The sequence below is a fragment of the Alligator mississippiensis genome, chromosome 5 (genome assembly GCF_030867095.1).
Source record: "Alligator mississippiensis isolate rAllMis1 chromosome 5, rAllMis1, whole genome shotgun sequence".
Classification (NCBI taxonomy): Eukaryota; Metazoa; Chordata; order Crocodylia; family Alligatoridae; genus Alligator; species Alligator mississippiensis.
The window spans coordinates 24,278,251-24,350,339 of record NC_081828.1 but is presented as its reverse complement, the minus strand read 5'-3'; the positions used below and the strand labels follow the sequence as shown (position 1 = coordinate 24,350,339).

General features: G+C 43.8%; 1 protein-coding gene across 2 annotated transcripts; it reads right to left on the bottom strand.

The window, feature by feature from the left end:
* Positions 1-31,017: 31,017 nt before the first annotated feature.
* On the bottom strand, positions 31,018-61,562 carry PTGFR (prostaglandin F receptor). 2 transcript variants are annotated; one of them, XM_019489192.2, is made up of 3 exons: positions 61,468-61,562; positions 59,936-60,783; positions 31,018-36,085 (listed from the first exon to the last, which is right to left on the bottom strand). In XM_019489192.2, the coding sequence occupies exons 2-3, from the start codon at positions 60,722-60,724 to the stop codon at positions 35,780-35,782; spliced, it is 1,095 nt and encodes a 364-aa protein (XP_019344737.1). In that variant the 5' UTR covers positions 60,725-60,783; positions 61,468-61,562; the 3' UTR covers positions 31,018-35,779. The 2 variants fall into 2 exon arrangements, with proteins under 2 accessions (XP_019344737.1, XP_019344738.1); XM_019489193.2 differs by lacking the exon at positions 61,468-61,562 and adding an exon at positions 61,112-61,374.
* Between the last annotated feature and the right edge of the window lie 10,527 nt (positions 61,563-72,089).

Below are 72,089 nucleotides of genomic sequence, written 5' to 3'. Positions count from 1 at the left end.
AATATTGAGTATTCCACAAGTAAAACTACCATATTTACTTGAATATAATATGAGATACCCCCACCCCATCAGCATAGGGGGGAAAGCCATCCATGTCTTATATCTGTATACAAAGCAGAGGCGGGGGATCAGGCAGCTGCTAAGACTTTGACTCGGCCCTTAGATCCAGGTTGGGATCAAAGTCAGTCACATAGCAGCCTCCTGACAACTCCCTCCACTTCCCCTCTGCAGCTTCTTCCCTCTTCCACTCCCTACCCAGCCCCTTTCCCTCCCCATTACTGTCAGGCACAGATCAGCTCCAACTCAGGCTTGGGTCTCTCCCAGGCACAGAGCACATGGAAACTCCTTCCTCTGCCCAGCCAATCAGCAGTGCTAACACTGCTGCACAGTCAGGCAAGGGCAGACATTTTAGGTGCTGTGCTTCAGGATGGAGCAGCCCAAGAAGTGGCTGTCAGTAAGGGGTGAGGGAGGGGAAGAGGCTGAGGCTGGGTAATTTGAGGGGGAAGGGAAAGAGACTGGGGGGAGTTTGAGGAAAGAGGATGAGACTAGAGAAGTGGGTGAAGAGGCAGAGGCTATGGAGAGATAGGGGTGGGGGTGCAAGTAGCAGAGGGTCAGGAAATCTGCAGGAGGAAGAAGTGGGCAAGGCAGAAAGCAAGGAGGGCACCTGACCTCTACCACCACCACCACCACCACCCCCCAGCCATTGCTTTCCTGCTGTAGAAGTGGGTAGGGATATTAAAGACAACCCTCCAACACTTAGATTCTATACCTGTAAAATTATAACAAATTAATACTTTTTCCATATATAGAATCTAATTATTGGGTGACTCATCTTATATTTGGAATCATTTTATATTTGAGTAAATACAGTATATTCTGTCCACCCGCATATGTGTCCAATGAGAAGAAGCTCTCACTTTATCTGCTGTCTTGCCTTCCATCTTAGATGCTTCCCTCCTTACACTTTAATAATTTTTACATTGATTTAGCTGATAATAGCTACAGTACATGAAAGATGGAGCTAATACTAATTTTGTAGCCATGTAATACAAACTGTATGCCTGGCTGGTTTATTGAGGTATGTGTGATGTAAACACATATCAGGAAGTTATAGTGCTGTCACATTTTATTAGGTGAATGCATAAATCCTCACCACCCACACAGGAAGTAAGTGGCAATCAAAGAGCAAAATAAAAACCCAGTAAAACTTCAGGATGAAACTTGAAGCAAGAGAAAACAACTTGACAGAAAAAAGCACAAAAAATACAGAAAGATTGTGAAAGTCTGTAGGCTAGATTTGGTGCTTCATTACTGCAATTCATATGGTACTACCATATGATTTCATAGATTTCATAGACATTAGGGCTGGAAGGGACCTTGGGAGATCATCGAATCCAGACCTCTGCCCCAAGGGGAAGAAGTCAGCTAGGGTCAAAGGATCCCAGTAAGTTAAGCATCCAAACACTTCTTAAAGGAGTCCAGAGTAGGTATTTGTACCACCTCTGGAGGGAGCCTATTCCAGGCCTTGAGGGCTCGGACAGTAAAGCAGTTTTTCCTTATGTCCAGCCTAAAATGATCTTGGAGGAGTTTAGGACCATTGGTCCTCTTCATCCCTCAGGGTGCTCTGTTGAACAGACATTCCCCCAGATCCTGATGCACACCCCTGATGCCACCAGGTCCCCCCCGCAAGCCTGCCCTTTTCCAGGCTGAAGAGTCCCATGGCTCTCAGCCTCTCTTTATAATGCTCTCTCTGTTCTCCTGTCCTCTGATCATGCACATGATTCTCCTCTGGACTCTATCAAACTTCTCCACATCCTTCTTGAATTGTGGAGCCCAGAATTGTATGCAGTACTCTAGTTGTGGCCTCACCAAGGCCGAGTACAGCAGGAGGATGACATCCTGAGATTTTCTTGAGAAGCATCTTTGGATGCAAGCCAGAGTTTGGTTTGCTTTACCAGCTGTGATATCACATTTGTGGCTCATGTTCAACTTGTAGTCAATCATGACCTCCAAGTCTCTATTGTCCTTGTTGCTAGCAAGCATAGCACTGCCGAGTCTATAAGCGTGCTGAGGGTTTTTTCCCCCCACAAGGTGGAATACCTTACATTTGTCAGTATAGAATGTCATTGGGTTTGTATCTGCCCACTTTTTCAGTCTATCCAAGTCAGCCTGGAATACCAGCCTATCCTCAGGTGTGGACACCCTACCCCAAAGTTGGTGTCATTGGCAAACTTGGCCAGTCCACTTCTGACACCAGTATCCACATCATTGATAAAGACATTAAAGAGAACAGGTCCAAGGATGGAGCCTTGGGGGACACCACTGGTCATGGAGCACCATGATGATTCACTTCCGTCAACCACCACTCTAAGTCTGGCCTCGGAGCCAATTCCCCAGCCACTGGTGTGTGATGTAGCCGAGGCCACAGTTAGCCAATTTTTCCAAGAGGAGATCATGGGACACCAGATCAAAGGCTTTTTTAAAGTCCAGATATAGGATGTCAATCTCTTCTCCCTTGTCCAGGTGATATGTCACCTGGTCATAGAAGGAGATGAGATTGGTCAGGCAAGACGTTCCCACAACAAACCCAAGCTGACTGTCCCTCAGGATGTTGCCATCAGCCAGCTTGTCAAGAATGGTCTCTTTGATGATTCTTTCTAGAATCTTTCCAGGGATTGAGGTCAAGCTGATTGGTCTGTAGTTCCCCAGATCTACTTTCCTCCCTTTCTTGAACATGGGCACCACATTGGCCTTCTTCCAATCTTCAGGCACTTCACCTGAGCACCAGAAAATCTTTGCCAGTGGCTGGGCTATGACTCCTGCCAGCTCCTTAAGTACTCTGGGGTGCAATCTTTCAGGACCCGCTGACTTGAAGGTGTCCAGCCTCTCAAGGTGTTCCTTTACAAGGTATACACTGATGCTGGGTATAAATTCACCCTCACCCTGGCCGTCCCACATCTTGCTAAGCAGGGCAGTCCCTTTGGATTGATAAAAAACCAACACGAAGTTCCCATTAAGCAGGTTAGCTTTTTCCTGGGTGTCAGTTGTCAGTCATCCCATTTGGTTTAGCAGGGGTCCAATGTTACCCTTGCTTTTCTTCCGACTCCCTACATATCTAAAAAAGGACTTTTTATTGTCCTTGATGTGTGTAAACAGGTGGAGTTTGGTTGCAGCCTTGACTTCCCTGATTCATTCTCTACAGGTACAGACCAGTACAGAGAAATCCTCCTTTGTGGTGATTCCTATTTTCTATCCTTTATAAACCTCTCTTTTTTGGCATAGGAGGTCCACAAGTTCCCTGCTGAGCCAAGGGTATTGCTGTGCCCTTTTACCTTTCCTCCAAGATGGAATGAACATCCCTTGTGCTTCCAAGGTCACTCCCTTAAGGGGCGACCACTCATCTTGGACTCCTCTCCCTGTCAAACCATGGTCCCATGGTCTATCGACAACAAGCCTCCTGAGCTTATCCAAGTCACTTTCCTAAAGTCAAGGACTTCTGCATTGCTGACTGACTTGCAAGCTTTATGATACATAGTAAAAGTGATCAGCTTATGGTCACCGTCTCCCAGCTTTCCTTCAATTTTTAGGTTGCTGACTAGATCATCTCCTTTAGCCAGTACCAGGTCCAGCAGTGCTTTACCTCTTGTTGGTCCAGACTTCTTGGGTCAGGTAGAGCTCGTCCACACATGAGGAAGCTTTGTGACCATTAGGATTTGGCCCACTGCTCTTCCCACAAGGTGTCCAGGTAGTTGAAGTCTCCCAGGACCACCATGCACCGAGAGCATGTAGCCTCAGTCAATTCCCAGGCAAATTCCTGGCTGAGCTCTTGTTCCTGGTTAGGGGGTCTGTATTAGACTCCTACCATTGTGTCCCCTGTGCCACATTCCCCATGTATGTTAACCCAGAGGGTCTCTAGTCACCCTCCCTGGGTGGACTAAAAGAATTAAAAAGCTATTTCATTTGGGGAAAACTCTCCCTATCTGCCCCAGTGTGAAAAAACTAATTTGAAGAGTCACAATCAGGACAATGAATTAAGTTTATACAATGTTTTTAATTGTGGGCCCTAAATCAGTTACCACTTGGTGAAGGAAGCCTAGATTTACACTAAAGTATATGACAGCCAAAGATTTCTCATTGCACTTATTAGAAAAGATTATCAGCTATTACTAATATCATATATTACTAATATATATATATATATATATATATATATATATATATTAGAAGTGTTTCATTTTAAATCACAGAAAAATGTGGATTTGGGGTTACTTTTTTTAATCCAAAAACTGGGGGGGGGGGGGGGGGGGTTAAATCAGAAAAAAACAGGATCCCTGAATATCAGAAATGCTGGAGTGCATAAAAGATGTCTAGACGTGTTTTGGTTCCTGTGAATTGCACCCTTCTACTCTAAAAAGCAGCCTGTATTTCTTGAATTTATTTACATTCTTAGCCTAAGGAACAGAAAAGAAAATTGACAAAATGACACTCCATGTGAAGTAACCCTGCTAAATTAACTGTTCACTTAGAGCTCTCTATATTTATAGCATTTTTTCTGACTTTCTGAACCCCATAAATGTGAAACATTTATCTTAATTCAAGTTTACGTATCCCCTGAAAAGTGTAAACATTTCAATTAGGTCAGCTTGAGCTCTCTGCTTAAATTAAATAAAACACACTGCTTTTACCTTCTTTACAACTTGTACCATCCTTGTTCCATGCTGTATAAACTTATAAGTCTGATCAATACAGTACACAGTATGCCCATTTTAACAAGTGCTTTATAACCTCTTGTTTGGAATTCATCTTTCTGCTACCATGGCTTTTGTCCTTATTACCCTGTGAATTCAGCTGATACTTTCAATATTTTTCATATAATGTATCCCAGTTCCCTTTCATGATTCAAATATATCTTGAATTTCTCATTAGGCATATATCCTTTAGCTTTGACTCGATCTGCCAGACTTGTTATTTTATATTTACTACCGTGAGCTTCATGTAAAATTTGCGGGTCAGATCAGCTCTGCTCCAAATCCCTCAAAAACTACTTAGATGGCTTTTTATTATTTCCATGTTCTAAGATGAGACTGAATGATGCACTGATTGAATATATATTTAAAATGGCTGATGAGACTACAGCTGTATTTGATTAATAAAATGAAAAGCGGGAAATCATAGCATCAGTGCAACAGGGCAACTCCTAGTTTGCTACTATCAGCTACCTCCCTTTTCTCTTCTACTGATGAGCTTGTCTGGAAGATTTGTCTAATTTCATCGCAGTACAAATAATGCATGTGCAAAACCGGTCTATGCTAAGAGTCAATGTATTTAAATTATGCCTTCTCACTAACCCAGAGTGGGCATTTTTGCAATGCTGTACCGCAACCATTGAATAATCACACAACAGAACGGTGGACTATAAGGAAGTCAAGGAGCCACCGTGGGAGGGCTGTTCTGTGAAGTGATCCATAGAACAAAAAGAACCATCACTACTACATATTGCCACAGAGGGTACTAATGGCTACATTGAATAATCATGCTATTGGTTTCTCCAGTAGGCCTCTGGCCAGTCAGGGCTGGCCTGGCTGAGCTCTTGAGCTTCCACACCTGACCTTGATCCCCAGCTATTGTCACTACCCCAGTTCTCTGTGATTGGATCAGCTGCTGAGAGCACCACTCAGCCCTTTTAAGCGCACCTGCAGCATCAGACTATAGGAACACCTCGACAACAGCTTCAGTGTGCTCTGGCAAGCCTCACATTTACTGCTGTCTCTGCTTCTCCCGACTCCTGACTTGGTTTTGCCTTTCTGACCCCAGTCTTGCATCTCTCCTGGAACTCAGCACCCAGCTCCCCAATTCTCCTGGCTTCTGACCTCAGCTTGCACCCCTGAATATGTCTCTCGGATCTCCACTCTGCTGATCCAGACCCCGACCTGATGCCCCGATAACCTACACCCCATCCAGCTGATCTCCTGGTTGCTGAACCCTCATGATATATAAGGAGAAAAGTCCTCCTTTGACCCAATTCAGATTCCTCCCCACTACTTCTCTCCAGCTTTCTTCTTTTTTTCTAAGGATATGCTGATTTTAAGGTCATGCATTCGGTCCCTTGGACTGGAGGGGGTCAAATGCCTTTTTGAAATCCAATATTTCATCCATAGCTTTCTCATCTGTTCTTTCCATTAGCTTCTTAAAAATAAGTTCACTAGACAATGTCAACCATGAGATTTAGCCTTTATGGAGCTATGCTGGTCTGCATTTGTCCACTAGCTTTTTTCCAGATGTTATGTGATCTCATCTTTTATTAACAACTTTAGATTCCTAATCTGGCATTCAGATCAAACTCGGACAGTCATTTATAATTGCTTACCACAATTTTAGGGCTTGAGGGTTATTTTTTGTTGTTGTCTTTCTGAGGGGAGGGGATATTTTTATTTCTTTTGGTTTAGTTTTATTATTATTTTTCCAAAAAGGGTATATTCTTTGCTCCTTCCCAGCCTTACATTCTTTTTTCAAGGAGAAAATTAAAACATGCATACTAAATTACGATATTCTCCCCATTTCCATTTTCTTTTCTATTTTACTTTATTTTTTTTTACTTGTTAGTTTTGGTATCCATGATTTACATTGGTATGGTAACTGTAATTCTCTATTTGCATACAAAGTATGTACATACATATGCACTAATTTCAGTTTCTTATTACTTAATGCACTATTGCAAATTTTAGATAGTTGTAAATGTCTATGGAAGTGGAATAAACTAAGTGATATGTGGCAGTGGATATGATTTTATTCACTAATTACTGCATCAGCAAGAACACTGACTCTTTTGAGCACAAAGCAGTTACCTTTTATGCATCTCAGGTGGACTATATAGATTCTGCAGCCAAAAAGCCTCATAAATTAATTTGCATATACCCTTAGGATGGCTTTGGCCCTGACTAATATTTTCTCCCAGGTTCAAATTTCAAAGAAACACAATCTATTTTCCTGACCTACTGATTCTTTAAGTACAAACACTTACATACAAAATTTCTACCTAAGGCTAAGTGTGTAATTTATTGAATTAATGTGGTATTTTATCGTTGGAACATGAGTACTATAAGATTTCTGGTTTTTTCAAACAATTTTAATTTCAAATGACTTAGCCTTCTTTAAAAAAAATCCTAATACAGAACAAATATGAAGTGTGCTGATAGAGTTATTATAATATTCCATTCAAGTATAGTCTCTCTTCCTGCTTACAAGTCATTTGCACGAGTCCTGATTTCTGAGTGAATTTGGTATTTGTTACTAACTGGTGCAGAGTTTGGATAAACCATTTTCAATCAATTGGTTGTTCAGTTGTTTGGCTATATGTTATATGTTGTTCCTGATACTCACATCATAAAGTATTCTTTCTGCTTCATCAACTGAACTGGTTTGGGTGTCCTCAAATAGGAAGCATCTGTGAGAAAAGTGATTGTTGCTTGATATAATTGTAATTTGGGAATTTTTACATTTTACCTGTTTTGGTTTTTGTACTTTCCTCCTCAGTGTTCCTCTTGAGCCCTCCTACTCAGGCGCACACACTCACAGACCTTGTACAAACTCAGTGAAAGCTGTCTTGTGCAAAGGGCAGAGAAAGTGCTAGGAAATAAAAAAGATAAGAGGCAAATGAAATGGAAGGAACAATCACCATCAAGTCCATGGGAACTATTTGTCCAAAAAAGGTCTGCAACAACCAGCAAAAAGTCCACCCTGGCTCCTCACAGGCAGCACAGCCACCAAGCACCGCAGAAGAAACACAGGGTCTTTTGTATAAGACAAGACAAAACCAAATCTCTAAAGTGTTCAGAGCAGGAGAGAAAAGTGTGTCACCAGTCCATTAGGATCCTGCACTGGTCAGAATTTATCAGGTGAATTATGCCCAGGTGATCCTAGGAATTTCACCCTGGATACACAAGGAAAAATACTGTATACTGATATGGGGAAAGGGGGAGAATTCCTTCCCTACCAAGAAGAAAGGAGGAGCAAGACATGCCAGTTGGGCACCTCAGAGGTTTTTCCATGCTTCTGGGCTTTGCTGGTTGCTTCTACCCCCTCCCTCCCCCCCTCACTTTTTCTGTAATATGTGCCAGAGTGTTTTTAAGCCTCCCCAGAAGCGTTAGGTATTGGCTACAGCTAAGGCTGGGGACTTCAACTAGGGTGTGCTGATTCTCCTGCTTGGAGAAAAGCTGAAGGTTTCTGGCTAGAAGCCCTTGCCCCTCCTCTCAGGGTCAGACCGATCGCCATATTTGGGGTCAGGAAGGAATTTTACCCCATGGTCAGATTGGTAGGGACTGGGCGGGGTGGGGAGAGGGGCACCTTCCTTCATAGTAGGGGTATGGCCCTCCACCTGGGACCTCTCGAGAGTATATTGGTAAAATTGGCTGTTGTGGTTCCCCTGCTTTACCTGTAGCAGCTTAGGGTGTTTGGTCTATGTTTGTCAGGTTGACAGTAGTCTTAGATAGAGTTTAGATTATGGTTGTATGGGATGGATTAGATAGGGATCATCCTGCCTCAGGCAGGGGGTTGGACTAGATGACCTCTGGAGATCCCTTCCAGCCCTAATTCTCCATGACTCTACTATATCTGGCCCTGAAACAGCTTTCTCTAGCTTCAACCTCTGCCACCAGCTCCTGTCCTCACCACCAAAGTCAAGAAGTTTTATGCCATCATAAATGTCTTCACTATGCTTTCAGAGTCCTCATGAAACTACTACTGGAAGCATTGTATCATATGCAATCCATTGTATCATACTACTCCAAGAGCGTCCCTATGGGTATGTGTAGACAAAGCAGGGGCCCTAAATTGAAGCAGTGGGTTTTTAAAAACACAATTTCAATTTAGAGGCAATTAAACCCCCATGCTGAATGCACACCTGCTGACTTACCTGCTTCTCCAGCGGCAGGGAGGGGAGGGTGAGCTGCCAGTGGGTGGAGCAGTCTCTGGCCTGAGGGGGAGTTGGTGCTTCCCTCCGCGGCAGTGGCAGGCCCCTCCAGGCAGCACCTACCCACAGGTACCCCCCTCACCCCCCGAGGGGGCACCACAGCCACAGAGGGAAGCACAGGGCCTCCATGTAGCTCAGGCAGGCTCCAGGGGGGGAAAAAAACCAAGATCAGGCTTCCCACTTTTTTTTTCTCTCTCAGACAGAGTCTGGCTTCCCAGGCTGCTGCCAGGCTGCCTTCAGGGCTGCCTTCAGAGCCCCCGAGCTGCACGAAGCCCAGTGCTTCACTCTGCAGCTGGTAGGGCAGCAAACTAAAACTCCTTGGAGTTTTAGTTTGCTGTGCCCCACGTCATTTAAATTGCATCATGCTGCCGAATTTACTACAGCGGCTATAATTAATGTGCAATACGCCACCGAGGCATGCAAACACTGATGCCATTAAAGTGGTGCAAAAGCATTTAACCCACTTTAAAGTGTCGTGCACACATGCCCCTCATGTCACCTACACAGGACCTATGTTATCAGACTATCCCTGCCATAAGCTAGTGAAGCAGCAGCTTAAAGCAATTCAGGTTTCTTGCCTCACTAGATTGCTTCAAAGATCATTCCAGAACTTTACCCCTCTAACGGCTAGAAATGTTTTCTGATTTCCAGTCCAAGTTTATCCCTGGGAAATATGGATGTATTTCAGCTTGACCTTTTATTTAAATAATTGTTTTTCTTCCCCAGTATTCCCTGAGACATTATATTCCCTTTCAACTTTAATTTTGCTAGGCTGAATAAGGCAAGCTCTTTCAAACCTCTTCTCTCTTAAGCTTCACCATTCTTTAATCATCTTAGTAGCCTGACTTCACACCTGTTCCAATTTGAATCAACCTTTTAGGGTACAGAAGACCAAAACTGTACACCATATTTTAAATGAGATTTTAGCAGCCTTTTGCCAATCAATGCTTCCCTGACTGTACTAAAAATACCCTGCCTAATACCTCCTAGAACTGCATTAGCCTTTTTCACAGCTGCATCATGCTGGCTAATTATATCTTGTCAGATTCAAGCACTTCAAACTTTCTAAAATAAAAAAAAGCCAGTGTCATATGGAATAGGAAGTTTTATTACAAGGATTTGATAAAGCTCTCAGTGCCTCAGGTCAAGCACACAAAAGAAACGGAAAAAAACCCACTTATTTCTGGAGTTAGTTCCTAATGATGTACTCCTTTGCTTTAGTGGCTTTTGCCCTGGTATTCCAAGTGCCACTTTTCCACCAGTCTCCAGTTCTACTGATAATCATTCCACAGTAAAATGGTTTCCTGTTGAGAGAATGTTCAAGGAAGTATATGACATAGGGTCACCTTTGGGAGAGATGAATTTGCAAATTAGTTATTTTATATGCAAAACATAAAATACAATATCATCTCATTACAATCTCTCATTATTTTTTTTTTCTGGGGAGGAACTGGCAGCAATAAATAAGAGATTTAATGTGTTTCGTCTCACAACCCAAAAAGATACCACCAGGAGCGGGAGGGCGGGTTTCCCTTTTTCTTTAAACAATGAATTACTGCCACAGTCACCTCAGTCTTCCAGTGAACTCTGTTAAGAGCAGAAGGGAAAGGCTTTGGGGTATAAAGACTGAAAGAAGAGCAGGAGGAGAACCTACAAATGTTAGTGCTTTATAGATGGCAATCCTTTGCAGATTTTGCCATGAGACACAGAACTTATTAATGCAAAGTGCTTCCAAAAACTAGCAAGGGCATGTTTAACCTGGACTTGCATATAGGCTAGGAATTGCATGGATAAGTCAATCCAACCCAGTAAGTGAATGCTGAAACTTTTTTATGGTTAAGAAATCATTAGGAACAGCATTGTTCAAGTACATTAACTTGCATTTTAAACCTCAGAAGGCTTTTTGTAGTACAGCAGGCAAAAACTGCATACCAAAAAAACCTAGTCCGGACTATCGCTTCTATGTATAAAGGCCAAAAGGTTGTGCCCATTGACTGTGAGGAGAAATGCCAAACAAAGGATGTATGGGAGTGCACATAGGAGCTTAGAGGGCATTAACCCACAGTACTTCAGAGAAAACTTGGGGGTCTGGATAGACTCAAAATTATATGGTCTCAATAGATAACCCCTCTAGCTGTCCTGGAGACAAAGGGTACAGAGCAGTCAGGCTACTACTAAAGCTCATGGACTAGCATTTCTTTATAGTCTATAGTCTCAGGGTCAGCATTTCAATAAACCCAGAGGTATAATTTGCAAATTCACCTCTCTGAGCAGAGAACAACTGGGTGGGAAGGCTGACGCAGGGGAGAAGGAAGGAGAACTAGGGCTTGTGCCCCCTCTAAAACAGCAGCAAGGGCTGTTGCTGCGCTTTCCCCACCATAATTAAACTGTTGAGTAAATCAGTTCTGTATTTGGTTTACTCAACAGTTAGAATCTCAATGGCTGCAAAGGCAGATAAAGGCTGCACTAGAAAAGATCTCCAATTGTCTTGGCCTCCTTGCCATTGGCTCAAGGTCCCATTCTATCAAGAATCATGTGGAAGCTGATGTGCAGCAGCCTCTGCACGATAAATCATGCACAGGCATCTTCCATGAAAATGGCTTTAGCATAGTTTTCAAGCCCTTCAGCAACCAGCTAGTGGCAATGGGAGCAGAATTGTGAGGTCTGGAAGCTCCTAGTCATGAACTGGCACAAAGGTGGCAGCCACAAGTCATCTAGCACTTGGATTGGCAAGAGTGTGATTCAGCAGCTGTAACTGTGACTGAGAATCCCTTTTTAGGATCTTCTCCGCTCACCCCACATGGGGAGAAAGCTAGAAAAGGTGCCCTAAACATAGTCTACCTACCCACCGTTTTCCTGACTGGATAACCACATCCAGTGGAATCACCTTTACTGCAGTCAAAATCAACAAAGACACAATCATTTTCAGGACCTGGAACATCAGGACCCTCATGGACAATCCTAATAATGAATGCCCAGAGTGCTGCACTGCAATTGTGGCTCAAGAAATGTCCCCTTTATGGGGTAAAATACCAGGTAGTGGGGGCTGAAGCTTTCCAACCTCTGATCCTCGCCTTTCTGGAGTGGCATGGGTATGGCATTTCCTAAAGACTGCCCTGCCACCGGCAGCCTGACCACACTGTCCAACTCCACCAGGGTTCATTTTCAGGTCTTACCCAGGACCAGAAGGAACCTACTCCATCCCCACAGTTCCTACCCTAACCTCCATGTGTTCTGGTAGCTGCAGACTTTAGACTGAGGGATGTTGCTCCCTCAGCTTGCCAAAAGTAACTGCTGACCCAGCTCCCAGGGTCTGGGCTTATACTCTCCCTGCCCAGCCCTTCTCCAATCAGGCAGCCCCCTGGGGTCAGGTGACCACCTAATTGGGCCTGAACCTACCTGCCAGCTGCTCCACAGCTTCCCTGATGTTCTTAAAGTGGCAGGCACAAGCAGTGCACTGCCATAGACTTGAACCCCTGGAACAACCCCTGGATATTGATGTAATTTACTTGGATTTTAAAAAGGCCTTCAATACAGTGTCTCATCCCATTTTTTTAAATAAAGTAAGTGGCTGTGATGTAGATGATTACACAGTCAGGTGGGTGATGAATTGGCTTAAAAGACACACCCAGAAAGTGGTGGTGGATGTGTTGGTATCAACCTGGAAAGATGTGGGCAGTGGGGTCCCCCAAGGTTCCATTGTTGGACCACTGCTGTTCAATATCCTCATCAGTGACCTGGATGAGGGCGTGGAGAGCACTCTGTCCAAATTCATAGATGCCATCAAATTATGGGGCAAAATAAACACACTAGTGGGCAGGGAATGGATTCAGCCAGATTTGGACAGATTGGAAAAGTGGGCAGAACAGAATAGGATGCAATTTAACAAAGATAAGTGCAAAGTGCTGCACCTAGGGAGAAAGAATCACCAACACACATACAGACTTCCTAAGCTTCACAACAGCAGAAACAGATCTCAGAGCCATAGTCGACTCAAGATAAACATGAGCCATCAGTGTGATGAAGTGATCACTAAAGCTAACTGCTAGAGCTGTGCAAAATTTCGATGGGTGTTTCATTTTAAAGCTGTTTCGATGCATTTCGAGCTCGAAACTGTGAAATTGAAATGAAACAAAAGGCTTTGAAACAGCTTCAAAACAAAATGAGGGCACTCGAAACATTTCAAAATGTTTTGAGTTTTGAAGCAGCACAGCGGCAGGAGGTGGGGGAAAGCCAGGGTTGCGCTCTGAACAGCTCTGCCAGCCCCATAGACCTCAGCCCAGTTGCGGGAAGTGGTGGGAGAGCCAGTGGCAGAGCTGCTCCAAGCACAGCCCTGGCCAGTGGCTCTCCCCCACCTCCCACCACCAGGCACAGCTCCATAGCTCTCCCCTATCTCCAACCGCACTGAGCTCCATGGGGCAGCCCTGGCTCTGAGCACGGCCTTGGTGATCACAGCCCAGCAACTGGAGGCCCCACAGCCCCATGGAGCTGAAACTGGTGTCACGAGGCGGGAAGGACCTACTGGCCAAGGCTGCACTCAGAGCCAGGGCTGCACTTGGAGCAGCTTCACCACTGGCTCTCCCTGCCACTGGGCTGAGCTCCATGGGGCTGGTGGAGCTGCTTGGAATGCAGCCCTGGCTCTCCCCCACATTTCCGCCACTGGTCTGCACTCTGAGCACCTCCGCTAGCCCTATGGATCTGAACCCAGTGGCAGGAGGCAGGGACAGCCACTGACCAGGGCTGCACTCAGAGCCAGGGTGGCTGGGCGGTTGTGCTCCTTGTGGCTCCACCACTAGCTCTCCACTGCCTCCTCCTGTCTCCTGCTGCCAGGCTCAGCTACATGGGGCTGCAAAGCCTCCAGCCACTGGACTGTGCTCAGAACCAGGGAGGCTCTGCTAGCCCCATGGAGCTCAGTCCAGTGACGGGAGGTGGTGGGAAAGCCAGTAGTGAAGCCACTCAGCGTGCAGCCCTGGTGAGCACAGCCCGGTGGCTGGAGACTCCACAGCCCCATTGAGCTGAGCCTGGTGGTGGGAGGCAGCAGAGAACCAGGTATCCAAGTGCAGCCCTGGCCCTGAGTGCAGCCCTGGCCACTAGCTCTCTCCTGCCTCCCACCACTAGGCTTAGCTCTGTGGGGCTGTGGAGCCTCCCACTGCCAGGCTGTGCTTGCCAGTTCTGCACTCCAAGCAGCTCCATCACTGGCACTCCTGCCACCGGGGAGAGCTCTGTGGGGCTGGCAGAGCTGCTCAGAGTGCAGCCCAGTCAAAGCAGCTCCAACAGCCCCACAGAGTTCAACCTGCCCTCTCAACACAGTCAGACTCCTCCCAGGGATGCAGGCCCCCAGATCTGCATATGGAATGACAGGAGCTGCCACTGCTGCCTGGGGCCAGTGGCAGCACCAGTCTTCCCAGTGCTGGGTGCAGGCTGTGCCCAGCACCAGTCCCAGCCCCACAGCACTCCTGGGGGTGCAGGCCCCCAGATCTGCATGGGATAACAGGAGGCTGCTGCCTGGGGCCAGTGGCAGCAGCAGTCTTCCCTGCACCCAGCACTGTTCCCAGACAGCAGCAGCAGCTTCCTGTCATCCTATGTGCAGATCCAGGGGCCTGTACCCCCAGGAGGAGTCCAGCACAGCTCCACAGCCCTCTGTGTGCAGGATGACGGGAGGCTGCTGCTGCCAGCAAGTGACACAAGTTTTGCTTTTAGCAATTTCAGGTGCAGTTTTCAAGAAACCCCTGCACCTATCCCCTTGAAACAAGGCAGACTTCATGCCCCCAGAAGGGGCTACCATCCCTACATTCTTCAACCAAATCAGGCAAGAAATGACAACATTATAGGCATTTTCATGATTCCCCATTATAGCTTATGGGCGAAATGTCAAAACACGTCAAAACAGCAAAACAGTTTTGACAAAACAAAATGTAACAGTGCTTTGAAATTAAACAAAACAATGAAACCAAACACTTTCCTTTTGAAATGGTGAAAAAGAAGTCAAAACAAAACAGTGCAGGTTCGCACAGCCCTACTGACCACACTCTATCATGCATTAGCAGGTGTCTCCCTAGACAAACAGGTCTAGGGAGATGATACTTCCCCTCTATGCAGAATTGGTAAGGCTGCAGCTGGAGTACTACATTCAGTTTTGGGCGCTGCACTTCAAGAGGAATATGGAAAACCTTGAAAGGGTCCAGAGGAGGGCTACTTGGATGGTTAGGGGCCTGGAGGTAAGGTCCTATGAGAAGAGATTGAGGGACCTGGATCTCTTCAGCTTCCACAAGAGAAGGCTGAGAGGGGATCTAGTGGCTATCTACAAATTAATGGGGGAGGGAGGTGTGGAAGGACACAGCAAGGAATAGGAGATGCTCTGTTTACCAGGACACACCTTGGAGTTACTAGAAACAATGGCCACAAACTGACAGAGAGCAGATTTAGGTTAGACATCGGAAAGAACTTATTTATGGTAAGGGTTACCAGAATCTGAAACTGGCTTCCAAGGGATGTGGTGCTCTCCCCAACCTTGAAGGTCTTTAAGAGGAGACTGGACAAGCACCTGGCTGGGGTCAGCTGACCCCAACACCCTTTCTTCCCAGGGCAGGGGGTCAGACTCAATGATCTATTAAGGTCCCTTCTGATCCTTAACTTCTATGAAACCTATGAAAACAGAATCATCAGTAAGGAAGGAGTGGGAAAGATCAACTCCAATAGCATCCTTCTCTTTACCAAATGTGTGGAACAGGTACTCACCATCACCAACAACCTGTACCACCAGAAAAACAGGCACAAGACATCATGGCAACACCAGTTCTGTAATCACTGGCACTTGATTGACTACATCATCAGTCATACCCAGGAACACAAAGATGGCTACATTACTTGAGCTATGGTAGGAGCTGACAACTGCTGGGCCAATCACCAACTCATCCACTCAGTTATGTCACTAACACTGGCTCCCAAATGATGACTGTGGCAGAAACTATGCCAACAGAAGGGCAATGCCAAAGGATTCAAGGACCCAATCAAGCAAGACCTCTTTCACCAGTGCCTCAACAACAAAAAAAAAGGCAAATTCCAATCAACAGCAGTGGGAGAATGTCATCAGTGCTTGGAGTGCCTTCAAGTCTGCAATCATCAGCACCTGAGAAGAGATGCTTGGATTCATTACCAGGAAACATCAAGACTGGTTTTATGAAAATGACCAGGAGATCGAAGAATAGATAAACCATTAGCACAAGGCCTTTGGTGCTCGGCAGAATGACATCAACTCTAAGCAAAAGATGTTGAATCATCAACAAACCAAGGCAGAGGTCCAAAAGAGATCCCACAATATGAAGAACAGATGGTGGGAAGACAAGGCAAAGGCAATTCAACATCTTGCTGACATCCATGATATGCATGGTGTTTTTAGTGCCACCAAAGCCATCTATGGTCTGAGCACTCAGGGACCAACCCTCTTGAGATCTAAGGATGGAGGAGACCTGATCAAGAAAAGTGGAGCCATCAATGCCCACTGGAAGAAGCATTTTGAAGGTTTTCTTAAATCGAGACTCTACTATTGATGTGTTCTCAATTCCATCCCACAACACCCAATCAGAGAATCTCAAAATCCCTCCAACCCTTGACAAGATGAGGAAACTCTTCAAACAGATGAAGAATGACAAGGCAGCTGGAGCAGGTGGAAACCCTGCAAAAATCTTCAAGCAGGAAGGGAGAGGAGCTTACATCACAGCTCCATTAACTCATCTTAAGAAACTGGAATGATGAGGAAACCCCAGATAACCTCGGAGATGCCATGATCACGACAGTCTTCAGAAAAGGAGACAGGTCCAACTGGAAATTATAGAGGTATCGTCTTGCTGTCCACCACTATGCTGATGATGCTGTAATGCATGCTCACTTAGAAGCAGGCCTTCAGGTAATCATCAACATCCTTACCGAAGCATACAAGAAAATAGAACTGATGCTTAACATTCGGAAGACTAAAGTGCACCATCAACAGTCTCTTAATGAGCAGTCCTTAGTGCTGGCTCTGGATTTAGGACCCAGATGCCTTGTTCTGGGGAGGGAGGGAAAAGCAGGGCATCCTCAGATAGGCCACAACCTTTCCATTTGATAATAGGCAAATTTATGAATACACAGTGATAACAGAAAAGAAACTACACAAGAAATCAAGCAATTCTATATATCTACCAATCCTAGGGCTGTCATCAGAGTCAAGAAAGGCCTAGCCAGGGCACAGGCTTCATTCTAAGGCTCTCTCTTAGGTGTTAGATGTCAGCATGTCAGCAGCCTGGAGGTAGGATGCTGAGGCCCACCTCCCCCTCCAGTGGGGTGGATGAGATGGGCTGGTGGTGAACCCTCAGTCCATGGTGACCTTGGGGACCTCTCTGGAGGATGGGGGCAGGGATCCCTCTCAGGGACGAGGACAGGGAGGAGGAGGAGGAGGAGAAGGACCCGGGCTCTTTGCTGTTCTCAAGTCTCTGCTTTTGTATTCTCCTTCCCTCCTGATAATTCTCTCTCAATGGCTGTCTCTGACTGGTCTATGTTCATCACACTGTCCACCTTCTGTTCCATCAGCATATTCCAAGCCTATCACATGCATACCTTTCCCAAAACAGAAATTTCAGGCCCCACTCTTTGACCTTGAGAGCTGGTGCCACCTTATTTCATGTTATGGAACAGTGCGGTACATGCCCCAGTTTCTCAGACTGTGTGTCCTTGTTTGGTAGACAACCTGCCCGCTTCTGAAGGCTGAGAAAACTGTGTGTGTATGACCCAGGCTTTTAGAAATCAATTAATCCCTGCTGCCCATCCTGAACCATTTTAATACACACACACACACACACACACACCTATAAGCCAATTCCCAAAAAGAAAACCTTTAATTACTATTTTCAAGCCATCACCCAGCTCTGGTAATTCAGATTTATGATGAGATTCTGGAGAACATTGAGCATTTTCCATACTTCAGAAGCCATCTCTTACAGAAGACTGATATAATTGGAGAAATCCAACATTATCTCAAATGCGCAAGTGCATCCTTCAGACACCTGAAGAAACAGGTTTTCAAAGATCACAACATCAAATTCTAAACCAAGCTCATGCTTTATCAAGCATTCATGATTCCTACCTTACCGTATGGCTGAAATGTAGACAGCATACAGGAGACACATCAAGTTGCTGGAGAAGTACCATCAACACTGCCTGTGGAAGATCCTTCAAATCCAGTGGGAAGGCAAATGCACCAACATTAGCATCCTCCCACAGGCAAAAACCATAAGCATCAAGGCAATGATTATTCAACATCAACTTTGCTGGATCAACCACTTCATCCAGATGTCTGACTCCAGACTCCCAAAGCAAGTTTTATTCTCCCAGCTCAGTCAAGGCATACACTCAGCAGGAGGGCAGAGAAAGCACTTCAAAGACAACCTCAAGTCCAACTTGAAAAATGCAACATTGACATCAACTCATTGGATGCAATCATCCAGGCAATTGCCAAACTGCCCCTAATGGAGAAAGAGTCTGCTGTAAGGACCTCAGTACTTTGAAACCTCATGATGAAAACAGGAGATGGAAAAGCAGGAGTGGCAGAAATAGTGTGTCACGAACCAAACCAAGAATTCTAAGTCACTCACCTTACACAGAAATATGTGCTAAGTTGCCATAAATCTATTGATCCCAGATTGGTCTCATCAGCCATCTTTGGACCACAGATAAGACATTTAGGGAAGACAATCATCCTTGACTGCAAGGGATTGCCAGTGGTGACTGCGGTGGGAGGGAAGGGCGCATTCCAAAATTCAAGTAAATATGTTAAGTTCCAGCCCTTGGTATAAAAGAAAAAGGGTCTAATCAGAGGGAAAAGTGTTTTCTATTAATCATTTCATCAGCTGTACTTGAGGTTAAGAGCAAATCTTCCTACCACTTTTTTCTTTCCCTTCTCTTCTAGGGTGGCCCATATTCTATGTTTCATCTAAAATCTGTAAGGTGAATAACAGAATAAGTTACAGAATAACAAAACAAGTTTGAGAGAAAAGGTTATGCCAAATGCAAATAAAAGTCTCTTTATTAATAAAAATTAGTTATACATTTCCATGAATTTACTAAGTGCTTTGTTTCTTGGTAAGAGTGAGAGAGTCTCTTAAAAATAAATATTGCTTGTAGTTACAAGGAATGTAAGAAGTTATCTCTATATATTTAATTTCAGCACCATGGTTGTGAAACAAATATTCACTTTGGAAGTGGAGCCTATAAAAAAATCAAAGAATAACTATAATTTTAATACAGGGCACTAAACTGTTAGATTAGCAACTCTTCTCTTTGAGACTATATTATAAAAGAAATCTGCAGTGCTTGGTCCAGTGTGCATGTTCATGTTGTGACAGGGGGCTTTGCACACCTGTCACCTTAAGAGGGAAGAAGCTACTTGAAAAGCAGCCTGGAGGTATAGCAGGGTCCAGTTAGAAAGGCACCTGACAAAAAGAAGTCTGGGCTTCAAGCATATAAACTGAGGACCTGAGCTAGTCAGGCAGTCTAGCCCTGAGAGCCACAGGGAGAGCTCCTGAAGGGTTGCAGCTAAGCTCCTGGTTAACATCCAAGTGGAGGTAAGCCTCTCTGGAGACATGTGAATGGGACTAAGGGGTGGAGGATGTCCCAATAGACCAAGAAACAGGGCAGAAAAATGATGCAGAAGCCTGGGAATAAGGCCAGAGCCGGGGAACAGGGCAGGGGAAGGACAGAGGTAGGGCTACAGAGCCCATAGGGACAGGATGGCCGCCTTCTCAACTGGCCTTAGAGAGGGGCCAGGGTCTAGAGAGACCAAAGGTCAGGGACCACTGCAAGAGACAGAGGGTGTCAGAGGACCCGTAGTCCAAAAAGGGGTGAGGAAAGGGCCAGGGAGCCCAGAGATCAGTGCCAGTGGCCCGAAGCTCTGTAGGGGTGGAGATAGAGAGGGCAGGATACAGTGCCCAGGAGTAGCCGCAGAGGCAAAGTTTCCAGGTGCGGAGTGCAGGCTGAGATGCTGTGCTTGGGAGTAGCCTTAGAGGCAAAGTGCCTGGGTGAGACAGCAAGTCTGGAAGCTACGCTTGGGAGTAGCCAAGCTAGGCAAAGTGCATGGGCAGGGAGGCCCACACATGGCAACTGAGGCCATTGCCCAAGGGGACTGATGATCAATATGATTGACAATATCTGCAAGGCACAGGCATGGTGTAAGGGGCAGTGGGACCCACATTGCCTTAAGGCAATGAGCATGGACACCTGTGTTCATGAGAGGAGATCTGACTTGGGAAGCCCTGGCCCAGCCTCCCTTGTTCTAAAAGATAATAGCATCAAGGCATGCCAGGCAAGAAAAAGGAAAGAGTACCTAAAGAGAGACAAACTAGATGAGGGCTGAGCAGCCACCGGGGGGAGGGGGGATGTTGTGGCCACTCCTGAGATGAGCACCTGTTACCATGTGTAGATGTAATTAGCATAGACCATAACCTATAATGCCTCAGCTCTCCTGTATTTCCCTATATGATATGTGTGACAACTTACTTTTACTCCCAATGTAAGAACACTGCTTGTCAAGAGTTCTATTTATCTTTAATAAAAATCAGATGCTGAAATATAATTTGTAAAACACATTTTTCCTCATATTATTGCAAGATTGAGCTAGTTCTAATCTAGACTAATTTAGAGAAAGAGCTGCATGTGAACTGATTTTGCTCTTGAAATTTTTCAAATTTTCAAAACTTCCAGTAAGCTTGGCAGTGATTCATCCCAAAATAGCTAATAGCCTAGAGCAGAGGTAGCCAGCTTATTTGAGCCCATGGCCTGCAGGGTTTTTAGCAGGCCAGACAATCTACCTCCAGCAGCAGGGCAGCAGCTTGTTGGCATGGCTACTGGAACTGCTATGTTGGCATGACTCGGGAATCCAGGAGTTGAGTGCCACTGTTGCTTCCCCTAACCCTCCCTACACTGTTCTTCTGCCACTGACTTCAATCACCAATGGTGACCAAAGACCCACAGTTTAATGGGGGGCAAGAGGGTGGGGGACAAGCTGTAGCATTAGTGTTCACCCCCTCATTTATTTAGTCGTTCAAAATCCTGCGGGCCTCAATTTAACCATTTGTGGGCTGCCAGTTTGACAGGCCTAGAGGTTCTGCAGGTCTAGAGCTAAATCTAGTAAAGGACTTCAGTTCTGGTTAACTTAAGCAGCTATTACTGTACAATCCTTGAAATCAGTATCACTTAACTCTGAAGGCACCTAAACTCCATATGTGCCTTTGTTGTTTTCAATAATAAAATTCAACAAGTGTCTAAAGTTCTATTTTTGGACATGCACACAGTCAACGCATGTTGAAGCTCCTAAGCAGCCTGTTGTCCAGCTGATGCCTGAACCTTCTCAAAATTGCACAGTCTCTGCATGTGTCACGTGAGGGGTTGTATCCAGCAAGTATACTCGGAATGCATCCACCAGATCAAGCTGACCACAAAATAAGGTAGCTACTTTCTTTCAACACAAACCAGAGGTTAGAGCACTTATAAGCATGTGTGAGACTTAGTTCTAGGTCCTCCTAAGCCAGATTGTATTCAAAACTTTGCCTCTTACCTCCCAGTCCATAGAGTAGTATAGTCTGTTAGGGCACTCTCCATCCCTCCCGATTATGCAAGTTACAGTTGCTTCAAAGAATTAAGGATTCACTGGGTTAGAAAGAAGTAAAATACAATAGAATCATAGAAAACTCAGGTTGGAAGAGACCCCAGGAGGTCATGTAGTCCAACCCCCTGATCAAATCAGGACCAGCCCCAAAGATTTGTCTAGCCAGATCTTAAAAACCTCCAAGAATGGAGAGCCCACAACCTCTCTGAGTAACCTGTTCCAGTGTTATTACCCTCCCTGTAAGAAAGTTCTTCCTAATATCTAACCTAAACTTCCCTTGCTGCAACTTGAGACAATTGCTCCTTGTTCTATTATCTGCCATCACTAAAAATAGTCTAGCTCCATCCTTTTTTGAACCCCACTTCAGGTCGTTGAAACCTGCTATTAAATCCCCTCTCAGTCTTCTCTTATCTAGTCTCAATAAGTTCATTTCCCTCAGTGTCTCCTCGTAAGTCACGTCCCTCAGTCCCCTCTCCATTTTCATTGCCTTCTGCTGGACACTCTCTAATTTGTCCACATCCTTTCTATATTGGCAGCCCAAAACTGGACATAGTACTCCAGATGTGGCCTCACAGGTGCTTCCCTTGACCTGCTGGCAACACATCTACCAATGCAGCCCAGTATGCCATTACCCTTCTTGGGCATACTGTTGGCTCATATTCAGCTTATACTGTAACCACCAGGTCCTTTTCTGCAGAGTTGCTGCCTAGCCAGTTAGTCCCCAGCCTGTACCAGTGCATGGGCTTGTTCCCCCTTAAGTTTAGGACCTGGCACTTCCTTAGGACCTGTAAACTTCCTTTTTGTGATTTAGTTTACTGAAGAGGTGTACACCCGGTGGAAGTTAGAGTGGGGACCACTGCTGCACTTACTGGGATTGGCCAGACTTGGTGTACACCCAGCGGAAGGTGGGGGGCTTCCTGGGCCACGGTCTCAATATCGCTGGCCTGATTTACTGCATGCCTTAAAAGCTCAGTTATTGTGCGAAACATGACATTAATTACTTCTCCCTTGCTCCATCTCTTTCCCCCGCATCTCCACCTGGAGGCTTCCCGTCCACCTATCTCCAATCGTTCCCTGAGATTTGACAGGATTTGGCTCTCTCTGCTCCCCTCCCGGAGAGCTGGGCAAAGGAATCGATCGGGCGGTGTGTCACAGCCACTGCTCTCTTTTATATACTTAATGCACCGACTATATTCTCTTCGTGGGTCTTTATTTTTACCATCGGTGATTTGCTTTGAGGATATAAAAGGCATCACTTCTTGGGCCTTATCATATGGTCGGTACAGTACCGCAGGGCTCGATAGCAGACAGCCGAATGCGGCCGGAGTGAGGCCTTCGACAGCCCACTCCTGCCCCTCTTGGTTCCTTTCAGCGGTCTGGACGGAGAAGTATCTGCTCAGCTTCCCCACTTTGGCCCAGTGATAGAGGGCATGGGCCCGTAGATCGGCCATATTTTCTACCGGAGGCCGCTGACAGTCCCTCCAAGGGCAATTTAAAGTGACATAATCAACTTCGCCCCCCTTATTTCCCTGGGGCCCTGATTTCTGGGTGCTATTCTCCTCTCTCCGCTTTGGCAATCCTATCCTCATCACCATGTGGGCCACGATTCCCGGACGGTCCTTGGGAAACGGCCGCAGTTGCGTGTCAAGTGGGGCACTGGGTGGTGACACCAACCCAGACATGCTCGGGGATGCCAAGTGCGAGAGGGAGATGAGATAAGCACCACAGACAATGGGGTTTGAAATAAAACTTGATATTTACTTACAGAACTGTCGACACAACTTGAAGGGCGATATAACTTGGAGGCGATGAACTATATACAGCAACAAGGGACAAGCGGTGGGTGGCGGGTGGAGACTGCAGTATACAAGTACGATGTCTGGTTGGGACAAAGTACAGTGCGTTCCGGATTTAGCGATGCAGTAAACTATAATGCTCGGAGCGACTGGAGCAGCTTCTGCTATAGACCTAGGGGTCTGACCAGGCCCCAAAATGGGTGATTAATCCATCCTGAGAGTCAGAGCCTGGGGACCACACACCGAGGCGTGCAGTCCCCTATATAACTTTTTTGGCCAATCAAAGTCTCCCTTGATGGTACATTCTGGAACCCATGGACATGCTGGCCAGCCAGCCATGCCCATTAGGTGGTCTTTGATTGGCTAGACCACAGGTGATCACGCTCTGATCATGCATCGCTCGCATGTTGGGTCAAATTGCTGATACACTCCACCACCACATCACTATTTACAAATGGTTGCGTCACTTAATACTTTGGTGCAATAATCTGGTGGGGTCACTTTGCTTGTTGACAGTAGGGCTGGAAGGAACCTGAGCAGATCATCAAGTCTGACCCCCTGCCATGTCAGGAAAGAGTACTGGGGTCAAACAACCCTGGTAAAGTGTTCATCTAGCCTCCTCTTAAAGACCCCCAGGGTAGGAGCCAGCACCACTTCTCTTGAAAGTTGGTTCCAGATCCTAGCTGCCCTGACAGTGAAGTAGCGCCTCCTGATGTCTAGCCTAAATCTACCCTCTGCCAGCTTGTGACTGTTCCTTCTAGTCACTCCTGGTAGAGCTCAGGGGAACAGGGACTCCCCCAATACCTGCTGGTCCCCCCTGACTAGTTTGTAAATGACCACTAGATCCCCCCTCAGCCTTCTCTTGTGGAGGCTGAACAGGTTCAGGTCCCTTAGCCTTTCCACGTAGGACCTGCCTTGCTGACCCCTGATCATGCAAGTGGCCCTCCTCTGGACCCTCTCCATGTTGTCCACATCCCTCCTGAAGTGCAGCGCCCAGAACTGGATGAAGTACTCCAATTGCGGCCTGACCAGTGTCGCATAGAGGGGGAGGATCACCTCCTTGGACCTGCTTGAGATGCATCTGTGGATGCATGACAAGGTATGGTTGGCCTTCCTGATCGTGTCCCCACACTGTCGGCCCATGTTCATTTTGGCATCAATAATGACTCCAAGATCCTTTTCTGCCTCTACACTGATGAGAAAGGAGTTCCCCAGCCTGTACGTGTGCTCCTGGTTCTTCCTCCCCAGGTGCAGCACCTTGCACTTGTCAGTGTTGAAACCCAGCCTGTTCTCATCCGCCCACCCCTGTAACCTGTCTAGGTCTGATTGCAACCTATTCCTCCCTTCTAGCCTGTCCACTTCTCCCCACATCTTAGTGTCATCTGCAAATTTGAACAGGGTGCTTTTTAAGCACCAAGCATGCCAAGTGCGAGAGGGAAATGAGATAAGCACCACAGACAATGGGGTTTGAAATAAAACTTGATATTTACTTACAGAACTGTCGACACAACTTGAAGGGCGATATAACTTGGAGGCGATGAACTATATACAGCAACAAGGGACAAGCGGTGGGTGGCGGGTGGAGACTGCAGTATACAAGTACGATGTCTGGTTGGGACAAAGTACAGTGCGTTCCGGATTTAGGAGAAATCGACGTCCAAGTCGCTGATGAAGATGTTGAACAGTGCAGGCCCGAGGACTGAGCCCTGTGGAACCCCACTGCCCACATCCCTCCAGGTCGAATAAGACCTGTCCACCACCACTCTCTAGGTGCGGCTCTCCAGCCAGTTAGTGACCCATTTGACTGTGTAGGTGTCGATGCCACGGTCTCCTAGTTTTTTAATGAGAATGGGGTGAGAGACAGTGCTGAAGGCCTTCCTAAAATCAAGAAAGACTACATCCACTGCGACACCTGCATCTAAGGATTTTGTGACCTGGTCATAGAAGGCCACCAGGTTGGTCTGACAGGACCTGCCTCTAATGAACCCATGTTAGTTGCCACTAAGCATAATCTCCCCTGCTGGCCCCACGCGGACATGCGCCAGGATAATTCTCTCGAAAAGTTTACCCAGGATTGAGGTAAGACTGACTGGCCTATAGTTTCCTGGGTCCTCCTTCCTCCCTTTTTTGAAAATGGGAACCACATTGGCCCTTTTCCAGTCCTCTGGCACCATGCCAGAGCACCATGTGTGCTCGTAAAGCCGTGCCAGGGGTCTTGCAATGATCTCTGCTAATTTCCCCAGCACTCTGGGGTGGAGATCATCAGAACCTCCTGATTTAAATATGTCCAGTCCCTCCAGAAATTCCCTGACTAGGTCCTCACTGACCCTAGGCCTGGGTGCGCCTCCCCTGGGTCCTATGGGGGTCCCGGTGTGCGGGGTGTGACCCAGTCCCTGCTCAGATAAATGGAGGCAAACAAATTGTTAAATAGGTTAGTTTTGCTGTCTGGTGTGATGACCAGATTTCCTAGCATGTCTTGCAGAGGCCACACATTACCCTGTACCTTCTTTTTATCTATTTATTTAAAAAAGGTCTTCTTGTTGTCCTTGATCCAGGTAGCTAGTCCCAGTTCCATCTCCGCCTTGGCCTTCCTGACCACCCCCCTACAGTCCTGAGCAACCAAGGTGTAGTCCTCCCTGTTGATGGCCCCTCCCTTCCATTGGATGTATGCCTCCTTTTTAGCTAGATTTTCCCATATGGTTTTGGTGAGCCATGGGGGGTTTTGCGCCCTCTTGCCCCCTTTGATCCGTGTTGGGATTACCTCCCTTTGGCCTTGGAGGATCGTCTCCTTAAGGAATGACCCTCTTCTTGGACACCTGACTCCTCTCCTGTCTGGGACCTCGGTGCCTCCCCAACTATTCTCCTTACCTCATTGAAATCTGCCCTCCTGAAGTCCAGGGCTGCTGCCTTGCTGCAGGCCTTTGCCACCTTGCACTGGATGGTGAATTCCAGCAGGCGATGATCACTGTCACCCAGGTGGTCGAGCACCCACAGACCCCTCACCATGTCTTCGCCTGTGGCCAGGACCAGATCCAACAAGGCATCTCCCCTGGTGGGGCTGTGCACTTCCTGGGTTAGATAGGCTGTATCTGGGCTAGGAACCTACATGAGCTGTCAGACCTGGCTGACTACTCTTCCCAGAAGATGTCTGGAAAGTTCAGGTCACCCATGATGACCATGTCCTTTGACCCAACTACCTCCGTGAGCTGACTTAAGAATTCCTGATCTAGCTCTTCCCCTTGGTTGGGTGGTCTGTAGTAGACCCCCACCGTTAAGTTCCTTTCCCCTTGACTTCCTTGTATTCTAACCCAGAGCACTTCAGTGTGCCCCTCCTCTCACCCCGTGCTATTCATTGAGGATGTGTATTTCTCCTTGACATAGAGCGCCACACTCCCACCTTTCCTCCCTGTCCTATCCCTCCTGTACAGCCTATAGCCCTTGATATTCACTGCCCAGTCATGCATTGGGTCCCACCACATTTTGGTGAGCCCCACTATGTCTGGGTTGATGTCAACTAGCAGGAGGGTAAGTTCCTCCTGCTTGTTCCCCATACTACGAGCATTTTTGTAGAGGCATTTGAGGCCTCCTGAAGATGTGTGCACTGGCCCCCTAATCTCAGTACTACCCAAGCCCCTGTTGCTTACCTGGGTATTTGTTCTGCTCGTCGTCAGTCTAGGCTGGGCTGTTCTTGTGGGTGACACTTGGTTTAGTGGTCCAAGGCTTCCTCCACCCTCGTCTTCCCCTTCCCCTTCCCTCGACAAGCCTAGTTTAAAGCCTGCCAGAGGATCAGCCAACCTAGAAGAGAACACATGCTTACCTTTGGGGGAAAGGTGAAGCCCATCCCACCCGAGCATGTCTCTCATCCTGATGTGTGGGTCATTGTCTAGGAAGCCGAAGCCCATCTCAAGACACCATTCCCAAAACCGCAAGTTGACCTCTCTGATGCAGGTCTTGTGTCGTCTTCCACGTCCACTTACTGGTAGGATAGAAGAAAATACCACCTGTGCCCCTATCTCCTTCAGCATGCCCCCCAGAATGTGGTAGTCCATCATCAGGTGATCAGGGCTTCCCCTGAATAGTTCCATGCATAAACCACTGGAGTTAATTTTTCTCCTCTACTTAGCATTCATGATGCCTCAGCTAAATAGCGCATGCAGTTGTAGATACGTACAAACTAGAGGAACTCCAAAAGAGAGCAATAAAAATGACAAGATATTTAGAGAAGATTGAAAAAAATTGGATTAATTTAGTCTAGAGGAAAGGCTATGAAAAGAAGGCTATGAAAACAGCCTTGTAGAAGATGCTGTTATAAAAAGGATAGTGATTAATTTTTTTCTGCCTAAAGCAGGATGAGCAGCTAGTTTAATTTTCAACAAGGGATTTGTTGCAAGATAGATATGAAAGGTTTTCTCTCTTTCTTTTTAACTATGAGGACTGTTACAGTTTATCAACAAAGGCTGAAGAAACCTTAGCATTGATAAATGCACACAAACTAAAATACTCCATTACATACAGACAGGCAAACAGGCATTCTGGTTCAAATATGCCCAGTCACTTGTTAAGATGTTCACTTGCTGTGCTTCTGGAAATAAAACCATCTACCCAAACCCAAACTTTCATCTAAACAAAACTCAATTACATTAATGATCTCAGAAAGTAAATTATAACTTTTGCCACATTAAGAGAATCAAATTAGGTATTTTCTCATTCGACATCCAACTCTAGTTATTTGCTTGCATCAGCAATAGAACCAAGGCCAGATTTTTTAAAATATTTTGATTGGTAAGTCCTGTAACAGCCAATAGAAGTTGGGTTGCCCAACCCCTTTAAAAATCTGTCACCCAGTTCAAACTGTGGAATATAACAAGTCAATAACTACCTATATGTTAATATCTAGTACCTATGCAAATAAAAAGATGTACATTGGCTATGCACTGGTGACCAAATCATATTTTACTCATGGCAGCTATTTGTAACTAACCCACATGAGAAGACTTAAAAATATCAATTTGGAGCCCAATTTGAAGTTTGGGTTAGCCTTGACTTGATTTGTTTTGATTTCCAAAAGCTCACATTTACTGCCTATTTTCAAAAGTGACTCAGGCATTTAGACTCCTAGGCCTTAAGAGCTGGGAAAGGGAGGCTTGTTCAATATCGTTTGGAATTGTTCTAAAATAAATTCCCTTTGAATAAAACCTTTGAACAAGAGTGAGAATATTTTGGATGATGCAATTTCAAAACATGCAACTGTTCTATTAAGTGTTCTGGTTATGCCATAAAATTATAATTTAGAACACGTTTCATTTGTCATTCACGTATTCAAAATATAGCAGACTTGGGTAGAATGAATTTATCTAAATGAAAAGAATAAGTCTTTTCATGAAAATGCAATACTTCAGGAATTAGAAAGCAAAATCTAATCATGGGGAAAGGAAGCAGAACAGGAGTTTAGAGTACTTACTTGCTAGATGAGAAGCAAATACAGAAAACAAGAGCTAGTTGCAAAATGGCCACTTAGAGTTCTAACTACTGACACATTTTAAGGAGTAAGTCTCACAACTACATGCTGGGAAAATGTTTCTGTAAGAGGGCAACTGTGTAGCTGGGAGTCTTAGTATGGGCAGTTCAAGGTACATTTGAAGCATCTTACAAGATAAAGGTCTTGCAAAATCCAGTGGGAAAAGAATGCTCTGTAGCTGAAAAGCTGTCACTCAGCATCACTCGGCCCCTCATCCCTCCCCAACCCAGGTATAGGGTTACAGAGACTTCAGTTCCAGAGCCAGGTATGCAACCAGAAAACGTTACAACTTATCTTTTTCCCCCACCTCCAAGTAGCCCTGAGAATCTGGGTCTGCTGTCATTCTCAGTTCAGCATTTCTCCATGCTTCACAGCATCTGATCAAGTTCCTGCCTGACCCTAGCAGTATGGAGTGCTGCTAGCTAGCACTAGCCAATAATGACTAAGGATCTAGAGTACATTCTACATTCTTTCATTGGATACACCTGCAAAACTCTAATTCCTGCTAATAAGTGTTTAAGGTGCATCTGGATAACCCAGCACACTTCTGAATGTTCTGAGTTACCAATCTTCAAAGAATGTATTTACATGAAAAGGTGCATTTTATTTATTTATATCAATGTATGTTTAATGTGGAGCATTTCAAATCTGATGTATACATTGAAACCATCATATGGTGTACATTGCAATTTTATTTTTCTTGTAAACTACAATCTCACAGCTTTTCAGTCAGTTCAGGATTCTCTTCAAAAAGTGACATGCTGCTACTAACATTTAATTGTCACTTCTATCACCTTTGAATCATGAGTATGTGCATAAATCAGCTTAGACCTTTGGACAGCCATTTTTTTTTTTTATTTGCCAGCTTTCAAATTATTCCACATTGAAGGAGTTACATGGTCTGAGCTGCCCATGCGGTCACGAACAGGACAAACTTGTTCCTGCCGGAAGAGTTCTGCATCATTCCTCAGGCTCTCCTCCAAGTTTCCTCCCTCCAGTGTAAACTCAGCCTGTTCTGCGGCTACATCCAGGGCATTCTCATCCAGAGTATGATGCTGGCTTAATTCTGCAGTCTCCTTTCTGTGGAAGCTGACAGATCCTGTAGAATCTGTCTGACACTCAACAACATTCATCTCCTTCCTTCACTAAGGCACTGGGGTCAGAGCCCTGCCACTGTGGGTTACTACAACAGATACCTGGGGTATCATATTCACGTCTACTTACCTTACAAGGATTTCTGTATCCTCTTCTCCAGCATGACACTAGCTGCAAGGAGAGGAATTGCTACTTATCCACCTAGAATGGGATTTTGTCCTCCCATACAAGTGTTGTTGCTTTCTTCCTAGGGACACAAACCTCCTCTCTGCCTGCCTCCTAGACATAGAAATCTGGATCCCTGCATCCTCATGCTCCAACCAAACCCTGCCATTAACCCTGACTTACTTAACCTGGTCCAGTCTATCTGGAAATGACTTCTGTGGAACATGCTTTGCAAGGGTCTCTCCTGATTCCCTCTTGGGCTCCAAAACCCCCTCAACTACAACTACCCTCTGGGACTGGGATCTATCCTCTCTCTCCAGCAACTTAGCACTGAGCTTTCAAGTGTTCAGTCGGTCCACATTTGAAACATCCTGAGAACTGCTTTTCTCTGAGGGTTTTCTATTGAGCTTGGGAATGTCCAGCATCATTTGAATCCTTCCTGGAGCACAAGGGTGCAGGGGCTGCCTGTCAGTTAGCCCTGCACTGGAGCACCCTCATGGCCCAGTCAGCCCCTCCGTAGCACAGAGAACCAAGTCAGAGCAGCCCAGGCTGGCAGGCTGAGCCACCAGACCCCCTGCCAGCTGGGGCTGCTCCAACCCGGCTCAATGTGCTATAGGCCCGGGTGCACATGTAAACACAGCACCCGGGAGCAATGAACTCCAGCGCAGTATGTGCTGGAATTTATTGCTTCACATTAATATGCATATGTAGATGCACCCAAGGTGTACATCAATCCAATGTGCTTTTTATGATATTGGTGTACATATATAGGCTTTAATGAATTACTTTTCAGTATTTCATGTTTTCTCATCATTTTAAAATATCTTTACTCTTAACATATGTTTTAATAGGTTTAATGAGACACTGCAATTTAAGTACAATACATATCACTACACAAAGTATAATGACACAGATATACATATAAAGATAACTTTTTTCTTTCCTTTTTTTTTTTTACAATTCAGGTAGCATGAAATTTCACATGATACATTTATTCACACAACAGAATGCAAATAAGCTTCAGCCACTGGTCAAATATCTCAAAAATGTATAGACCAACCTTATTCTGCAACTGCTTGCACAAAATTCTCACCCCACAGGATGAATAATCATGTCATAGGCATACTTGTGTCACATCCTGTACAGTAAGGAGGCCAAAATGAGCACTGGCACAGTACCACAAATTTCAATAAACTGTGGGCATGTCTACATGTGCGTTAATGTGCTTTAGTTAATGTGCATTAAATTTAGTACCTCCATGGTGAAATACTAAGAAAATGCACATTAACCTGTCTTAATAAGCATTAACTGAAATGCACGGGGCATTTATACATGTGCTCCCTGGAGGGATGCTTTAATTACAGTGCTCAGACCATCTCATGTTTCAGTGTCCCTTCACTTCAAAATGGTAGCAGGGGCGCTTTATCTAAAGTTTATCAAACAAGCTTTATTGAATGAGCTCAGTGAATGAGTTTTAAAGAGCCCCCACTGCCATTTTGAAGCTTGAGGAAGCTGATATGAGACACAGGAAGCTTCAGGAGTGTGGTAATTCCCACTCTCCCACAGACTTGATTAATCGAGTCTGCTTCGATGTGCTGGAATTGCAGCACCTTAGAGTAACCTCCCTGCTCCTGTATAGGCACCTATGGTTTTTAAATGATGCTTAATGTGCCTTAGCCTATTTTAATACAAACTGACTAAACAGCACTTTGTTAGTGACGCTTTAATATGCATTAAAATAAGCTAATGTGCATTAAAGCACGTGTATAGGCGCACCCTCTACAATGACAATCAAAACAGTGCAAATAACCAACTGCTTAGGTTTGGTGACTGAACTGAAAAAAAATCAAAATTTTTTTGCCTGGATCTACTGAGAATTTGCAAATGTGTAGCAATTATTTGAAATAAAGTAGGTTACTTTCAATACCGTAATTTTCCAGTCAAAAGCAGCACATTATTAGAAACTCTATACTACTTTTGTTTTGGTTCTAAGCATAATACAAACACAAAGATCAAAGCTTCTCCCTACCACTCTCCTTGCTTTTTTTAACAGAATATGAATAGGCATGATCAATTATATTATGATGACAGACTCAATTGCTTAGGAATTGCTTTCTTATCTTTGCTTAGTTACATTCATTTCTAAGTCAAGGTTAATTGTCTTTGTATCTAAAGAGGTCACTTATAACTCTTGAGGTATCCTGCCTTTTGCTGAAAAAATATGAGAAAGACAGTATCTTTCAATTACTTGGGAAAAGTTATTTTTGAGTTTCTGTAGCTTGATGTAGTATACCTTCTGCCTTAAGGCAACACTTAGAATTGCCTTAGTTTTTAATCAACAGCTATATTTCTACTTTTAAGATCAGGCAGAAGATAGGACCTGATTTCTCCCTGAATAACATGGCTTACCACCTCTGTGTTCCTTTAAAACCATAATGGCTGTGTAGTATCACGATAGCTTGCCCTTGAAGAAAAACTGTGCATTATAACAATAAAGTCAAAGGTCAACCAAACACACTTACACATTACCAAAAACTCCTCAGGCCTGATCCTGCTCTCAATGAACACAAAAGGTACCTATACATGAATCGTGGAGTGTGGTAATTACCATGCTCCAGCCAGCCTCCTTATCTCATGTATCAGCATCTCTGCACTTCAAAATGGCAGCAGGGGCGCTTTATCTAAAGCTTGTTTGATGAGCTTTAGAAAAAGGACCCCGCTGCCATTTTGAAACGTGGTGACGTTGACACATGAAATGCTCCAGGCACTTTATTTAGAGCAGCTCTCGGAGCATGTGTGTAGATACCCAAAGGAGATTTTGCCCCGTTCATTTAAATGGGGATAAGATAGGATCAGGCCATATGAGAACAAAATTAATGTATACAACTAATGTTATTAAAATGATTCCCACTGCATGACTAATATTTGGCATGTAATCATTTGCAATTATTATCTTTAATTAAATGATGCAAGAATTATTATTATGGTATTGATTTTCATAATGCAGAACTAAAGGTTATGTTATACTTTGATATCAAATTTGCAATCCATAAAAAATGTTAATAGTGCAATCCAGTAATTTTAATAGTGAAGGGCAGAATTTGCCCTGCGAATCTCAAGATGTTCTCCAAGTACCCTCTAATCTCCTTGAAGGCACTCAGCACTTCAAACATGTGCCTTAAATTTAGCAAAGAAAAGAACACCAAATACATCTGCAAAGAGTGAATATACCTTGTGCTCCCATAAAACACACACATGCACACATTTACCTAGAATGCGGTTTTACATGCATATACCCATTGTGTTCAAATTATTTTTATAGGCACCAGTGTGGGCCTTTGTAGACAAAACAGGTGTATTGTATGTACATTTCTGCAGATGCATCTGTGGTATTCTAGAAATTTGCTAATGAATTTGATCAACTTTATCCTTTATAAAGACTCACATGGTTTGGATTTAATTTCTTTGCTGATAACCTCAATAGTAGTCATTATCTGGTTAAGGGGTTACCAGACAAGACCCATAATTCCCATCTGTCCTGTGGTTTATTGTGGTACAAATGGGCTAGTTATAAGACCTCTAAATGAACTAAAAATTACTGATGGGCCTCAAAATATAATTGTGAATGATGAATCATCAATAGTAGGTCTACGCAATGACCTGGAAGAAAATAAAGTATTACTGATAAAGTTTGTGACTGACGCAAAGTTCTCTAAGTAGTAAATAATGAAACAACGGGTCATGGATATTGAGCACACTGGATTGCTTGGTAAACTGGGCATAAGCAAAGAATATACATTTTAATACAGCCAAATCTAAAGTTAGACATCTAGGAACAAAGGACATTGAATGGTAGACTCTTTCCTAGCAAGCAGTGACTGTGAAACAGTTTCTGGGTAATACAGCCTGTACATGGATTATACAGGGGATGCTCTGGCCAAAAGGGCCTAATGTTACTTGGCTATATAAATAGAGAAATACCAGTTAGGAGTAAAGACATTCTATTTCCTCTGTGTTTGACAGCCATGCAACTGCTACTGGAATAGTGTCCAGTTCTTACGTCCATGATTCAAGAAGCATGTTGAAAAACTGGAGTTCAGATAAAAATGGTTAAAGGATTAGGAAACATGCCTTTTATTAAAAGAACTCATTCTATTTAGCTTATCAGAAAAAAGGTTAAGATATAATTTGATCATAGTCTATAAGTACCAACATGGAAAATAAAAATTTGGTAACAGAGAGTTCTTCATCCTATGAGACAAAAGTGCAACAAGATCTTGTGACTATAAATTAAAAATGGAAAAATTCAAATTAAGTGAAAATGTTTAACCACTAGAACAATGTACCAGAAGTTCTGATAGAGTCTGGATTGGATGCTTTCCTATAAATATGCTATAGTTCATATATAGCTGACTTTTGATGACTGATGACTTTTAGGACACATGAACTCTAGTTGGTCCTGTAGCCTGTGTTTTGTAGGTCAGACAAGATGATGTCCCCTCTTGTCCTTGAAATGTATGAAGATTTTTAACTACCAACATGTCATTAAAAATTGCATTACAATAGGCTATGCGATCTATGTCCACCTGCTGCCCATGTCCACCTCCATGGGTTGGGCAGGAGGTAGACATGGGCAGCAGGGTCACAATGGTGCTGCAGGGGCAAGAGCAAGGGGGCAGGAGCGTCCACAGTGGAACATCTGTTCACTAAAGTGCCCCAAGGGATGACAAGATCGAACGGTCACAAACTCCTCCATGACCGTTTCAGGCTGGACATAACGAAGAACTTCTTCACTGTCCAAGCCCCCAAGGTCTGGAATAGACTGCCATCAGAGGTGGTTCAACCACCCACTTTGAATGCCTTCAAGAGACATTTGGATGTTTATGTTGCTGGGATCCTATGACCCATGCTGACTTCCTGCCCCTGAGGCAGGGGGCTGGACTCGATGATCTTCCGAGGTCCCATCCACCCCTAATGTCTACAAATCTATGAAAATCTATTACTAGCCAACAAATGGGTTCTCGACAACAGAACCTTCCTCTTATCTTTCCCTTGATCCCATGGTACTGGTAGCCATCCACACGCACCCAAAACCCCAGCTTTCTGCCAGTGCTAAAGTCAGCAGGTGATGGTGTTTTTGGTGTGGCAGGCGCTAGGATGTGGAGCCAACTCTTGCCTGATATGTGTCTCATCTAATTATACACCATTTTTGAAAAACATGTTAAAGCCATTTCTTTAACTGAACGTGTATTTAATGTGATCATTGCTTCTTATTATTTTACACCGTTTTGCTTATAAAAAGTCTCTTAAATTGGCTTATTGTTGTGTTCATTATTATTTTTTTGACCACTTTTTTTGATAACAGAAATGGGGAAATGTAGTTATTTTATTTTTATTACTGGAAAGGGCCTATAAGGAGATTGAACTAAAATACTCAAGTGCATGCCTTGGAATAGCAGTGTCAAACTGATAAGTAGTAAGAACAAACCTCTTATGATTTGAAACAAGTACAAATCACTTAACCTCATTATAAGAAGTGTGAAGGTGTTCTCAATGTATGATCATTACCCCCATTGTTTCTTCACAGACTGTATTTGATTTTATTGCCCCATTGAGCTGAGTGACTGTTTATTTATTTGTTTGGAACTTGATGGTGACTCAGAAATTGCTGCAACCTTTAAAGAATTCTTGATTGAGCTCAGTTCCCACATATGCAAGTTCATGATGTGCATACCACAGCATCGCCTTGTAATCTTGTAGAGGTTTTTAAGTACAGCTTTCCTTAGAAGAATATATACCCAAGGATCTAATATTTGATTCCATGTTGCCATTCGAAGAGCGAAAAGTATTGTTTCACATGTCTCCAGTGAGCGATTTTCATTTATACCGATATTGGCCATTGTCACCTGGAAAACAGAATATTTTTTAAGAATACATCAAAAAAGCAGGCTGACAAGCACACAAATGACTGAAATGATTCTTTCAAACAAATCTCTAATTTTGCCACCTTTACAAAGTATCAATGTCTTATTAATGATCCTCCCACTGATTAACAGTTAACAACAATGTGATACTTTGCATGACTTTTTTATCCTGAGAAATCCCAATTAAGAAAAAAACACTGTATATGTTTAATTGATGAAATGCTACCATTTCTGGAATCAAAGCTGACAAGTAGCTGACCTACATTACAGAATGGGGAAGAGATAAAGAAAGGAGTAAATTTATTTATTAGGAGTAAATTTATTTATTATCAAATAATAGTAGAGCAGACCCATAATTTTATGGAATATGCCAGTGATCCTTTAGATCAAGACTATATATGGGCCGCTGTCACCTGAGAAACAAAACATTTTTAAACATGTAACTGCTAATGTTAGAAGCATAAAATGACATTTTAGGTAGAAGTACAAACTACTAATTCTATCAACTTACAAAGCACTATCGGGTATTAGTCCCAAAGTCTATAAAGTATTTTTCTAATATACTTATAAAAAGTAATTAAGAAACAGAATACTTTATTAATGATGATGTGACTACATTGATTTATTAGATGGTGAAAGGCAGGGTCAGTCTGTTCAAGTACAGAGACTGCTTAGTTACACAAAGAGATTGTAAAACAGAACAATAAAAGGAGACTACTGTTCAAGAATCCAAACATTTTTACTGTTTTAAACCACATTTAGCATTTGTAGCTGAGGCCACAATTACAGCTGCATCTGACTATAATTACAGAGCAGACAAGAGAAAGAATGTGAAGTGAGAGTATATCTGCTTGTATGAGCATTTTTTATGGGCATCTGTGAAAGCGAACTAGACAGCCCACATAAACTGTCTGAAAGAAGTTGGTAAAACAGCAGAAGGATGGCTGGGAACTAATAAAAGAACAGAAAAGGTCTGAGTGCCATGCCAATATAAACGGTATGAAGCCCATTTCCCAGAACCCTCTTTTCACTCTACAAATATTGGGTGCATTCCTCTCTGACAACAACAGTCCACTAACACTTGGATGACTCCCATGGCTTCTGCACGGGATCTTCTCTCAGGAAGGTCTTACATATTATCAATTACAGGCCCAATTGCATAAATTTCAGTCACACCAAATACCTCTTACTCATCAAGCAACTAGTCCCATAAAAGCAGTCTACTGAATAAGTGCTCTTCCGGGATTGATAAAGGAAGCAGGGCTGGACCTAGAACAACAATACTAAGAAACAGAAAATGACACGAGACACAAACAGATATTTCATATATATGAGTCTTAACTAATTCTACCTTAGTTTAATATAGACATATGGTTTCCTAAAATTTCTTGCCATCTCATGTCCATATAGAGAAAAAACTCCATCACTTACTGTTTGCAAACAACAATTTTAACCATCCAAAACTAATTAGTACTCTGTATATTCCAAGGGAACTAGATACCTTTCTGAGAAGCAGTATTTCTCTGTTCTGATTTTTTTTCAGTTATGTAGTATATTTATGCCCAGCTATATCATGTATTTCAGAATATGAATCTGTAAATTTTCTATGATTCTTCTCCTGCAGGTGCATGCAGGAGCTTGTCACTGCCAGAAACAACATTTGCAGCTGCTCATGACCCCTGAGAGCCACAAAGGGAGTCTGGTGTGTGGGGGGGAGGGTCAGGCAAGCTCGGGGGCAAGAGGGGCTAGCAGGTCTGTGGAGGGTTTGACAAATCTGGAGGGCAGGGTCTGGTGGGTCCACAGTGGGGGCCAGGGCTAAGAGTAGCCCAGTCCCGTTTTGGGGTGGGAATAGCACAGCCTGGGGCAAATGGCTGGACTTTCCAGCCCCAGTGCTACACTGTGAACTCATGCAGACATTCTGGACATTGGGTTAACCCTTTCTTAAATTGGATTAACCTGATCTCAATCTAAGTTAGTGCACCTACTCAGATGGACTAATTTAGATTGGATGCACCATTTGGGTGCACCCAAATGAGCGCAGTTGTGCCATTTGTGGCACTGCAAACATATTTGCAGCACCACATACCACAGTCCAGTGTTCTCTGTGCTGCAAGGGCATGCTGCCCAAACGTGTGCTGCACTGGGTTTTTTTCCAGATTTGTTTGATCCAAATGTTTCTTAAAAGAGTCCAGAGTAGGTGCTTGCACCACCTCTGGAGGCAGTCTATTCCAAGCCTTGGGGGCTTGGGCAGTAAAGACATTTTTTCTTATGTCCAGTCTAAAATGGTCTTGAAGGAGTTTGTAACCATTTGAACTGGTCATCCCAGATCCTGATTCACACCCCTGATGTACTTATAGGCTGCCGCCAGGTCCCCCCAAGCCTGAGCTTTTCCAGGCTAAAGAGCCCCATGGCTCTCAGCCTTTCATCATAAGGCCTGTTCTCCTGCCCCCTGATCATGTGCGTGACTCTCCTCTGGACTCTCTCAAGCTTTTCCACATCCTTTTTAAATTGTGGAGCCCAGAATTAGATTCAGTACTCCAGCTGCAGCCTCGCCAAAGCCGAGTACAGCAGGAGGATGCATCCTGGGATTTGCTTGAGAAGCATCTATGGATGCAAGCCATAGTTTTGCTCGTTTTACCAGCTGCAACATATCATTGGTGGATCATATTCATCTTGTGGCCAATGATGACCCCCAAGTCCCTTTTGGCCATGGTGCTAGCAAGTGTAGCACTGCCGAGCCTATAAGCGTGCTGCGGGATTTTTTTCCAAAGGTGAAGAACTTTTCATTTTTCGGTGTTGAACACCATCAAGTTTTCATCCGCCCATTTTCTGAGCCTGTCAAAGTCAGCTTGGATCACCAGCCTATCCTCAGGTGTGGATGCTTTAACCCAGAGTTTGGTGTCATTGGCAAATTTGGCCAGTCCACTTCTGACACCAATGTCTACATCATTAATAAAGATGTTAAAGAGTATAGGCCCAAGCATGGAGCCTTGGGGGACTCCACTGGTCATGGCACACCACAATGATTTACTTCCATCTATTACAACTCTCTGGGTCCTACCTCAGAGCCCGTTCCCCAGCCATCAGACTGTGATGTAGCCAAGGCTGCAGTTGGTCAATTTCTCCATGAGGAGATCATGGGACACCAGATCAAAGGATTTTTTAAAGTCAAGATATATGATGTCAATCTCTTCTCCCTTGTCCAGGTGATATGTCACCTGGTCATGGAAGGAGAGGAGATTGATCAGGCAAGACCTACCTGCAACAAACCTGTGCTGGCCGTCACTCAGGATGTTGCCATCAGCTATTTTGTCAAGAATGGTCTCTTTGATAATTTTTTCCAAGATCTTCCCCAGGATAGAGGTCAGGCTGATAGGCCTGTAGTTCCCCAGATCTACTTTCCTCCCTTTCTTGAAGATAGGCACCACATTGGCCTTCTTCAGGCACTACACCTGAGCACCATGAGTTCTCAAAGATCCATGCCAGTGGCTGAGCTATGATGCCTGCCAGCTCCTTAAGTACCCTAGGGTGTAAACTGTCTGGGCCAGCTGACTTGAAGGTGTCCAGTCTCTAAAGATGTTCCTTTACATGGTCTACAGTGATGTAGGGTAGCAATTCTCCTTCACCCTGGCCATCCTGTACCATGTTGAGCAGGGCGGTCCCTTGGGGCTGGTAAAAATCATATCATTTAAATAGTTTCTACCTAGAATGCCTGTTGGTGTTCAGTAGAATGAGAAAATCTAGCATGGGGAAAATACCTTCTGATGATCTGCTCTAAGATTTAGGGGTAGACCAATAAAGATTTTCTTGGCCAATACTGAGAGCCAATTATTAACCAGGCATATCAGCTGATACCAATTCAATAACCATTTTACAGGAATGCAGCCAGGCAGTATGGAGATCAGCTCCCTGCAGGTAAGTCTGTGGAGGGGAAGGGACATGGGGGAGGGGGAGATCAAGGCCCCCACATTGAGGGAGGTAGTGAGGTAGGGGCAGGGGCAGGGGATGCTGCCCAGCCAGGGCAGTGAATGGGACCTGAGGCTGAGGCAGGGAGCAGGACAGAGCCGCAGGCAGCTTGTCCAGGGAATTAGTGTCCCAGCATTTAAAAATGGTGGCAGGAGTGCTTGAACTAATGCTCATTGAATGAGCATTAGTTCAAGTGCTGCCATCACCATTTTTAAGTGTGGGGATATTATTAACTGGAGATGAGCTGAGCAGGGCAAGGGCAGATGCGGGTTGTCCACTGTGGACTCAGGGCTCTCTGCCCTGCTGCCTTTGCCCTGGGGGCCCCACGCTAGCCACCAACCCCTTGACTGCCCAGCAGCAGGAGGCACAACTCACCGCCCCTGCTGCTACTGGGCAGGCAGTGGGCACACAGCCGGTGCAGGAATTCTGGGGGAAAGGCATCAGGGCAGAGAGCCCTGAGATAACAGCAAGCAGCCTGCATCTGCCCCAGGCACAAATCTTGGGGGGGTGCTCACAGTAGCAGGAAGCCACCCCTCCCCCCCATCCCCACCCTCTGCTCCATCTGGACAAGCCACCTGTGTCTCCATCCTGCTCACTGCCCAGGCCCTGGATCCCATTTACTGCCCTGGCTGGGCAGCACCCCAGCCCCAGCTCCTGCCCCATTCCCTCCCTCACCATGGGGGGCTTGACCTATCCCCCTTACCGTGGGGAAGGATCTGTCCCCTTCCTTCTCCCATGCCTCTTCTCTAGGCCCCTTCTCTAGGACTTGTTATTATACCAAATTATACCAACCAATCAGAATCAACCTTATTTCAGAAAGTAACTGAAATCTACCATTATACAATAAAGTATAAAAAAGTATTATATCCAGCTTCCTGAATTTAAATCACAAATAAAATGGGTCATTTAAGTCATTTTGCTTAAAATCAATGTACACAGCCATAATAAATCTGATATCAGACTAAAAAAATGGGAAACCAAGGAACAAGAGCAGGGAGTTACTAGACAGCATAGCCACCTCTTGTGAATTTCAGGCCCCTGCTACACTGTACAGCAGGGGTAGGCAAAATACAATCTGTAGCCCTGCCAATTGATTGTATCCACCACGTGGGTAGGCAGCCACAAAGTCATGGGATCTAGCCCATGAAGAGTCAGCGGCTCCAGCTCCTGTGTCATGCCAGGCAGGCAGGAATCTGCAGTTTACACCATCTGGCCCCATCTGCAGTTTACACCATCTATGGCCCACATACTGGAAGCAGTGCCAGGCGCATGCCAGAATCAGCTGTGGATGCTGCCGGCAGGTTCTAGGTGGGGATAGGGGCAACTGTCTGGGACTGCAGCTGGTGTGCTGATGCAGCAATGTCACCTGCAGACCCAGGCAGAGGCCCTAATTGCCACCCAGAACCTACCGGCTGCATCCACTGTCAATGCTGGAGCACATCCGGTACATGATGCTGGTGTTGCTTCTGGCACATGAGCCGGGAACTGGTATAAGCTGCAGGGACATGCTGCAGGTGCAGGATGGTCCAGGGGGAGGTGGGGGGGGGAGGAGGGAAGGGGAGAGAGAAAAAGAGGCAGCCCTGCCCACCCTCTGTCCACAATGGGCACTGGGAAAAGTGGGACCTTACAGCAGATGTGCTCATTGCTGCTGAGGCCCTTCTAGTTGCAGCCACCCAGAGCCCATGCCAGGACTGCCCTATGGCTACTCTCAGTACCACTACCTCGGAGGCCCAGGGAGGTGGTGCTAGTGGTGACAACAGCAGTAGGAGTAGCTGCAGGGCAGCCCTGGTGTGGGCTCTGGGTGGCTGCAGCCAGAAGGGCCCCAGCAGCAGTAAGCGCACCCACTGCCAGGTTCCACTCTTTCCTAGCTCCTAGCACCCAGCACCAGCGGCCACTGCTCGTGGGCAGGGCCACCTCTCTCTGTTTCTGTCAGTCTCTCTCCACACTTTCCATCCCACCCGATCCATCCCACCCCTACAGTAGGTCCCTGCAGCTTACACTAGTTCCTGCTCCACATGCCAGAAGCTCGTAGTTTCATAGTAGTTTCATAGTAGCTAGGGTCAGAAGGGACCTGAGCAGATCATCTAGCCTGACCCCCTGCCACAGGCAGGAATGAATGCTGGGTTCACAAGACCCCAGACAGGTAATCATCCAACCTCCTCTTGAATATGCCCAAGGTAGGGGCAAGGACCACTCCCCTGGGAAGTTGGTTCCAGATTTTGGCCACCCTAACTGTAAAATATTGCCTCCTGATCTCCAACCTAAACCTATTCTCCATCAGCTTATGACCATTGTTTCTCGTCACCCCAGGTGGTGCTGGGGAGAAAAGAGTTCTGCCTATTTGCTGTTGATCCCCCTTGATGAGCTTATAGGCAGCCACCAGGTCCCCCCTCAGCCTCCTCTTGCTGAGGCTGAACAGGTTCAGGTCCTTCAGTCTCTCCTCGTAGCGCCTGTCCAGTGCCAGCTGGGCACTGCTGGCATTAACTGTGGACACAGCTTGAAGATTCCTGTTGGAGAACAGGGTAAGCCCCTCCTCAGGGTAGGACAGCCTGGAGGTGACACTGGTGGCAGCGGGGTGAGCTCTCCTTGCTGGAGCTGCCACCCACGGCCATGCCAGCTCTCCACCAGCCTGTGGCCCCATCCCATATAAGGAGGTTTAGCAAGCTGTTGCACAGAGGAGCTACTAACCCAGTCCACAACAGCTCCCCAAAACTCCCTATGTGACCCACAGACCCAAATAATTGCCCACCCCTGTTTTACATATATTTGGCAATGACCTGGTTAAGCATGCAATACGTTTATACCAGCCACATATAAAAAGTAGTTATCACATAATAATCATAATTATCCAGCTATAAAAAGAGCCAACAAACTATAAGTGCTTGAAAATATGTAGCAACTCTATATCTGGTTTCCAGCTTTAATTTGAACATATTGCGGGGCCCTTACAAAATTCAGGCTCATTTAGCGAGATTCCAAATGTCATGAGGAGAAAAAGATTTAAAGCATTTCAAAATCCTTGATATCCACATCCTCCAGATATCTATAGATGGCTATCATCCCCTGAAGGGGCCTGCCCCATGCAACTGAAAAGAAATATGTTGCCAAGATTCCACCCTGTGTTCAAAATATAAACACCAAGTAAGTTCAAGTGGAACCTTAACGATACGAGAATAACAGCAGCCAGCTGCATTCCTGTCCAGGCTTAGAGATTACATGCCAACCAGTCAGAACAAGAAGCACAATTTACAGCCAGTTAGGATAAGACATACTGTATTATTGCTTTCATGCATTCTAACCCAAAACCCGGTCATTCCAACTGATCTATCCTGTCTTGCAAAACTGTAAAAGTGGTCACCAGAAAGAAGAGCGGTATAAACATCAGGCTTGAACTGATGGACTTTTCTTTCCCTTGTAAACCACTCCACTTCACAGGCTTGTTCCATGTTTCCTTTCATAGGTGACTTGTAGGGAAGCACAGGGGGCACGTGCCCCCACCCCCCCCGAGAGTGGCTGCCACTGCCAGCTTCTATGGGCGGTCACCACTCGCCACCCCTCCTTCCCCCCGCCACCACCACTGGCTTCTGAGGGAGGTCACTGCTCACCGCTCATAAACCCTGCCCCCACACCAACTTCTGTGGACAGTTACCACTCACCACCCCACCGCCAACACTGCTGCTGCCCACAAGTTGTGCCCCCACCTCCAGTCTTGGGAGGCACCAGTTGTTCATGTTTCCTTTGTTGCCTCTTGGGGAGCCTTCATAAACCTTCAGTTCCTAGAATCCACACCCACAGGGGTCACTAGAGGCAAATAGTGACTGAGAAGCAAGACTTATTAGCATAGAAGGAGCACAGCAAATATGGTTCCACTGCTTCTAACTTGACTGTCTCTGCACAGTGTTTCCTTGTGAAATGTGAGAGTACCCTGTAAGTCTGTATCGATGGCATTTTGTGTTGTGTTTGTTTGTTTGTGTTTTGTGTATAGCTTCACTATAACTAAAGTTGTTTTTCAATATTTGTGGCCAACTTTTAGTATACTTATCAGTATTTTATCATTGTCACTGGTGCATTTGATTAATGCAGTGCTATATATCTCCCCAGAGCCTTGTGGAAAAAGTTTGTACTCCAGTCTCTATATCTCTACCTCATGTACAAAAAATATTTTAAAACTTTGCTATTCCAAAAAATTCTGCAACTAGCGTTATTTACAAGACCATACATAAGGCTGTGACCTGCTGTAGGTGTAAACTGACCAGAAGATGTAATTTTATAGTATTTTATCAAGAGTGAAATTAACAAGAAAGAAGAGAAAGAAAGAAAAAAAGAAAGAAAGAAAAGTACATCTTTTATCTACAGTTTTATATTTCATGAGAAATGGGGATTATAAAAGAAGTGCTGACACCTATTTACTTCTACCATCACTATAAAAGTGTCACAACACATAGGAGGAGGATGTAAGGCACTGCTGATATAATGCAATCTTTTTCACAATTTCATTTTTTATTCAATTCCTTTATAGTATTCTGTTCAAGAGCAAGGGATTTCAACAGAAATATCCCATAGCGTGGATTTTCTACAGCCACTTAGGGAAGTGGTGCTTCCAAGGGAAGTGGTGCTTGCCCCTACCCTGGAGGTCTTCAAAAGGAGGCTAGACAGCCACCTAGCTGGGGTCATTTGACCCCAGCATCCTTTCCTGCCCATGGCATGGGGTCGGACTAGATGATCTGCTTAGGTCCCTTCCAACCCTACCAACTATGAAACTATGAAACATAAACACAACATTTTGCTATTTATTGAGTAGTAATATATTGTAATATATTACTGATCAACAACTTGCACTTTTTTCTAATAATCTCTTCCTCCCCATTTTAAAAATTCTGGGTCATATCCTCCATTGGCATGTATGAACAAATTATATATATGGGATGTGCTCATTTTCCCCAGTAGGCAAATTAAAACCAAATACAAAGATTTCATATAGAACTGTAGATTAAATAAAACCTAACAGGATAAAATAAAATCAGTAGAATTCTTCTTATAAATAAGGATTACTTGTGAGTGAGGCTTGCAAGAACAATTTACTAAAAAGTAATAGGCCTTATTCTCCATTTGACATTGCTGCAAATCCAAGAAAATCCCATTAAAATTAGTTGTGTAACATCTGCATTGGAGGCAGAAGAGATACAAGAGCCTAGATTTCTCAGCTCATGGAAACTGGAATAGAAGCACGGGAATCAATGAAAACAGGTCAAATACCACCAGCTGGAAGCCTGGCTAAACATGTGTAAATCCAAGTATATGGCTGCTAACTATCAATGTGTACTCATACATATATCAATTTGTCAATTTTTCTTTTAAATATAGCTAGCTTGAAAAAAGCTGTCAGACATTATGGACAGTTTTATGAGACTATATGGTGATTGGAAGCACAGAGCTCTGGAGATCTGGCATTCCAAATTAAGAAAATCCTAACAGTAAATTTTAAAAAGGATTCTAATATCAAAGAGTGAATGAGGTATTGGCTTTTAAAAAGGAGATAGCCAGACTTATAGTCCTGGGGCTGCATATATACATTCAAATGATTGGGAGAACTCTTCCAAGGTTTGTTCTCCTGGTAGAAAACTTACCCAGACAAATCTGAACAGACATTCAAATACTGAACCCCTGAAGACCAGTGAGCCTGCAGTGCTGAGGCTGCAAGTCAAGGGTCCCTTACGCACACATCTCAGCTTGCTCTGCAGGCTCCTCAGTCTGCATGGTGACAGATGGCAGCAGTACAAAAGCAGCCCTGATTGGCTGACCTAGACGGCTCATGGCTAGCCTATGTTTCCTGCTGCACAATGTAGGGATTGTGAAAGAGGCATGTTCTGCTCCCTGCTCAGTTGAAGCAGCACAGTCCAGCAAACAACACATTGTCTCCCTTGGAGGTAGGGAGGAAGGAAAGCACCCTGGGATGCTGGATGACTGTGCTGTGGCTTCTCTCGGACAAGAACACATACATCCATTCTCCCAGGAGAAACTGTCCTAGGAGTGATTTAACCCTGCTTATTTCCAGGTTACTTTGCCCAGGGAGAAAAATCATGAACATCAGTACACTTGTGGTTTCTCCTGGGATAGCAGTGAATTTACCAGGAGTAACTGAATGTTCGCACATAATCTGGGTCTAAGGCAAATGGACAGGAGATTTAGGCTCTAGCCCTGATCCTGCCATAGACTTCCTGTGTGACTGGACAATTTATTTGGTATCTCTGAGATCAGGTTTCCATCAGTAAATTGAGGCTAAATAAAGCCCAAAGGACTTTCTACAGAAAATCTATGTAAAAACCTCACATTTTTCCCGGTAAAGTGAGTCAAAGATTTTATTATACTTTTGTTGATTATTGAATCTGTTGACTTAGGGAGACAAAAGATATTACTGCATTACATCGTATCTTTGTCAAATATTAAATATGTTCTCAGAATAGAGAATTGGAGGTTGTGCCAATTATTATATTTCAGAATTGGCAGAACAAATCTCATATACATTTTACACCAATATTTTTGCAAATAAATTTTCCCAAGTTTACATCGGCACACATTAAATTCAAAACAAGGGCTTTATTTCTCCTTGCTGCCTGGCAATACAGCTAATTTTGGATTACCAGATATAGAAACTTCTTTGATATGAGAATCTGCTGCTTTCATGACTGCCTGAATGTTGTGGCTGCATTGTATTTACTGTTCATGCTGTTAAAGAAAGGGTGGGCACAGTCCAGCTTGCAGGCTGGATCTGGCCAGTAGTGGACTCTGTTGCCCAGCAGCCCCTGTCCATGTGGTGGGGACCGGCTTCCATGGAGACCCCAGCTGTAGCTACACTGTGATAGCGTGAGGCTGGGGTTTCCATGGAGACTGGCCCCAGCAGCACTGGCAGGGCATGCAGCAGGGTGGGGAGCTGCTCAAGGGCCAGGCTGGGTTGTTCCAGCAGTTACAGAATGGTCTGGAGCCGAGGCAGAGCCACGATCCACTGCCTCCATGCCCATGCCCAGAGCGCGCAGGCTGAAAATCACGACTCTGCCCTCAGACCGTGCTGTCACCACTACAAGATCCCAACCCAGCCCTGAAGCAGCTCCCTGCCCTGCCAGTGCTGCTAGGGCCAGTCTCCAGAGAAACCCTGGCCCCACACTATCACTGAGCTGCTGCTGCTAGGGTCTCCATAGAAACCAGCCACGTAGGCAGGGGCTGCTGGGAAATGGAGTCTGGCCACTGGCCAAATCTACCATTTTGCCCACCCATGTGTTAAGGCCTATTTCTATATCCTTTAGAGTCACTGTTATTTTTATCATCTGTATTTTTATGCAAATGTCTTAGATAAAAGAATATCTTTTCTGAATAATTATTCAGAAATAATGTACTGTACATATAAATGAAAAAAACACCTCAAGAATTTATGAAAATTATCCCCTCCACCCCCTCCAGAAGTTAAGTACCAAGCATCCTTGTACGCCTATTCTACAAACTCTCCATAAAATGGCCCATCCCCATCTAATCCAAAGTAGAAATGCATCTGCTTTAGGTTAAAGGACATGAGTTAAATCCCCAGTGACCTTTAGAGACATAGATAAAGGAAACCTAACCTTAGTTATAATTTGTGTTTATTGTATATGTATCTTGCAAGATTGGGAAACTCAAGAGATCTGAAATTATTTTAAATATAGAAACCAAACTGTGTGAACATAAATTAGTGTAAATCAGCAGGTACTCACAGACCCAATAGTGCAATGCTGATTTATAACATGACCAGATCTGGTCCTGGGAGATGGCAAATGAGCATTTTAAACATTGCATAAAACTGCTAAACTGCTGTAAAAAAAATGATTCACTTTTATGCAAATAGTTTTTGGAGAAGCGTTTGTTAAATGTTGTATGCTAGAAAGAGCAAAATCAGTGAATCACTACTACATTTACCCAGCTGGAAAGCATAAATTACAACTGAACATGTTTCCTTTTCTAATTGTTGGCAAACAAATAGATTACACTGTTAAATTGTTTCTTCTCTTGTTACTGAAGCCAAAAGAGAAAAATTGAATCCTCAGTGAAGAGTGATACATTTTTTCGTTCTTTGAGTCCAAATTCCAATGGATCCCCAAATTCCCAGTAAACATAAATGCTTATTTAATAGAATCATTCTTATTAGTGATTCACAAAATCAACTGTAAATCCTAAAATAAAGCACCTTATGAAACTATTTTATCTTCTCTTCTAATATCCTATTATAATTTTTCATGTAATGCTACAGACAAATGCATAGCTATGCACATCCAGGATAGCACAGGACCCATCCCTCCCTACACATACCTGCTCTAATCTTATACATTCACAGGCTTGGAAACTGTGCCGTTGATTGGTTAGGTCATTAATTTCTGCTTCTCTAGTCACAGGATAGTCACAACACTCTGCAAACTCAGGTTTCAGGGGTTTTTTAGGGTCCCAATTCAGGAAACCCATTATGCACATGTTTATCTTTATCTCTATTCAGGAAATCACATTAGCACACCCATGAGAAAGAATAACTGCCCACCTGCGAACAGGGACCTCAACATAGCCCTAGTGTTTAATTAAATAAGAAAAAAAAGCCCTAAATAAAACAAAAAAAACCCCAGAAACACATTAGTGCTTAGATGTATTATATACACACTCATTAACTTTGTCTGAGTCCATAAAGAAAAGGCCCTCAGTCTGCTCAATTTACAACAGTTCGTTAAGTTTCCTATAGCAAACTGTTTCTTCAGTTCATGGCCTAAACTACTTCTACAATGCTACTTTGGATGGTTATTGTTTTTATTTATTGTTACAAATAGTATAGCAGTCAGTGGACTCAATACAGTCCTCATTTTGCCAGGCACTGCACACACAAATAGGAAAAAGACAGTCCCTCTTCTGACAGCTTGCAGCTACACTACCGTGTGTGAATACTGCAATGTATTGCAATTAAAAATACCATGCAGGGCAGGGTGGCACCTTAGAAAATAACTGCTTCAGAGAGGCATGAGCTTTCACATGCAACAACGTACTTCATCAGATCATGGGAATGAACTTGCAGAAAAAAGAATCTTAAAAGCAGTTTAAAAGAAAATTTTAAAAAATGAATATTCTGCCAAAAACTGTTTCATAATTAGCACTTGTTACCCCGGATATATTCAGACATCAGGAATTTACAGGTTTGTAAGAGTAGTTAGCTAAAGTGCAAAACTAAAATGAGGACTGAAAAGATCCTTTCTCTCAAAAGTACAGTCTTGTTTGATGTAGCTTTGATAGCCAAAATTAAGGAGCATCACCTGTCAAAATCAAAATTTGACAGTAATCCAATTATCTGTCCATAATAATACAGAATGGATAGCACAGAAATAGTATAACACATGAGTTTGGAATATGTTGTTTTGTTGGGATTACGTAGAAAATTGAACAATTTTTAAAGATTTGAGCAGGGTTTGAAAATATTTCTATCTAAATGAGTAAAATCATCAGTCAGAGTAAATATTAGTGCTGGGTGGAGAATGGAAATCCTATTTTGCAAAGGATTTCAAGTTTTCAAAATGTGCTTTTGTTATGATGCAAAACAAAACTGGAAATTTCAAAATTTTCCATTAAATAGATTTTGAAATAATTTTGATAAACAATTTTCAACTTTATTTTACACTATAACATTTTAAAATCAAAATTAGATTATTTCCCAGAAAAGAAAAATGGAATATTTTGCTCTAAAATTCTCTAAATGGGATGTTTTTACATTGTCAAAACTTTCTTTAACTTTGTATTTTCTCCAATGAAATTTTAGCAAAATCAATCCATATCTGTGAAGCTGATACAATTCTGGTAGAAATGAATTTTCTAAAAGAAAACTGTTCCATCTAACGTTTCCCAACAAGTTCCAGTAAATAAAAGAGATAAGGAACTGGAATAACACTGAATCAAAAATCAGTAGCAGGAGCCAATACTAGTATTTGAGGATGCTTGTCTTAAAAAAAAAACACATTCTCAAATTGGTGTCTAATTAAATTTAAGATCTTCTGCTTGCCCTGAGTCACCAAACTGCTGCACGGGAAAATGATCTCTGCTAGTCTTCATCTTCACAACCAACTTGTTGATGTAAGGATGGCCTCCAGCGTCCTGCCTGTCTTCTGATTGAGAATTATCCTCACTATAACTGCAGGACTCCCACATTTGGGAGCAACTGGTTATAAAGAGTCTGCAAGTATACCATCCCCCAGGTTATATTTAAAAGCATTCAAAAAGAGTTTGAAAATTGAAATAAATGCTACCTAAATCCATAAATAAATAAGCAAGCTAAAAATATTTTCCTTCATATATTATGGCTTGCCTAATCTCTGCAACCCAATTCTTTTCCATACATGTAGGTTAAGTCATCATTTATCAAAATCCAGTATCTTTCGAGATTTATCATATATGCCAATATTTTATACAATACAAAAATACAGCTATTCAAAGTCACTACTATGTGTAATTATGGCTGAGAAAAATATGGTACAGTTATGTTTCCATCACAAGTATTTTAGTATTGGGTATCAACAGCTTTTCTCCTATACATAGGTGGGTACTAAGGAAATTCAGTAGATATTACATTTATCTAAATTGATATAGATCCAGTGAAATCAATGGACCCAAAGAGATTTCTACAAGTTGAAAATCTGACTAATGATCACATAAGAACTTGTTTGTGAATAGATAATAGATTGTTGTAAATGCTGGTAATTTTTTTCACATGCATAAAAGAATTAGCAAAATTTGAAACTTTAATTCAATCAGCAACTACACTTATTTTTGTGTAGCAACATATGTGTATGTATGTGTACAAATGTGAACAGACATGCACATATAGTATTATATTTAAATAATTATGGCTGCTGTGGCAATTAGACATTTGTGTCTAATTTGGTGGAAGTTTACCTCACATTTCTCCAAAAAAATCTCCAAATAAGCAAAGAAGTTACCGAACAATAAAAAACACTAGTTTTGCATTGGAGGCAGCAGAAATTTCAGCCAAAATAGAGACTCTTCCAAAAATAAAATGAAAAAACTAAAACAGCAATTTATAAAAAGATGTCTTGTTGACCATAACAACAGGACTGACATAGCAAGTCACCAGTAATAAACCCTCAGGACATTAGGAGTTCATTTAGACAAACTTAAGCAAGAATACTAATAATAACTGAATTATCCTCATGGTAAAGAGTATATCCTGAAACCTGGTTAACAATTAATTGCCCATCAGATGAGGAATCCTCAATGGAGAAAAGTTTCATTCTAAGTACGTTAATAAACTCACAATAGCTGATTTATTTTTTTTCACTATAAAAACTTAGGAAACACCATATTCCATCTCACCAATAATCCTATTTCAGCTAATAGAAAGGTCTGATGAAGAAAACTCTTACAGATTCTACTGTCTAAAGATAAAGAGCTAGATTTTGGTATGTTTTTTGCTAGCAAAAGCCTTTCTCTTCACTCAATTAAATTAGCTCTCTATGAAAGAGACAGACTCTTGAGATAAGCTTCAATTAGGAGCGGGCATTGAATTGGTTAGCATAGCACTTAGACATATGCATCAGGTTAGCATGTTTCCTGAATAGGCTTGCCTGCTGTATTGCCTTGTTACAGAATGCAAACAGAATTTGGCACTAAAATTATACAATCTTTGCCTAAAGTAATCATAAGTGTTTATCTACCTCCTTGTGGTAGAGAAAAGGATCATGTCCACCTACAACAGTTTTCAAATGTCTCAGACTAGCAAAATATGATGAAGACTCAATAATAAAATAATATGTATCACCTACAACTATATTTTAAACATGGGATTCTACAGGCCAAAAATATTAATGGGACTGTCTATGGCTCTGGGTTTTGCTACAGGAACTTTTTAAAAAGTATTCAGATTCAGGCTTAGGCAAATAAATTTTATATTAACACCTGCATTATTCAGAAACATTATAAATAATCAAACACCAATTTATCCTTGTTTAAATAAAATGATAATGCTTTTCACTGGGGTGCAGCATTCCCTGTAAAGTTAACCTAAGTCACATAAAATAAGTAAGATACCCCTTCTCTATGGAGTATTCTGTTCACAATTGCCTACCCTCTCAAATGCACACTTAGAATGACCAAAAATGGCCTGCCAGAGGGCACAAGGAAAGAACTACCCAAGAATAAACCAATTTTATTTTGTATGGACAATAAAAGGATATCAGCAATATTTGGAAAGAGAGAAAGAACAGAAAGAAAGCAGCATGCCCATATAAATGTGATAATGCTGTATATCATTTTATATATTAAAACATATTATCAATAATACATTTTATTTATATATTAATATATTGCATTATATCCAATATTATATATTAATATATTGTTTGTATGTATATTGTTGTAGATATATAAACATAAGGCAATCTGAAACAGATTTAATCAGCCAATGCATATAAATGTGATATAGAAAGCCAGATTGCAAGAAGACAGTTCAAGGCTGGTGTGGGTATAATTTGGATATAAAGTCAGTGCAACATCATTACATACAGACATCAGTGCACACACACACACGTACTAATCTCAGATGTAGAGAAGATTTTCTAGAAAGAGTGGTAAAATGCCTTATATTCTACCATTAATAACCAGGGTCCAGACCCTCAGTGATATAAATCAAGTTAACTCTAGGGACTTTCCATTACCTCTGCCAATTTATATCAGCGCAGATCTTGACCCCAGTGATGAAATAGTATGTGAAGCAGCCCAGAACAACTGAAGCAAACTGCACTACAACTCCAAACCCTTTTTAACATGGGATCTTCCCTTCCTAAGCCAAAGGGTACAAGGAAAGACAGCGCATGCCACTCTACTCTCAAAGGGGTACCCCTAAACTAGTGTCACTCCCAATGGCCAGCACCAGGCAGGCAGAATAATAAAAATCTATTCTTGAAAAAAAATGTTTTTATTATAAATTAGATTAATTTGATTTTATTTTACTATAATAAAGTTATCTTTTCAAAGTAAAATCTGAATTTAATATAAAATATGGTAACATCTGCATTTATTATAATCCCTTAAAAGCATTTAAATAAAATTATATATGCTCAATCCTTGCACCTTTATCAAAAATGCAGTTACAGGCTACATGTTTCTCAATACTACAAAAGAACCAGAGAAAATACCACTTTGTTTCTGAAGTCAAGCTCTATAAATATAGCACAATAGGCCATGTATGCTATTAAAGGGGACCAAGAGCTGTGCACTGAGTGCAAGAGTCAGAGAATCATCACAGCTATTGGGACCTGACCTCCAGGAAGCCATTCAGGCAATGGCCTCTATGTATTTCATCAGGATCTAATTACTAGCAAGGAGCTAATTATCTAGCAAATAATGCATTAATCACTATTTTCTAACACCTACAAGTAATAAGAATCTGAAAATATTAAGTTATGCACTTATTTAAACTGAGGTTCTCCATGTGGTGGTTTAAATAGCCCAGATTTAAATTAATCTACCTGGCAGGTAACTACGGGAACTGGAGAGGAGGCAGACTGGAAGCTAGAAGGATCCAGGAGTTGTAAAAACACTCTACTATATATGACAAGGAAAAGTTAGAGAGAGGTATAAGAGATGCAATTAAAATAACATGAGATAAAGAAACAGATCCCCCAGTAACTCCATTTACCTAAGGGCTTCATTCTACACTGCATCCATACTGGATCTTAATTCCCCACATCACACCCCTGCTAATATACAGCCCAGGTGCCTGTCTGTGAGTATACAGCATATCCTCAGAGCCCTATTCATGTCTCCAGAAGGAATTAAGCACCTTCTGGTAGGGAAGCATAAGTCACTACCTCATTGGAGATTAGGTAAGAGCCACGAGTATTATTAATTATAGTAATAATATATATGACAACCTAAAGGCTCCGAACAAGACTGTGAATCCAGTGTGCACTGCACACGCACTTACAGCATTCAGTCTCTGTCCCAAACAGCCTTTAGTCTAAACACTGATTTAGCACAAAAGAACAAGCCAAGTTCCTATTCTGCCTCTTAAAATATCTAAGTTTTTGCCACCACTAGCCCCAAAAGGATGTACCTCACACCTTAGGAATGTGATGCTATTTCCCCAGAAAGACGCATACATTTCCCATTCTCTCATTGGGAAGCAGTGTGCCCGCAGAGACAGTTTTTGTTCTACTCTGTCAAGATCCATTACTCTCACTCAGGCAATGAGCAACCTTATTAGACTTCAGGAGAGGTGGGTAAGTCTCCCATTCTCTCAATAGACTGTCTTCGCTCATGCCCTTCAGTCTTATCGGGGATCTAGCTTTCCCAACATGCCCTCATAGCCGGAATGACTCTTGCATCCCTCCTGGCCCAGCTTCAACAAGAGAGATGGGTGAGACCCTTAGCTCTGCACATTCTGTAAATAAGCGTATGGATATGCAATATTTGAGTAAACTGATTAACTATTAAAGTGAGTCTCAACCAGGGTACTGGAGCATCCTAGGGAGCAATACCGTAGCAAGGAAGTTTGACACCCAGGCAAGCTCGCAGCGGCAGCCCGTTCTTACCCCACACACAGAACCAGGGGGCACATGCCCCCCCCCCCCCCAATACTTGCCTGGGATTGCACTTAGTGGCAGGAGCCAACCTAACCCCGGCCCTGTCCCAGCCCCCCCGCCCCCCCCCCCGACGAGCCACTCGCAGCTCCATCCCGCACTCTGTCTCAGCTGGGCAGCGCCTGTTGGGGCCCCTTTGCTTCAGCACCCGGGGCAGTCACCCTGATCACCCCCTCCCTCCCCCCGCCTCTTCCTATGGTACTGCTAGGGAACCATCAGATCTTTTGAAGGGTGCAATGAGGTGTGAGGAGATAAGTTAGGTGTAAAAGGACAAGCCCTATCATAAGCTAAGTAGATAAACGCAGGCTTGTCCCTGCCTGAATGATCCCCCACCCCCACTGCCCAGCCCCTTTGCAAGGGGACAATCACTATTATATATAAATTAGTTTTTGAAATGGGGTGCTACTCAATTCACAAAAGTTATGCAGCGGTGCCTCGAGTCCAAAAAGGTAGAGAACAACTGCACTGCTGTCTTTTAGAAAACAGATACAATTAAAGTAACGAGCAAAAAATAAAAACTGTGTAGAGCACATCCTGGGCCTTATCCTTAGACACATAAGTGTAAGCCTACTCCACCTTGCTCAAGTTCCTAAAAAACAAACAGTTAACAGAAAACATGGACGGGTTCTTTTTCTTACTGCTTTACATGCTGCCTTCATATTGAAGCTAAGCTCCGTTAGTAGGTGCACAACATTATTACATCTACTTAGGAAACTAACAGGTGGCGGAACAGGCTCTGCCCATAGCAGTCTACATCACACCAGACTGGATTAAAAACAGAACAAACCTAAAGAAAAAAAAGAACCCCAAAACCCAAGACAAGCAGCCACACTAACATGTGCTTCCTTCTCCTGCTCTGTCTTCCCCAGCTTTGCTAGATTCCTAAGGTTTAAGTAGAGGCTGGAAATGCTATCTGGAGAACTAAAGCTCCGGTTGTTTTAGACACTTGCCAGATTTAAACACTAGAGACCAGATCCTATTCCACCTATTACACATTAGTTTGATCTCATTCTACGCTGTTCCAATTCCCTGAATAACAGCTAATACAAAACATGGATGGACAGCCTCCTGCTTTTCTTGACTTGGTCATAAGGCTAAGATGATGGCATGTTACAAAAGTAAATGTGTTAACATTTAATTTAGAAATGAGCAGGGTGAAATAAGATCACACATTAGGTACCTAATAGATAGAATAGGATCTAGCATATTGACCTAAATTATTTAATAAAAATCCATTAAACAAGTGCATAAATGTAATATAAATATTTGATTTGATATCTGTTGAATGATTTGCTTGATCTGATGCTGTCTCTTATTTATTTTCGCTGTATATTGATAATATTCTATAATCCAAAAATCCACTTGACAAGAACATATCCCCCAAAGGTTTGGAGTTAATGGAGCATGTAGCTGGGGTATTTGTCTCATACATTTTTAAATATTATTTGCCTAAAAGAAGATAAAAAAATATTAGAATATTTGGATTTCAGCTGCAAAAGGAGGAAATGAGTAACTTACACCAAGGAGTGCAACTTCAGTATACAAAAGATAGTGTTTTGAATAATGGCTTTTCAGATGGATGTCTGGTTGGAGGCATTTTACCATCTACTGTATATATCTATATGCAGGATGGATATATGAGTATGCTTTGTCCTGTTTTATGAAGATAAGAAATAATGGATGAAATAAAATTATACTTGCTCCATTTTACTTGTTCATCTCCATTAAAATCAGAATGGGTCATTAGGAGGAACAGCAGAAGGTAATCCCGTCCAGACAAAGCTAAAACGTGAATTAAGACGGCAAACACAGCAATAAAGAACGTATCCCGCAATGTGCTGAGTGCATTCAACTTCTACTAAAATCCTTCAAGTATAATTACTTTATAAATATAGGCCTATTTTGACTAGGAAAAAATAATGAAACTTATCTTAGATTACCTGTTTATAATTGTATTGGGTCACAGTCGATTTTGCTATTTGTATATCAGTTTAGGACAGCTGACTTCTTTGCCTGACTAAATATTGTCTGGAATGTCTCATCAGACATTGTCTGATGTCCCATCAGCTGATACTATTTACATACTACTGCACCTAGACCTTTATTATTACCTCTGATAGGCTCCGTTTTCTTAGGCTAAAGTTCTCTCCTGTTTCCAAAAGCGTATTCACATTCTGTGTATGCATCACCATGCTGTACAAAAAGTAATTAAAGCAATATTGTGTTTATAATTGTGTTCACCTTTGCTGAAATGAATGGTTTTTAAAATAAAAATGCATCTATGGCTAAAATACTGACAGTTCAGTGAATGAACTTTTATATACAAAATCCATTTGAAATAGCTAAAGATAACAAATAGGTATTCACGTAATGACCCTACAAAGACTTAGGCGAGTGTTTAACTATACATGCAAGTAACTCCGCTGACTTCTAGGGAGCTACCCATTTACATATACTTAAGTAAGGTTTAAGTCATAGTCAAGACCCAAGACCATCAAGTTCATTCTCTCATGAAAAGGACATAATCCCATAATGGAATAAACGTCACACTATTAAACAAATATGCTGACTGATGATACTTTGGATTTTAGCCAAAAACATCAATTAATTTATACATCCTTAAATAATTTTCTTAGAAGCTGGAGAAATGTAGCTATGTTAAACTCAAATTTATGGGTCTCCAGGGCTAAATCATATGTTAAAATGATTTGTATTTTTTATTCCCATCCCCAAAGGACCTTTGTCTTACAAAAGACAGCATAATAGTTGGTGAAAATTTGGCATCTCTTGGAAAAAGGGAACACAGAGCGAGTCCTGAATACACAGAAGGATGGGCACGAGTAGAATTGTGAAGAAAATTTACACAGCACCTGTCAGACCTATTCTTGCTCTAATCACGGCTATTTGTTCAACACTTTTGCAAGGATGGCATTTACAGTAAGTTTTAATGACAAAATTAACTATGAAATACTTTTATAGCATAAATGAGCTGAACTGAGCTCCAATACACAATTCAGAATAAAGCTTTTCAATAGAGTAGTAAGTCATGTTAACTACAAGCTACACGATGTGAAATGTTTTAATCAAAGCAGTGCAGCAATGTCAAAGTACTTATGGACACAAATATCCACCCACAAGCTTCCAAAAAAGATGTATGTGTTCTATAAAAATGAGAGTTCCACAGTCTTCCTCCAGAAAACAGGAAACATAAAGGCGGCAGTAAAGAGAAAGATTGAGAGAGAGTGAGAAATAATTAGAGCAAATGGAAATCAGTTATAAAACTTATGCAATAAATAATAACTCTCAAATAGTTTATCCGCTGACAATCAAAGTCCTTCTGGAATAAAGAAATTACAAACTTTAAGGGCTATTATTTTTTTCTGAAAATAAATACAGGGTGTGAATAATATTTTTGAGTTTTTGACAAGCAAACCAATCAGTTCAGTTACTTCTCTGGAGAATCATGCTCTGTTTGCCTCAAATCACTTTCAAGAATGACTGTGTGCATTGGCATAATTATTCATTATGAAAAAAAGCCTATACTATATTATCCTGAAGATATCATCTATTTTATATATACACAAGGCATGTCACTGAGAAAAAATGTTACATAACGCCAATATTAATTAAAACTACTTTCTAGTGAAAGACTGAGAAATCAACAGAAAAAAAGAAAAATTTCAAGTCCAACTGAAGTTAATGGTAATGTTCCCACTGACTTGCATAGGGCTGGTACTTTTTTCCAGGTCTACATTATGACTCACTATAACTCACTACTACTTCAACTATTATGCTGCCATATACTAGATGTTCTAGGGACATGTCTACACTACTTGGCAGGCTAAATTACCATACACTGAATTCTGCGTGGCTGGAGCAACACTGTGATTAATGCCCAAGCTACTTGTTAAACTTAGCTCAGGCACTAGACCAAGGGTGGGCAAAATGTGGCCTGGGGACTGGATGTGGCCCGTCAGGCCATTCTATCTGGCCCGTGGGGCCCCTAAAAAAATTTAGAAAATTAATATTTATCTGCCCTGGGCTGCCTGTCATGAGGCCCTCAATGGCTTGCCAAAACTCAGTAAGCAGCCCTCTGTCCAAAATAATTGCCCACCAGTGCACTGGACTGTGGTTCTGCAGCTTAGATATATCCTCAGCATGATTTGAATCACTCAAGTTTTCCATCAATAAAAACTCCATTGCTTCAATGTGAGTGAGCGTTTACAGCACACTTACTAGGAGATGAATTAAGGTTTAGTTTTTCTCATGCCTTGAGCTCCCCCACTACTAATACAAAGTTAAGCTATTTTCAAAATAGTTTACTCAGTTGAGTCATTTTCAGACTCTTTGAACATACACACTACCTTCTTGGACACAGCTTTATAATATCATAAGAAACCTACAGAGATTATACCATACAATAACCCTGTGCATCTGACACAGATTTCTGACACAGTTCACACTGACCTGATTAACACTATCCCATCAAGAAAAATAACTGCAGCCTGTAGCATGCATGTACCTTGCACTATATTTTGGGAGATTTTCTGGGAGCAGCAGCTGCATAGTACCAGTCTGCAGCAAACTCTGCAAGAGCCCTGTCCAGACTACAAGTATATCAAATAGTCATTCCTAAACCAAATGTAATTAATCACCTATCAACTGCTGCTCCTTAACACAACTCTAAGTGGGTTTTAATGGTACAGATTTCACTGAAATAACAGTAACAGCTTTTAAACCATTACCTTCTTCGTCATGACTGTGGACTTTGTTTAACAGACCTTGTACCGAAACTGAGTACTCACTGGGGACCAGCAAGCCTATAAAATCATATTTTCAGATAGGCCTCTACTGGCAATTTTGGGGAATCTCCCATTTTTGCATTAGCATCAGTGCTGACACCAGTTTGGACTGGCTACCAGTGCTCTAACACCGTATTGCAATAACAAAAACAGGCCCTTATGCCTGTCGATTTTTTTTATTACTACTAAATCTATTTCAAATCCTGTCAGAAATGGAAACAATCTTTGTTACAGATGCACTGGTCCTACTATCACATGCAATGTGCTTCAGGAAAAATAAGATGGCCACGAAGTAAGATGTTAAAATGTGCCTTGTATTGTTCATCAAAGCTCGTCACTTTTAAAATCCTGCAGATAAAAAGGACACATTTCAGACAGATGCAGATTGAAAACTGTCAAACACATGAAACTCTTACCAGGAACGGACTCCAGCAAATGCAAGACACGCACATTATAGCCAATAGCTGAATGATCATTTCAAAATGATGAGATCTGCCTTGTCTTTGTTGACTTTTAAATTTAACTCTTAACAGAGTAACTCCTGTCACCGCATTGCACAAGAATGAAATGGCAAGGGCCAGTAACCCAAGGCAGGAAAAAAGCAAGAGATAAAATCTGTCTTCCCAGTCCTCAATATGTTCTGTTTTATAGAAACACCAGGTCCGTGATGCTTGAATTTGATAGGCTCTCAACCTAAGAATAGGCAGAAAAGCAATAAAAACAGCAAAGAGACATACCACAGTCAACATCATTTTCACATGTTTAGAAGTCATTTTTGTAGAATGAAATATTGGCTTAGTGACGCCAATGCAGCGTTCAACAGCCATCACACTACCCAGGAAGAGAGGGCACAAACCAAAGAATACCATGCATATGCCAAAAACACTGCAAAGAACATTTGACTGATTAAATCGAATCCAGTCTTTATCAGATGCATACACGAACACTGCAATGGTTCCATTGATGAGATGGCCAAAGAGGTCGGTGACAACCAAGCCACTTGCAAAAAGCAAAAAGGATGCTTTTGATTTCTGTCTAAATCTCTGATATGCCTTCATGAGAATCACTATTGCCAGACTGTTCGACAAAATCCCCACTGTCATGAAGATTACGGAAAAAAATACCGAAATCTTTTTCTCTGTGTGGCAGGTGGTATTTTTAAAGATTCCGAATCCAGACGGGACCGGCGGTTTTGAACCGTTCATTGTTGGGAAAGGAGACGCAGAACTCAAACCATTTCAGCAGCCGTGCAGTCAACGCGCATCTGTAACATTCCAAGAAAACACACGCGCGTTACGAAAGGCGGGCTGCTGTCCCACCCGCACCCGGAGCCCAGGCTGTGCTCAACTCCAACAGGTGTGCCAGGTGGCATCCCATCTGAGGGCTCAACAGGCATCTCTGCTTATTGTTATGGTTCAGGGCCAGACTAGAGATGCTGCTAAACGCCCCTGTTCAACTGTGACACGCAAATCACTCGCTTTCCTCCTGCTGGGATCATGTTTCCTGACTCTGACCCTGGACCTCCCAAGCATCCTTCCCCCGGCCACAAACCCGCTGAAAGCTTTCAGACCCCCACGGGGGAAACGGCTCACCAGGCGCCGGGAAGCAGGCGGGTCGGCCGCCTTTCCTCTCCAGCCTGCCCGCTCCCAGCCAGCCCTTCAGCCCGGGCGCCGCGGGACGGCTCCGAGCTCGGAGCCCGCGCGTCTCCCCCGGCCGCTGCGCAGCGAAGGAGACGACGAGACGCCGGCGGGGACGGGGCGGCCGGGCCAGCGGGGAGCGACCCCAGCGCCGGAGGTCCCGCCCCGGGGGCACGCGGCTGCGGGACGGCACCGGCAGCCCCGCACGTCGGGGCCGCCCCGCCCCGCCCCTGCCCCCGCGCGGGGACACGTGCGCCCCCGGCCCGGCCCGGTCCGGCTCAGAAAAGTTTGTCTCCTGCAGCCGCCCTCACCTCGGCCATCGCGGCGGCGGCAGCCGGACGCTCCGCGGCGCTCGCAGCCCGCGCCGCTCCTCCGCCCCGCCGACCCCGAGCCTCGCCGGGGCCCTTCCCTCTGCTCCGCCGCCTCCTCCCCCTCCTCCTCCTCCCTCCGCCGCCACGTCATGCCCGGGCATCCCCCGCGCACCTGCCCCGGCGGAGAGAGGCTGCCGCCCGCCTCGTGCCCAGTGCGGTCTCCGCGGGGCTGAGCCCTGCGCCCGCCCCTCGGGGCTGTGGGGCAGCAAAGCCCCTGCCCAGGCGTCGCCACGCTGGGGCGGGGGCGGGTGGTGTCTCGGCGGCTGGCTCGCCACTGGGTCCTCGAGTCACAGAGGTCGTCGAGGCCAAGCCCCTGCCTGAGGCAGGACCGCCCCCGTCCAAACCGCCCCATACAATCCGGCATCTAAGCCCTACCTAAGACTACTCTCAGCCCCAACACAAGACAGACCAAGGTCCAGGCAAGAGGTGGTCCAGCTGGAACTGAAGAAGGTCCCTGTCTTCTGGTAGCTGGTGGGACTAGCTGTAATGGCTCTTCTTTCCTCAGCCAACCCAGAAATAGTGAGAGCATAGGGTGACACAACTGCCCGGGCGTAAGGACGGACTCCCAAGGATGTCATGCCATACTGTAACTCCGAACCCTAGACACAAGCCTGTTTCACCTGTGGGATTGCCAAAGATATTGGCATGCAGGCTTGGATGGACCCAGGAGTCTTCACCATGATTTATACATTGTATCTAGCTGCTTTTTTACAGAAAAGTAACTTACATGCAGCTAAACAGCAACAGCAGAGAAGGAATTGAGAACCATGAATTTCTTACTTCCAATCATATGGTCATAGCATTGAAGCAGGATGCCTTACACTTTCCGAGTCTCTATTCTGAGCAAGTGTCTGTGTACAAGAAGGTGGCATGAGTGGGTACCTCTGAAATGACTTTGAAACTATCACCTCACTGAAACATATTAGGTAATAAGTCTTCAAAATATCACATGTAAAATTCAATCGAATTTGTGCCGGTAGGAAAGCTGCGGTATTTTTGTTTGTTTTACGTAACGGTCTCAATTTCTAATCCTGCTTTAGGAAAGAATTTACTCTAAGAAAAGAATTCAAAACCATTGCAATATTTCCCTAATTTAATGCTTTGAGTGGCACTACCAGCAAAGCAATTTGATACATTGTCTGATTCATTAGTCATGTCATACAAGTCAGCCAAATCCATTTGCTTCCTAGTCAATCTCTTGAAATAATACCTTGAGTCACACACACGCACCGTTAAAGCACCAAATCCTTATTTTCGTTATGAAAATGTCTTTCAGATTTTGGCATCTTTTTACAAGCCAAGCTAAAATGAACTAAACTGCAACTGCAACAGAAAGAAATTCCTTTTCTGTGATTGGGGCCTATAAATTCCTGGAAATTCTTTTTTAAAGAATAATAAAATATTAAAATGTCATATAACCAATTTCTATTAACTTTAGGGATAATACATTGATTCTGCATTTTTCCCAGCTTTCTTCAAAGTCTTGTGAACTGAAGACTTTAAAATTGTCATTTAAATAAGATCATGCCATTAGTTTCAAGCAGAACTTCCCCTTAAAATTAATAGAAAGTAGTTTTTAAAAGAAAGAATAAAAAACACTGTTTGATCCAGAATCTAGGAAAAAGAGATTAAAAGGTCTTAATTTGTTCAAGCCAGAATTTTGTTAACACTTTTATCATCCAAAGAAAGTTGTTCCATGCAAAATACTATCTCACCAATAAAAGAGAATGAGTAAAGATTCTTAAAGAAACAGAAAAAAGATAGATTTCAGTTATTTCTGGAAAAGGTGGATTTCATATATTGCAAGGTTGCCTCTTGAAACTTTTCTATCCTCAACAGTAAAGTCTACAATATACTTACCTTTATGAAATATCTGAAGGACCATAAGAAAAGTGCTAAGCACTGGTGTTCTCAGTACAGTCAATATTTCTCAGGATCAGGGTGCCATTATGGCTGATAAAGTAACTGTCCTCAAAAGAAAAGAAAAAAAATCCAAGATACAGAAGTTTCAGTGCTCCTGGCAGAAATGTTGTCAAGGGGAAAGAAATGTATAAGCCTGTAGAGCTCATCCAAAAAAAGGCAATATTCAGCCAACAGTACAAAGTGAAATTTCAACTCCTGCAGAAATGGGAACTGAAAAATACCCAAGTAACAATGCAAATATCCAAGTAACTACAGGTGGCTCATTTGGATCAATGGCAGATCCAGAAGGCGTCTTGTCTGCCTCTTCCAGCACTGCCTCCTAACCCTCTCCCTCTTTCTCCCTCCTTTCTGCCTTTTGTATTCACTTTTTTCTTTCTTATACACTACTTCGCAGACGTCCTTTCACAGCATCTGATCAAGTGAGCTTCCACCAACAAAAAGATTGTGTTTTATATTATATAACCTATTTTTGGATAGTCTACGAGGTGCAAGTCTACACTGCCTTCTACTTGGCTTCAGACTAACAAGGCTAACTATGTCTCTCTGCAAATGGATATCATACACCCTCCATATACACCATATTTGATAAAGAATCACATTTGTATGACAGAAAACGGAGTCCTTTGTCCAATGGTTATTGTAACAGGGACTCGGGCAGGAGCTCTGTTACTTAGACAGAGTCGGGCAGGATTGACCCAACGATTAACTCTGTCAGGTGGCGGACAGTACACACCCGGGAAAGGTTCAGGTGATTAGCCCACGAAAACTGGCGGATAAAAGATGGCAGCGGGACGTTGATTTTGCCTTTGGGCACAAGAAGACGAATGAGGAATGACAGAGACTTTAGAGGGGGAAGAAGAAGCCAGACCTGAAATCCAGAAGAACTCCAGGGGTGTGGGACTCCAGGAATGGCAACAGGTCATTTTCAGAGGGAGATTGCCTCTTGGAGAATTTCAGCTGCACTGGTGAGTGCAGGAAGATCCTGCGGCACTGGGAGGTGGATGCCACAAACCGAGAGAGAGAGAGAGAGGGATAGTGCCCCTTGGATAAAGTGCGGGGCAGGGGTAGGACCTAACCTAAAGGCCTGACCCCATTGGGACTTTTAAACCTAAAAACAGAGAGACTGGCTGGGAGAGAGCAGCCAGAGATCACTTCCAAAAAAAGAGAGAGGGAGAGACGCAGAAAGCGCGTACCACTAATGAAGTAACTAGTGGCAGAAATTGTTTGCAAAGTAGCTGCAAAATATCCAGCTCGGAGATTTCTCATTTATAACACTGGCTTCCCTCGTCAATGAAGTAATTGGTAAAATTGCTGTAGCTGTATCACTTTTATTTTGGAAATAAACTAGCATTGTGAGCTTTAACACTGGGGTGACATTTATCTATCCTAAACATCAAAGAACGCTGATCTCTTTTCTTTTCTTCACATCTAAGTCATGGCAGGCAAGTACAGAAGGGAGATGAAGATAAAAGTGCAGAACCCTCTCACAAAGTGGTGCATTGGCTGGGAATAGTTTTCATATACTTCCAGGCAGGATGGAGTCCATGGATACACAAGATCCCACTGACTGGCAGCAGGCTCATAGTATTGCCCTGCGACTCCTACAGGGACAACAAGCCCAGCTGGAAGAGATGGTGCGAATGAAGACTCAAGAGGCAGAAGCAAGGATCCGGCTTTTATCCCATCAACAAGATTTATGCAAGAAAATTGAGGCACAACAGATGTCACTGGGGAGAGAGGGAGACAAAACCTGGTTGCCTCGTATGTCTCCAGATGATGACATGGAAGCATACCTAGAAGCCTTTAGAAGGGTGGCTACAGCCACAAAATGGGACCCAGGAAGCTGGGCAACTCGGATCAGACCTCTTCTTATTGGACCATCACAAGCAGCTTACCATGCCCTCAGCGGGACAGAGGCTAGAGATTAAGCTAGAGATTAGAAGCTAAAGGTGGCAATATTATATTGATTAGAAATTTCCTCTGGGACTTATCGCCAGAAATTTTGGGCTAAGAAGGGCCCTGAAGGGACTCGACCCCATCTACTGGCCCAGATGCTAAGAGATCTGGCAGAAAGATGGTTGCAGCCTGAGACACGTACTCTCTCAGAAATGATAGATGTTATAGTGCTAGAGCAATTCCTTACTGATCTTAGCAGTAGTTCCCAGCAATGGGTACAACACCATCAACCTAAGACTGTAGAAGAAGCTCTACGACTTGCTGAAGTTTATGCTGCAGCAGAAGGAGAGGACAAGGCCCCTAGGAGAGACTACTCAGGAGATCCAACATCTGGAACCCGGCAAGGAACATCTAACCAGTCGCAGCATGGAGAGAATACTCGGAATTTGGGACACGAACTTCGAACCTGGAATTCGAGAGAAGTAACATGCTACAGATGTGGGGAGAAAGGGCACATCTCACAGTTCTGTGCACCAAAAGTCGAGACCAAAACTGCCGGTGATAATACTCAAGATGAAAAAATGCATTGCAGTTTCGGCCAGCATAAGGGGCCAGGCCATCAAAACAAACCAGTGGTTGAAGTAAGAATAGGAGACACTATCATACCTGCAGTGATCAATACTGGTTGTTCCCAGTCAATGATTCGGGCCGATATTTTTCCATGTCATCTAGGGAACCCAGAGAACCCAATGATCATGATCTGTATTCATGGGGCTTCATACGCTTATGAACGCAGGAGGATTCAGCTGACAGTACTCGATCACACAGAAGAAATTGCCATAGGCCTAGCTGAAACACTGCCTTGCCCCGTGCTCTTGGGAGTAGATTGGCTGTATCTAGAGGAAGTTCTTGCACGAGTCATCACCAAGAAAGGGGGTGAGTGGGAAAGGGACCCCAGAACAGCCTGCTTCGGAGAGCCACAGAAGGATGAACAAGATGACCTAGATATAGACCAACTGATAGGTGAAGGGTAGTTTCAAGATGAGCAAAGACAAGAAACCCTATTCCAAAATATTTGGCAGCCTCAACTGGCTAAAGATGAAGAAAAAATAGTGGATCACCAGAAGGCAGGACAGAGTCCATGATATGAAGTAAGAAGGGGCATCCTCTGTCGGGTGGAGAACCACAAAGATGGGGAGGAGAGGAGTCAGATCCTTATTCCTTGCAAATATTGGGAGACTGTACTATGGGTTGCCCACAGGCTTCCCATGGGAGGGCATCTGGGATGAGATAAGATAGAGGCACATCTGAAACGGTGGGTCTTCTGGCCGGCCTGGCCTTTACAAAATGGTTGAACAGTTTTGTGCCAAATGCTCTGAGTGTCAAAATACAGGAGGGATAAAACCTGCGAGGGTACCCCTGATATCCATGCCTCTGGCAGGACGCCCATTCAACCGGATTGCTTTGGATGTGGCAGGGCCATTTCCCCAGAGCAGAACAGGGTATCAATTTATTTTGGTGATCATTGACTATGCTACCCGCTTCCCTGAAGCAGTGCCCCTAAGATCAGTAACACCTACTGCAATAGCAGGGGTCCTCCTGAAGTGGATTGCATGGGTTGGCATTCCCCATGAGATCCTTACTGATCAAGGGAAGAATTTTATGTCTAAAATCCTAAAAGGAGTCTGCCAAGTTTTGAGGATTAAGCAATTACATACCTCTATCTATCACCCTCAGGCAGATGAATTAGAAGAATGATTTAACCAAGGTGGAAGTGCCCAAGGACTGGAAGAAGGCCAATGTGGTGCCTATCTTCAAGAATGGGAGGAAAGTAGATCCGGCAAACTACAGGCCCATCAGCCTGACCTCTATCCCGGGGAAGGTCTTGGAAAAGATTATGAAAGAGGCCATCCTTAACAGACTGACTGACAACAACATCCTGAGAATAGCCAGCACGGGTTTGTTGCAGGTAGGTCTTGCTTGACCAATCTCATTTCCTTTTACGACCAGATGACCTATCACCTAAACAAGGGGGAAGAGATTGATGTCTTATATCTTGACTTTAAAAAAGCCGTCGATCTGGTATCCCATGATCACCTCTTGGCAAAACTGGCTAACAGCAGCCTCGGCCTCACCACAATCCGCTGGCTGGGGAATTGGTTCTGTGGCAGGACCCAAAGTGTGGTGGTTGACGGAAGTCAATTGTCATGGTGCGCTGTGACCAGTGGGGTCCCTCAAGGCTCTGTCCCAGGGCCTATACTATTTAACATCTTCATTAAAGATGTAGACATTGGTGTCAGAAGTGGACTGGCCAAGTTCGCCGATGACACCAAACTCTGGGGTAAAGCATCCACACCTGAGGACAGGAGGGTGATCCAGGCAGATCTTGACAGGCTCAGGAAATTGGTGGACAAGAACCTGATGGTGCTTAACACTGAAAAATGCAAGGTTCTCCACCTTGGGAGGAAAAACCTGCAGCATGCTTAGCAGGCTCAGCAGTGCTACGCTGATTAGTACTACAGACAAAAGGGACTTGGGGGTCATGATTGACCACAAGATGAACATGAGCCTTCAATGCGATGCTGCGGCTAGTAAAGTGAGCAAAACACTGGCTTGCATCCATAGATGCTTCTCAAGCAAATCCCAGGACATCATTCTCCCATTGTACTCGGCCTTGGTGAGGCTGCAGCTGGAGTACTGCGTCCAGTTTCGGGCTCCACAATTCAAAAAGGATGTAGAGAAGCTTGAGAGAGTGCAGAGGAGAGCCACACACATGATCAGAGGTCAGGAAAACAGACCTTATGATAAGAGGCTGAGAGCTATGCGAGCCTTCAGCCTGGAAAAGCTCAGGCTCAGGGGTGATCTGCTGGCCACCTACAAGTTTACTGAGGTGCTCACCAGGACCTGGGGGAATGTTTGTTCACCAGAGCACCCCAAGGGATGACAAGGTCTAACAGTCACAAACTCCTCCATGACTGTTTCAGGCTGGACATAAGGAAGAACTTCTCCACTGTCCGAGCCCCCAAGGTTTGGAATAGAGAACCGCCGGAGGTGGTTCAAGCACCTACTCTGAATGCCTTCAAGAGACATTTGGTTTTTTATCTTGATGGGATCCTATGATCCCTTCTGACTTCTTGCCCCTGGGCAGGGGGCTGGACTCGATGATCATCTGGGGTCCCTTCCAGCCCTAGTGTCTATGAAATGTATGAAATGCATGAAATCTATGAAAACCTTGAAGGGAATGATTCGGGCCTGCATTCAAGGGGATCCCCAGGAATGGGATGACGTGATACCCCTGTTACTCTTCTCCATAAGGGAGGCCCCGCAAGCCTCAACAGGGTATGCCCCATTTGAATTAGTTTATGGTCATAGTCCCCGGGGATTTCTTGATCTTATCTGTGAAGAATGGAAAAGAGAGGGCAATGAGGTTGTTTTACCACAAGTGGCGATTGACTTCCAGGAATGACTTCAAGCTCAAGAGATAGCTCGACGGAAGCTAAGTTAATGCCAGGAGAGACAGAAGCAACATTATGACATCCGGTCCATGGAGAGAGAATTACAAGTGGGAGATTGGGTGTTAGTATTACTTCCTGATAACTCCCACAAGATCTTATCCTGGTGTCAGGGACCCTTTCGCGTGACAAGGAGGATGGGACCAGTCAACTATGAGGTTCTCCGGACCACGCCTACCCAAAGGAAACAGATTTACCACATCAACCTGTTACGGAGGTAGCGACAGCAAGACAGGTTGTTAATGAAGAATGTGAATGAACTTGATGAAGAGGAGGTGACGGTACCTCAGGGTCTAACAAACTCTCCCGGAGAACCAGAAATTGATAACCAATTAAACATCCCGCAACAAGAAGATGTGAAAGCCCTGGAACAAGAATTCCGTGATGTGTTCAGGGAGGTACCAAGTTCAGCTAGAGGCATCCACCACCAAATCTTAACACTGCCGGGACAGGTGATACGTAATCACTGGAGAAGGCTACTTCATCATCTCTGGCCAGCTGTAAAACAAGAGATAGACCAAATGAGGAAACTGGGAATCACTGACGAGTCTAGAAGTCTGTGGAGAAGTCCGATGGTGGTGGTACCAAAAACAAATGGCTTGATATGCTAATGCATCATCTACCGCAAGATTAATGAAATCGCAACATTTGATGCCTTTCTTATGCCACAAGTGGATGACATGCTGGAGAAAATTGGCCAAGCCCAATATATATCCACCTTGGACCTGACCAAGGGTTATTGGCGGATTCCTATGGCAGTTGCTGATAAAGAAAAGTGGCCTTTGGCACTCCATGGGGCCTGTTCCAATTTAAGCGAAAGCCATTTGGGCTCCACAGGGCAGCTGCGTCCTTCCAGCGGTTGATGGAACAGGTATTAACACCACATCAGGGTTATGCCACAGCATACATTGACGGTATCATCATTTTCTCACAAGACTGGGAGGCACACCATCAACACCTACATCAGGTACTGAAGGAACTGAGGCAGGCGGGGCTCACGGCCAATCACAGGAAGTGTACAGTCAGGAAGACAGAGACTCAGTACCTTAGGTTCCTAGTGGGCCAGGGCATCGTAAAACCAGCGGCAGACAAAGTGGCAGCTATACGACAGCATGCTTTGCCAAAGACATTCAAACAGCTACGATCCTTTCTGGAGTTTGCCAATTACTATCGACGTTTTATACCAGGATTCTCAGAAAAGGCAGCTCCCTTAACAGAGTTAACCAAAGGTCATCGAAACCGGGTGCAATGGAACCCAAGAGTGCTCCACGCCTTCGAGCAAGTAAAAACTGCTCTGTGCCAACACCCAGTATTGTACACTCCAGATTTTCAGAAGACGTTCTACTTACAGACAGATGCCTCAGGAGTAGCACTGGGGGCAATTCTCTTTCAAGAATATAAGGGTGAGGAAAGACCCATAGCTTTCGCCAGTAAAAAATTAAACTCTGCAGAAACTCACTACTCTACAATTGAGCGAGAATGTTTAGCTATCCGGTGGGGAATTGAATTGTTCCGTTATTATCTTCTCAGGAAGGAATGTATGTTGATAACTGACCATGCACCCCTTCGCTGGTTGAGGACAGCAAAGCTAGATAACGCTAGGCTAATGAGGTGGTCCCTGGCCTTACAACCCTTTTATTTTACAGTAAGACATCGTGCAGGGAGACAGAGTGGGAACGTTGACTTTCTGTCTCACCCAGACAGCGAACAAGGCAATACCTAGATTTACCTGTCAGAAGGTGAACGAAGATACCAGCTTTAGAAGAACGCTTTCATTTCTTGTCTGTTTGTTTCTTCCTTCTTGTTGTTTGGGTTTTTTTTCTTTTTCTCTGTTGTATTGGGGAGTTGTTTCTGGATGAGAAAGACTACTGATATTAGGGGGGAGGTATGTAACAGGGACTCGGGCAGGAGCTCTGTTACTTAGACAGAGTTGGGCAGGATTGACCCAACAATGAACTCTGTCAGGTGGCAGACGTTACACACCTGGGAAAGGTTCAGGTGATTAGCCCACAAAAACCGGCGGATAAAAGACGGCGGCAGGGCATTGATTTTGCCTTTGGGCACAAGAAGGCAAACAAGGAATGACAGAGACTTCAGAAGGGAAAGAAGAAGCCAGACCTGCAACCCAGAAGAACTCCAAGGGTGCAGGACTCCAGGTCAGCAGCAGGTCGTAGAGGAAGATTGCCTTTTGGACAATCTCAGCTACACTGATGAATGCAGGAAGATCCTGCAGCACTGGGAGGCGGATGCCACAAACCGAGAGAGAGAGAGAGAAAGAGAGAGAGAGAGGGAGAGAGGGATAGTGCCCCTCAGATAAGGTGCAGGGTGGGGGTAGAAGCTAACCCCAAGTCCTGACCCCATTGGGACATTTAAACCTAAAAACAGAGAGACTGGGTGGGAGAGAGAAGCTGGAGATCACTCCCAGCAAAAGAAAGAGGAAGAGATGCAGAAAGCGCATACCGCTAATGAGGTAACTAGCGGCAGAAATTGTTTGCAAAGTAGCTGCAAAATATCCAGCTCGGAGATTTCTCATTTGTAACACTGGCTTCCCTCACCAATGAAGTAATTGGTGAGATTGCTGTAGCTGTATCACTTTTATTTTGGAAATAAACTAGCACTGTAAGCTTTAACACCGGGGTGATATTTATCTATCCTAAACATCAAAGAACGCTGATCTCTTTTCTTTTCTTCACATGTAAATCGTGGCAGGAAAGTACAGAGGGGGCAATGAAGAAAAAAGTTATATGAAGAAACCCTCTCACAGTTATATGAAGAAATTTAAATGTCTCAATATTGCTTTAGTTGCTCAAAACCCACAAGCAAGTAAAAATAAATATATAAAAACTCCACATTCTGTTCCTGGATGCACATAACTTCTGGTGATGCCACATTTCTGGATATGCATGGGAGAGCAAAGTTTGGCTCTGGCTTCCAGAAGCTATGAGCCAACATAAGAAAAAGGCACAGCAATTGTCTGCTTCCCTGGTCTAGGGTGAAAATTTGAACTAAATATTCCCCACTCCCAGACACAGTAATATAATGTACTTGAAAACTCAAAGATAAGAAAAAATGAAGTGATAGCATAAGAAATAATAGTTATGAAAGGACAGGCTGAACCTCTTTTTACTGAACTGGTTGGATGAAGTTGCCAAGCATGAAAAATGCAAAAAGCAAGAGGAAAATATAAGGAATCATTTCTGGGCTAAGATTTATGTTCTTTCAATGTTAAGT

Excerpts from the sequence above, each read along its gene's own strand:
- PTGFR (XM_019489192.2), bottom strand. The coding sequence starts at position 60,724 with ATGAACGGTTCAAAACCGCCGGTCCCGTCTGGATTCGGAATCTTTAAA. Across the intron at positions 36,086-59,935 it reads TTTGCTGGAGTCCGTTCCTG|GTGACAATGGCCAATATCGG; the intron begins GTAAGAGTTTCA and ends TCTGTTTTCCAG.